Source organism: Amblyraja radiata, chromosome 5 (assembly GCF_010909765.2).
Source record: "Amblyraja radiata isolate CabotCenter1 chromosome 5, sAmbRad1.1.pri, whole genome shotgun sequence".
In the NCBI taxonomy this organism is placed as follows: domain Eukaryota; kingdom Metazoa; phylum Chordata; class Chondrichthyes; order Rajiformes; family Rajidae; genus Amblyraja; species Amblyraja radiata.
The window spans coordinates 40,003,821-40,075,909 of record NC_045960.1 but is presented as its reverse complement, the minus strand read 5'-3'; positions in this window follow the sequence as shown (position 1 = coordinate 40,075,909).

The following is a 72,089-nucleotide window of genomic DNA, read 5'->3' as shown; positions in this document are numbered from 1 at the left end:
TTTCATGGCCTTCATGGCATGATTGACAGGAGAGAGAATCTCAACATTTTTTAAACACTAATAATTATTTTATTTTTCATCGATGGAAAAAATCCTCGGCACCTGAAGAGCGGAGGGGGACTCTGTCAGATGGCCAAAAATCACAGCCATACGTGGTAGTGTTTATTCTAAAATCAATATAAAGCGCAAACAGGAAGTGGTCAAAATTTGACTTTTAATTATATAGAAGGCAAGGAACTTTAATTGGGCAAGACAACTTTAATTAGGCAAGGCAACTTTAATTAGGCAAGGCAACTTTAGTTAGGCAAGGCAACTTTAGTTAGGCAAGGCAACTTTAGTTAGGCAAGGCAACTTTAATTAGGCAAGGCAACTTTAATTAGGCAAGGCAACTTTAATTAGGCAAGGCAATTTTAATTAGGCAACACAGCTTTAGCATTTCGAAACCAAAGGCAACACAGCTTTAGCATTTCCAATCCAAAGGCAACACAGCTTTAGCATTTCCAAACCAAAGGCAACACAGCTTTAGCATTTCCAAACTATATTTTCAAACCACATTAAGGGCACTGACAGGTCAGTAAAACCACTCACAGTTTAGTAGACATGTGTTCAGTGTTATTCACAGATCAGACGGAGACGTGACCCTCTCGCTCAACCCATCTTGTAGAGACTGACTGAGGCACTCAACACTTCTGGGTTTTATAGACCCTCCGGAAGGGGTGTGCCTTTCAGTAGAGAGAATCTCAACATTTTTTAAACACTAATAAATCTTTTATTTTTCATTGATGGGAAAAATCCTCTTGTCCTGTGCAGCAGAGGGGGACTCTGAGTAAGATGGCCAAAGATCACAGTTGTAAGTGGCAGCGGTTTTCCAAAATCAATATACAGAACAACAGGAAGTTGTCAAGATCAGACTTTTAGTAATATAGATACGAGACCAAATGGGACCCATTGGGCCCCATCCCCCAACGCGGGGGAGGGGGGGGGGCACGGCATCACATGGGAGGGCTGGTCCCTGAACGCGGCACCGGCGCTCACCCGTGAGACAGGTGCCCCCAGGAGTCAATCACCCCATTACCCATTCCCCCAACGTAACCCGTTCGACCAACGCAAAATTCCACCACTCACCCATAGCCCCCAACTGCGCAGGCATGGCTCATATCCCCTCATCCCCAATACTCCCTCTCCTCCTCTTCACCCGCCCTCTTCTCTCCCCTCCCCTCCTCCACTTCCTCCTTTACCTCTCCCTCCTCTCCTTTCCTCTACCCTCAGTCACCCCCTCCCATCCCCCATAACCCCTCTCCCTTCCCTACCCCGCTGACCCTTTGGCCTCATTTCCCCAACGCAATATTCCACCACTCACCCATTTCCCTAATGCAACCCATTTCCACCACTCACCCGTTCCCCAATGCAATCCATTCTCCCAATGCAATCAATCCTTCCCACGTGGAGGGGGGCAGTCAGCACTTCCCGGAGTCAATTAATGGACTCGACATTTAGGTCGGCATCAGCGCTCCCTTGAGCCAATCAATCATTCCCGTTGGGGATGGGGGGAGGCAGGCAGTGTGCGCTTTCCAGAGCCAATGAATTGACTTGACTTTTGGGTCGGAGTCAACTCTCATAGCTTCTGTATTGGCAGCAGAGAATTCTTGGAAATATAGTAGCTTGGAGAGCAGAGAGTCCTATATGATGCAGCTGCTCCAGATGAATCTCCACAAAGACCACTGCATCCCTTCCCAGATCATCTTGGCAAATGTACAGTCCACAAATGTTTGTCTTATCTATCTGGTTGTACGGGTGTCAGAGGTAATGGGGAGAAGGCAGGAGAATGGGGTTCGGAGGGAGCCATGATTGAATGGCGGAGTAGACTTGATGGGCCGAATTCTGCTCCTATTCTTTATGACATAATCTGTACTGCAGCCATATCAAGTGCGCTGTGGAGTGCGATTTTGGCCTCAACTGTGCCCAAAGGATCTAATGGGGAAGGTACCTCTCACTAGCAGCCAGGTGAGGTCTTCTTGCTTGTTTGCGAATTGTGGCAATGATGCATTCTGTCAATTGCTTTAACAGTCTGCAGGGGAAACTAATCCACAAGATTCACCATCTCCTACACCAACAGGACCTCCAGGATATTCCTGCTGAGCTACTTTCCTGCTGAGCCACTTTTGGCCTTGTTTTGTAAACTAGTATTTGCAGTCCCTTGTGTCTGAATATTGAGACCTGTTGCTTCGCATTTCTGTCAAGAAAAAAACTGCTTGACGGGTACATTTTAGTTGTGAAATGCTGAAGAAATTATGAAGCAATGGAAAAATTGAAATGGTGTGCACAATTCTGCTTCAGTTTCTCCAAAGATGCAGGGTGCATCTGGACAAACACTGTGACATTTTACTCCCTGTAGTACTTCTGAAGAAGGGTCTTGATGCTCAATGCGTTTTACGCACGCTTTGACAGGGAGAATACTGATGTGCCTTCCCGATCCCCCATTAGCTGTGATGGCATTTCAGTCTCAGTCACAGAGGCCGATGTCAGGAAATCCTTCAGAGGGGTGAACCCCCGAAAAGCACCTGGTCCTGATGGTATACCCGGTCGTGTTCTAAAAACCTGTGCGGACCAACTGGCGGGAGTTTTTACGGACATTTTCAACCTCTCACTTCTGAGGTCTGAGGTTCCCACCTGCTTTAAAAGGGCATCAATTATACCGGTGCCCAATGAAGAGTAAGGTGACGTGCCTCAATGACTATCGACCAGTGGCACTAACGCCGGTGGTGATGAAGTGCTTTGAGAGGTTGATCATCGAGCAAATCAACTCCTACCTCAACAAAAACCTGGACCCACTGCAGTTCGCTTACCGCCACAACAGATCAATGGTGGATGCGATCTCGCTGGCCCTCCACTCCGCACTGGACCACTTGGACAACAAAAACTCATATGTCAGGCTGTTATTCATTGATTACAGCTCGGCATTTAACACAATCATCCCCTCCAAACTGGTTACCAAACTCGCAGAACTGGGTCTCTGCGCATCCCTCTGCAACTGGATCCTCGACTTCCTCATCCACAGACCACAGTCTGTTCGTATTGGTGGAAATGTGTCAGCCTCGATAACAATCAGCACGGGAGCACCTCAAGGCTGCGTGCTCAGCCCCCTGCTTTATTCACTCTATACCCATGACTGCGTAGCGAACCACAGTGCGAACTCCATCATCAAGTTCGCTGACGACACCACTATTGTGGGGCATATAACTGATGGGGATGAGTCAGAATACAGAAGAGAGATCGAGCAACTGTCCATATGGTGCCAGCGCAATAACCTGGCCCTCAACACCAGCAAAACCAAGGAACTGATTGTGGACTTTGGAAGGAGTAGGAGGGGGACCCACAGCCCCATTTATATCAACGGGTCGATGGTTGAAAGGGTCAAGAACTTTAAATTCCTGGGCGTGCACATCTCTGAAGATCTTTCCTGGTCCGAGAACACTAACGCAATTATCAAAAAAGCTCATCAGCGCCTCTACTTCCTGAGAAGATTACGGAGAGTCGGATTGTCAAGGAAGACTCTCTCTAACTTCTACAGGTGCACAGTCGAGAGCATACTGACCGGTTGCATCGTGACTTGGTTCGGCAATTTGAGCGTCCTGGAGAGGAAAAGACTACAAAAAGTAGTAAACACTGCCCAGTCCATCATCGGCTCTGACCTTCCTTCCATCGAGGGGATTTATCGCAATCGCTGCCTCAAAAAGGCTGGCAGTATCATCAAAGGCCCACACCATCCTGGCCACACACTCATCTCCCTGCTACCTTCAGGTAGAAGGTACAGGAGCCTGAAGACTGCAACAACCAGGTTCAGGAATAGCTACTTCCCCACAGCCATCAGGCTATTAAACCTGGCTCGGACAAAACTCTGATTATTAATAATCATTTTCTGTTATTTGCACTTTACCAGTTTATTTATTCATGTGTGTATATATTTATATTATGGTATATGGACACATTTATCTGTTTTGTAGTAAATGCCTACTATTTTCTGTGTGCTTAAGCAAAGCAAGAATTGCATTGCCCTATACAGGGACACATGACAATAAACTCACTTGAACTTGAACTTGACCTGAAACGTCACACATTCCTTCACTCTACAGATGCTGCCTGTCCCGCTGAGTTACTCCAGCTTTTTGTGTCTATCTTCGTACTTTATAAAAATATTGTTTTGAAGAAAGATAACCTAAGAAGGAGAAACGTCAAACAATGGAAATCTGTGGTAAAGGAATCTTTGAAGAACCACAGCAATTTGGTCAGCTGGATGTAAGGAACAATATGCTGCATCTGTGCATTTCATCCGAATGACTACTAAACGGATCAGTCTTTCAGCATTTAAAATCCCATATAGAACAACCACTATCTACCTCTTTGTTGACCCTCAGACTATCTTTGGTCAGACTTTACTGGCTTTATCTTGCACTAAACATTATTCACATTATTCCCTTTATCATATATTTGAACACTGTGACTGGCTCGATTGTAATCATGTATTGACTTTCAGCTGACTAGTTATGGCCCTGTCCCACAATGCGAGTTCATTCAAGACCTCTCCCAAGTTTAAAAAAAATCAAACTCGTGGTAAACATGGAGAATAAACGTAGCGGGTACGTCGGAGCTCGGGGACGTCTTTTAGCGGCTCATAATGCTAACTGCAGGTACTCGGGAAGACTCGCTAATGGCAGGTAAGCTTGGGAAGACTCGTGAAGATTTTTCAACGTTGAAAAATGTCCACAAGACCCCGAGTACCGACAAGCGGCCGTTATGGTAAATCTCCGAGTTCGAATCAGGGCAAACTCGGGAGAACTCTTTGAATGAACTCGTACAGTGAGACAAAGCTTTTAGCACGCACTGTACCTCGGTACATGAGACTATGAACTAAACTCAACTAATTTCTCACCGTCTCTGATATTAGCCATTAATGGTCTTCATGGTTTCAGATCTCTGGCAAACCAACACTCACTTATCCATAGCGAGCCAAAGGACCTTTCACCCCCATTCTGAATGTGAAACAAGCCAACAATGATGAACCAAAGTCCCCTCATGCCTAAAAGCATCTCCCCAAGGAGACTGACTGAGACCACCCTTTTTTTATTTTTGGATAATTTTCTGATGATCTTCACAAATTTACAACTTATCAGTTTGCTGATTGTTCTGATTGCTTTGTGAAATTTCTCTTGTGTATACATACTCCCTTTTTCTGCAACAATATCATCTGCGCCTCCTCTCCTTCAATCTAATAACTGGCACATCAAAGCCTGTTCTTCCTCTATGATTGAAGTGTTCTGCTGTTAATGCTGCTGGAGGAAATGCTAGCTATTTTTAGCTGAAAGTAACCTAATTTTTTATTGTGTGATGAGCTATAATATGTTCTAAATGAGTTGTAATCAGTGCCAAGAATTTCCGTTACATTTCATTACATAGATACAAAATTTTAGGTTAAATTCTTAAAAGGAAATACTCCATGTGCAATCCTCTGTGCAATGTGTGAGAATGTCAAATAACTCAGAACCCATACATGAGTATAAGTTGTTTATTAAGAAAGCATACAGGGCTCAAATACATAGGTGTTGTTAAGCTCAAGCTCTACGACGAATCCAACTAGAGGATGGACTTGCAGGCTAGATAATATATGAGACACTTAAACCAGATAGCTGATTGAGTGTGCAGTGGTATGCAGTAAAACATGACATGGATCAGGTCAACCAGTACTGACTGATCTATATCCTCCTTCTTAAATATAATAAATCATGCAACTAAATAAGCATACAACTAAAACTTCCAATGTATAGTAAGAAGATACGGTGCTTTATTAAACGCGACTAAACCATGAAGGATATGAATAAGGAGGAATACAATGTGGCCCAGGTAATGGAAACATGTAATCTGTATTTAATACAGTCTTTGTACTTTGGGTTAGGCCAACAAACCCGTCCTATACGCGTATGGTACAGGCCCTCTGCTGGAGGGATGGGTGACATCATATCAGGCGGTTGTTCAACAGTCTTTGTAGGTGATTTCGCCAATAGTGTTGGTGGCTCTTTGGCCATTGGAAGCCATTATAGTTTGAACCCACAGTCCCTCCATTAGTCTTTGGCTCAAGTCCGGGACGCTGACATAGCCATACGAGAACTGCTGAGATGGTCGTGGTTCGCTCACCGGAAGAATATGTTTTCTATTGCGCCTTTAAATTCCTCCTACGGAACGGACTAGATAGGAACGTGGTTCCATGCAGGTTTCTGCCACTATGCCTATGCGGTCATGTCCTTTCTGTGTTTGTAGGAGGACCATTTAACTGGGAAACATAGGCGAGAGGGGGCAACTGGTTTGATCGGATTACGTTTTTTGAACGCCGTTTGTGCTGTAGTTGGGCCTGGACTGCGTGTGGATCACGAACCTGAGGTTGTAGCAGTTGCTTAGCTACTGGAAGGGTAGTGCGGGTTTTTCTGGACATCAAGCGCTGTGCAAGTGAACCTAACACTGCGTCCCGTGAAACGTTGCGTGGGTTAAGAAGGTCCAGGAAGACATCAGGCTCTTTTAGATTTTTCTATCACCTGTTTCGCACTGTGAACGGCTCTTTCTGCTAACCCGTTCAACTGCTGATATTCCAGGCTGCTGGTGACATGTTGGAAATCCCAGCGTTGGGTAAAGTCTTTGAAGCTTTGGCTTGTAACTTGTCCTGCATTGTCTGACATGAGGGAGAGAGGGGCCCGTGGACTGAGAAGTGTCTTGCAAGTTTTTGAATAACTGCCGCTGAGGAGGCAGTGCAAAGCAAATCAATCTCAAACCAACTGGAGTAGGAGTCCACTAGAACCAGGTACTGGTTGCTATTCTAATCAAAAATGTCAGTTACCAGGGTTGTCCACGGTAGATCAGGAACTGGGTGATGCAGGAGCGGCTCCTTCTGCTGGTGCGGTGCTAGACTGTTACATACTGCACACAATCGCGTCCTCTGGCGCACATTGTCCGACATGGCAGGCCAGAAAAACATGCTCTTGGCCCGTTGCACTGTTGCCTCTGAACCAGGGTGCACTGAAAGTGGAAGCGAGTACTGTTAGTCCATCCGCGTTTAATGATAGATGCGGGTACCTGTAGGGTGTTATCTTCAGCCGTGTTGGCAATCAACGTATCCAAACCCGAGGGGTAAATGTGGTCAATCATCATAACATCAAATGTGTCCTTTTCGGCTGCATGCCTATCGTCGGTTTTCTTGGGTGCACAGGACAGGGTGTCTGCCAGGTACATGTCCTTCCCACGTTTGTAGATTAGGGTGATGTCATACTTCTGGAGCAGCATGTATCGATTTATTCAGGATGTTAACCAGCGGTTGATGGTCCATTTTGTTTGTTACAGTTTTGCCAAAGATATCGTCATTGAACTTCACGCATGCTAATACCAGTGCTGGTAACTTCTTCTCGATCAGCGCATACTGCATCTCTGTGTCCGTGAGGCATGAGCAATCAGCTGATCTTCTTGGAGGCAGAGTGGGTAACAAATAATTTACTGCAAGCACATTAAGGGTTAACAAACAGCATTCATTGCAAGCACATTGCTGGCTAACAAATCATTTATTGCAAGCACATTAAGGGTTAACAAATCATCATTAATTGCAAGCACATTGCCGGCTAACTAATCATTTATTGCAAGCACATGAAGGGTTAACCACATAAAGCACATAACCACATAATGCACATAACCACATAAACCACATAAAGCACATAAAGGGTAGACTCACCATTCCGTAGACTCACAGTTCAGTAGACTCACAGCAGAATCAGAATTGTGGCCACTCCCTCGCGATCTTCCAGAGTGACTGACTCACGTCCAGGCATCCGGGGTTTATAGTCCTGCCCCACCCCACCCCCACCCCCGGATGGGGGCGGTACCTTCATCATGGTGATTGACAGGCGAGAGGACCAATCAGCTGATCTCAAGATTTTTTAAACATTCATAACTTTTTGATTTTCGATCGATCGGAAAAATCCTCAGGGCTGCCTCAGCGGAGGAGGACTGTGAGTAAGATGGCCAAAAATCATATATGGTAGCATTTTTTCTAAAATCAATATACAGCGCAGACAGGAAATGGTCAAGATGAGACTTTTAGTTATATTAATATCCAACATCTACAGTTTTTTGTTTATTTTCATTGATTGTATGTTTGTAGCTGACACTCCAACATCCTTCCATTTCTTGCTTCACCTCAGATACTCATAAAGGGGCTGTCCCACTATATGAGTTTACCCAAGAGCTCTCCCGAGTTTTAAAAAATCAAACTCGTGGTAAGCATGTAGAATGTACTTAGCGGGTACGACGGAGCTCGGGACATCTCTTAGCGGCTCGTAACGCTAATGGCAGGTACTCGGGAAACGTGGTAAGCTCGGGAAGACTCGTGAAGATTTTTGATGAAAAATGTCCCCGAGAGCCCCGAGTACCTACGAGCGGCTATTATCGTTATTCTCCGAGTTCAAAACTCGGGAGATCTCTTGAATTAGCTCGTACAGTGGGACAGCATCATAACTATCTCAGGGGTCAATTACATAAGGCAACACTTCTGGTGAATAGTCTGGTCACCTTCTCCGGAATGCATTGACCTTGTGGCTGAATTGTGCAACTTTTAAAGCAAAACCCCACTTGCCCCTGTCATCTGTAATCACTCTTTCCCCTTTTATCTAATATAAATTTTACATTCCCTCCTGCCTGTCCTGACCAAACAGAATTTCAATTTGGATTACCCCACTCTTTCTGTCAAATGTGGTATTTGTGTCAACTCATAGAGTCATAGAGTTATATGTCAAAGTCAAAGTCAATTGTATTCGTCACATGCACATTACATGCGGTGAAATGAATATGGCGTGGAAACAGGCCCTTTGACCCAATCTGCCCACACCAATCAACACCAGTCCCAAGGCCCATATCCATCTAAACCTGTCTTATCCATGTGCCTGTCCAAATGTTTCTTAAACGTTGCTATAGTACCTCCTCAAGGACCTCCTCCCGCAGCTTGTTCCATACACCCACCAGCCTTTGTGTGAAAAAGTTACCCGTCAGGTTCCAACTAAATCTTTCTCCCCCTCACCTTAAACCTATGTCCTCTGGTTCTCGATTCCCCTACATTGGGCAAGAGAGTCTGTGCTCCTGTTATACTTATTCATGATTAAGTGACACCACGAACAATGATTGCTGTCCCTGTGGTCGCCAACACTGGTAATTCATTTTGCTTGACATGGCCCTTTCTTTCCTTGCTCACATCAACTCTGTTCTCTACAACCTTTTCACCGAATTGTAATGGATGTGCCTAATCAAATTCTAACTGTGAGTAGTGCAGGGAACAGAATGAATCACTTAAAGGCATGGAGAGCTGCTAATGTAAATGCTTTGTGTTCTGTCCACACCATAACTGCACTGGACGCAAGTGTATATATCATTGATAAATCATAAACTACCATGGGGAGATTGCTTTGATGAATTGCTGCCATCTACCTCTTTCATGGGGGCATTGTGCAAGCATTTATTTAATGTAGGACTGTGATGAAATCTCAAAGTAGTACACTATGGTTTGTGTGGCAGGGCAATGACTCTGAGCAGATGAGCCACATCAATACTGGGAAAGCGCCATCTTTTGAGGGGAATTGCTTTACGTCCTGTGTGTTATTTGGATGTGTCTACATGATCAATTTCACTGGGAAGGTGTTCATCATATATAGCATACTGACAATGGGCACAAAAAATCTGGAGTAACTCAGCAGGTCAGGCAGCATCTCTGGAGAAAAGGAACAGTTGTCGTTTCCGATCGAGATCTTCTTCAGACTGAGAACCAGTGGAAAGGAAAACGAAATGTATGGAAGGTACATAGAACAAATGAAAGAAAGATATGCAAAAAGCAACAATGATCAAGGAAAGGTGGAGTCCACAATGGTCTATTGCTGGCTGTGGGGTAGGTGATAATGAGTTATACGGATAGTGAAACTCAACAGGACGACAGTGAAACTAGTACGATGACTAGGGTGGGGGAGAGACGGAGAGAGAGGGGATGCAAAAGTTACTTTAAGTTAGAGAAATCTATATACACATGAAGGTAGACACAAAATGCTGGAGTAACTCAGTGGGACAGGCAGCATCCCTGGAGAGAAGGAATGGGTGCCGTTTCGGGTTGAGACATTTCCATCTACATTTCTCACATTGACGCCATCAGTCACCTCAGAGGATGGCATGGTGGCGTAGAGGTAGAGTTGCTGCCTTACAGCGCCAGAGACCCAGGTTTGATCCTGACTACTGGCGCTTGTGAATGAATGAATAAGTTTATTGGCCAAGTATTCACATACAAGGAAATTGCCTTGGTGCGCGGAGTTTGTACGCTTTCCCCGTGACTGCATGGGTTATCTCTGCAATCTTTGGTTTCCTCCCACACCACAAAGACGTACAGGTTTGTAAGTTAATTGGCTTGGTATAATTGTAAATTGTCCCTAATGTGCGTAGGATAATGTGTGCGAGGATCGCTGGATGGCGCAAATTGGGTGGGCCAAAGGTCCTATTTCTGCTCTGTATCTCCAAACTAAACTAAATTAAGCTCATGAAAATCATGTGGACATGTTATCCTCGATTCCAAGGGACTACGAAAGAAGAAAAATAATCTATTTAGCAATGGGTTTAATACTACAATTTAACTCTTTAAAATAACAGTCGTGTGAACACATTTTCAGATTTTTGCCTAAGGATAGTGACTTTTAACCTTTACAAATTCTTTAATTTTTCTCCTTTATAATGCAAATAGTGTATGTAAATAGCACAATCTAAATAAGTGTGCTATCTCTCTCCCTCTAGTGGTGGCACCATTGGGTAAAGAGCCTTCATGGTTCAGGTGTAGGTACACAAAAATGCTGGAGAAACTCAGCGGGTGCAGCAGCATCTATGGAGCGAAGGAAATAGGCAACGTTTCAGGCCGAAAGTAGACTGGGATCCTGTAATTTACACTATTACCTACAGGCATAACTTCAAATCACATGGCAATTGCAGAATTTCACTTTAAATAAGTAAACAAATGTGAACTTTTGAAAAGAAATATAGCTATAGCAATGTTTCGTGAGTCTACCTGCAAATCATTTTTAAAATTGTCCCACAACACGGGAACTCTGCCATTCTTGAGTATTCTTGCCTTTGTGTGGCTCCATATCCAGCAAAATAAAGTATGAATGAATTTTAACAAAACACTGTCAGGGTGACAGGTATATTTAGAATATGACAACTGTAACTTGCTATTTTTCCCATTTAAATGTGGAAGTGCTGTAGTACTGTGTGCAAAATGTGTGCCCCATATCTGAGGAAGGAAGTGCTGGCTCTGGAGAGGGTCAAGCGGAGATTTACAAGAATGATTCCAGGAATGAGTGGGTTAGCATATGATGAGCATTTGACAGCACTGGGCCTCTACTCGCTGGAGTTTAGAGGGTTGAGGGGGGACCTAATTGAAACTTACAGAATAATGAAAGGCATAGATAGAGTGGATGTGGAAAGGAACAAATTCTTTATTAGAACAGGTGTCAAGGGTTACGGGGAGAGGCAAGAAAATGGGTTTAGGAGGCAGAAATCAGCCGTGATTGAATGGCAGAGTAGATATAATGGGCCAACTGGCCTAATTCTACACCTATAACATGAACTTGTGAACTTGTGCCTGTTAATAAACTTGTCACATTAAAAAAAACATTTCCCTTCTTGTTAAATTGCATTCCACATTTTCATATAACCGGTTTAAATACTTCTCACACTGTAGTATACAAATTCTTGGAAAATAATGTATAAATATATGGACACACAATGTTAAAAACATTAAATGTGAAATATTAGAGGGAATGGATTTAAGGTGAGAGAGACATTTTTAGGAGATTTGTGAGGCATTTTTTTTACACAGAGAATGATAGGTGCCTGGAATGTGCTGCCAAGAAGATGTTGGAAGCAAGTACAATGTGAACATTTAAAAGCCATTTAGACAGGCACATAAACATTAGATGGAGGGTTCTAGACCAAGTACAGGTTGATGGGATTGGTTTAAATTGGCATCATGGTCGGCATAGATGTGGTGAGCCTAAGGGCCAGTTCCTGTGCTGTACCATTCTATGGTGTATGTTTGATCCTGATTATGGTTGATGTCTGTACATAATTTGTACATTCTCCCTGTGACCACGTGGGTTTTCTCCAGGTGCTCCAGTTCCGTCGCACATTCTAAAGACGTGCATGTTTGCAGGTTAATTGGTCTCTGTAAATTGTCATTAGTATTTCGGATAAAACTAGTGTATTGTTGATCGTTGGTTGGCGTGGACTGGGTGGGCTGAAGGACCTTTTTCAACTTTGTATCTTTAAGCTATGATGGGCATATATGAAGTGAATGATCATAGTTTTTTTCCCCCAGGGAAATGGAATCTAAAATAGAAGGAATAATGCTAAGGTGAGAAAGGAAAAAAACTAAAGTGATCGGAGGGCCAACATTTTCATAGAGAGAGGGATAGTGGATGTTTGGAACAAAATGGTACAGAGGATGCAGAGCCGAGTACAATTATAACATTTAAAATACATTTGAACAGGTATATGGGTTGGGAAGGTTTGGAGGGATATCAGCCAAAAGTAGGCAAATGGCAATAATTCAGATAAGCAACTTGGTTAGCATGGACAAGTTGGGCCGAAGGGCTTGCTTCCATGTTGTATAACTCTATGACTCTACTTCTCTAAAAGACCAACATTTAGAATAGAATGAAAGTGGCATCAGAGTCAGGAAAAACAAATCTGAAGTGAAACTAGAAACCTAAACATTAAACATTGGCAATGGTATGATTGGGAAACAAATCAATCTCCAGTTAATTAAATTAATTTTGTGTGATGTCAAAAAAACTGCTGGAGCAATGGACACTGCAAAGGCCAAGGGGTGGGTGGGTGGAAGAGGGCAACGATGTTATGGCTTTGAAAATTAAAAAAATTGTAAATGTAAATGCTGAAATTCCAAAATAAAAAATAAAATATTGATTGCAGCTGTGGAAAGAGAAACAGTTGAGATTTGGGACTGTCAGTTCTGAAGAAGAGCCATTGTCCTAAATTGGTAAATGCTCTCCTTTCCACAAATGCTTCCTGACCCTTTGAATGTTTCCAACATTGTCCTCTTTTTATTATGCAAGAGGTATGTAAAACTGCACTCCAGTCCTGAACAAGCCCCGAGCAAAATCCCCTTTACATTACAGTTATAACTCTAACATCTTTGGACAGTGTTGAACGTTTTCCAGATATATTCAGTTCACAAAAAGGAGGACAAATCCAATCCAGCTAAAGGTCCCATTTTCATGCTCTACCCCTAAAACTCTAAAAACATACTAATCATAACCTTCCCGCTATCTGAGCTTGGCCTCAAAACCACCCCAGCACTATCCCACCACCACCTCCACCTCCACAACCACCCTAAGCCTTGGGGTTCCGATCTCTCTCCTGACAGATCCCTTGGCTCTCCTCACCCATTGCTTCTCTCCTATTCATGACTACGGATCAACGACGTGTGTCTTCCATGAGCTTGGATGGGATAATGGTATTGAAAGCAGAGCTGTAATCTGTGAAGGGAAATGTCATAGGTGTCTCTCTTATCCAGGTGTTATTCAGCATGGAGTGAGTGGAGGACCAGTTTTTGTGCCTCTTAAGTGGGCAAGACTTTTATGGAATTACTGAAATTTGATAGACGAATATAAAACTATGGGAGGCATAGATAGGGTAGACATTCAGAACCTTTTCCTCAGGGTGGAAGTGGCCAATGGTTCAATGGTGCTTTTATTGTCACATGTGCAAAGTGCTACCACATAATGAAATTCTTTTTTACAAACAGTCCAGTAGAACATTGTCATACCTAAGCACAACCTCGATTAGCAAATTGTGCAAAACTAGACTGAGTCTGCATGCAAGAAGCGGCATGTTTGGCGCCATTTTCCAAGTCCAGTCCACCCTCCAGTACTTCTAAGTGGTGCCCGTCCCATGCAAGCCCCAGGCTGCTGCAGACCTCTAACAATACCCTTGCTTGGTTGACCAGCAACCGATGCCCCTCTCCTCACCTGTCCACCTTTGTTCCCTGGTGGCACTTCCCGCAGCCGACCTCGAGGATGCTGTATGCCCGTCCCTGGTTCCTACCGGCCACACTCTTCGCCTGTTGCATCCATCATCACCGGCTCCCTCTTCCCGTCTTCGGGGGACGAGCAGGGATCGACTCGGAGGCTTCCCCCTGCAGTCCGCAGGTGTTTAGCCGAGCAAGGGCCGTGGCTTCCTGGGAGCTTCAGCCAACACTAAAGGCCATAGCTATAAGTGAGAGGGGCAAAGTCTAAAGGATATGTGTGTGGCAACTTATTTTTACATGGAGAGAGTGAGCTTGGAACGCACTGCCAGGGTAATGGTGGAGCCAGATGCAATAGTGGCATTTAAGAGGCTTTTGGATAGGCACCTGGAAGTGCAGGGAATAGAGGGATATGGATCATGTACCGGCAGATGAGATCAGTTTAACTTGGCATCATGTTCAGCACAAACATTGTGGACCAAAAAGTCTAGTCCTTTGCTATACTATTCTGGTGTATGTTCTAGGTTCTCTGTTCTCTGCACAATTCTCTGCACAGCACATGAATTGGAGAATCATGCAGTGGGAATCCGTTGCTCAACATGTATTGCGCCATTACAGTTTATATGATATGCCAGCAAACTTAAAAATCATTTGCTGGAAACATTAAGTCAAAAGATGATACATTTTTCAGTTTCAAAATTACCAACCTGTTTACCTGACCACCTTGCGTCATATTTGTGACTGGGCCATTCCCTTTTAGGTATTGAGCTGACAAGGACATCTAGAAGAGCATGCCGCTCTGAAGTCCTTGGACTTCTGGACAGTAAACTCATCCGTTGTTTGATCGTGTTAAACTCTGCTCCACGCAGGAATGAATTTGGCCCATGGTATGAAAACACCAATGGTATCAAAGTGCATTGGACCTTTAGGCTGTGAGAAATGAATTAACAGGCCGTTGAATTTATTCTTTCTACTATTTTAACAGAGCTTATCATAAATTATAACCTATAAGAAATTAGTTGGCATTGCCATTACGATGGCAAAGACATTTTAAGCGTTCACCGTGTATTACAGTGCAATTTTAGGCTCATGGTATTATCACAATAATATTCACCAGAACATGTTGTTACTCTGGCAAGATCTAAACATATAATGATACCACTATAACAAATTTAATCGGCAATTTGAACTGTGTGCCAATGTCAGAAAAACATTTGCGTTTCTGTTCAAAGAAGCCAAAGAGAAATTTTATTTTTCTATATCAATGTCGAATGACACAATAAGAGATTCTTATAAAGAGTGTCATATTTTCAGGAGTCAGAATAAATTGATTGACGGTATCTTCAGAACCCGTTGATGCACAATTATCACCCAGCAATACACAATAGTAATTTAGGCTATTGTTTCCCTCCGGTAGCTCATTGCAGTTCAAACAGATTGTGGTGTTGAGTGCTAATGAATTGCTGACCATTAACTGATAGTGATGAGCATGGATTTCCCTCCTGGGTATATTGCAAGCTGCCCATGATCTAATGACTATTGGCAGGTAGACAGTGTTGGCATTTGGAATCTCAGAGCATCTGTTTGAACCCATTTACCAGGCACATTGTGTGATGCAGAGTCCCGGCGAAGCACATTATTCTGATACTCTGGAAAGATGGACATGGTGGTAAGGTTACCCTTAATATATGGAAAACTGCATGGACAGTGGTTGAGACATATTTCTTATTTATATGAACAAAGCCATATAAGCCAAGCAAATTAAGAGGTGAATAATATCTGATTTTAAATCATTCTAGAATTATGACTCATGGATCATGTCATTTCTTGGTGCACTGTGGAGCAGCTGTATAAAAATGTAAGATATAAAGTGCTGAGGTAACTCATCAGGACAGGCAGCATCGCTGGAGAACATGGATATGTGACATTTTGAGTCGAGACCCTTCTTCAGACTCTGAAGAAGCCTGTGAAGGGTCTCTGCAGTCTGAAGAAGGGTCTCGACCCGAAACATCACGTAGCCGTGTCATCCAGACATACTGCCTGACCTGCTGAGTTACTCCAGCACTTTGTGTCCTTTTGATTATTAACCAACATCTGCAGTTCCTTATTTCTGCAATAAAAATAAGTACATTGGACTATGCAGCGAGACTGTCAGAAATATGTAAAATCTAGCCTAATGGGTCACAAAAATCACAGATATTTTAGATATTCATTTGTTCATAAAACTGCACTGTCAGGTAATGGTGTACTTTGGTCACCATTGGCCACTGCTGACAGCCAACATAAAGGATATCACTGTAGGTTATGCATGACAAGATTATGAGGAAATTGTAAATAAGCATGTCTATTTTTGCCATTCAACTATTAAAAAACCCTAATAAAAGCATAGTATGAAAAAGGTGCTGTTTTCTTGATTTTATCTGTGTTTCCTCCAAATGGTTTACAGTTAGAAACATACAATTAGAATTATTCACCCTCAGCGAACACACAAAGATGTGCCACCAATATTCAATTTAACTCAAAACTAGGATATTATTTTGGCATGTAGTAATATTCATTTTACAATCTCTCCCTACTCCGTTCTGAGGTCCTGCTTAAAGAGAACCACTCTGATCCCGGTGCCGAAGAAATATAAGATCTCATTTCTTAACGACTACCATCCAGTGGCCTTAAGATTCACCATCATGAAATGCTTTGAGAAGCTACTGTAGTTATGGAATGCAATAAATGTGTCTACCAAACAGCCTTGATCCACTGCAGTTCACCTACCGCCACAACAGGTTCACATAATCAAGGATGAGTCTCACCCCAGACACTCCCTCTTCTCCCCACTCCCATTAAGGCAAGAGGTATTGATGTGTGAAGATGCATACCTCCAGATTCAGGGATAGTTCTTATCCAGTAACTGAACCATCCTAACACCAACTAGAGAGCGGTTCATCTATCTCATTGGAGACCCTCAGACTATCTTTAATCAGACTTTACTGGACTCTACCTTGCAATGAAGGTTATTCCCTTTATCCTGTATCTGTACACTGTGGATGGCTTCATGTAATCATGTATAGTCTATCCGTTGACTGTATAGTACACAACAAAAAATCTTTTCACTATACCTCGGTACATGTGATAATGAACTAAGCTAAGCTTGTAAATGAGATCAGATTTGTTTTGGTGGGCCCAAAAAATAGAGAAGTCTCTATGTTGCAAATCAGTTTAGCACGACAGTGTTTGCAGAAGGTACAAGAATAGCGGGAGACTTGATTCAGACTGAGGGACAATTTCTTATAATATTTCTTACTTTATAATAATCATGAAGTTTAGCTAGCATGCCATAACATAGTGTGCTTGTGCTTTCAGCTTCTGTACTACAATAAGATGTAATCAATGTGTAGGAAGGAACTGCAGATGCTGGTTTAAACCGAAGATAGACACAAAAAGCTGGAGTATCTCAGTGGGTCAGGCAGCATCTCTGGAGAGAAGGAAAGGGTGACGTTTTGGGTCGAGACCCTTCTTCAGACCCATCTGAAGAAGTGTCTTGACCTGAAACGTCACCCAAGATGACCAAAACGTTACCTAAGATGTAATCAATATTTGGTTATGATAAAATATTGCAGATGTTGGAAATCTGAACCAAAAGCAGAATATTTCAGGTAGAAACTGAACCATCTGAAGAAGGGACTCCCACCTGGAACTTTAACTCCTTTTTACCTTCCATAAATACTGTCCAAGTATTTTCTGTATTTTTTTCAGGTTTACAGCATTTGCACTTTTTTTTGTTTGTCTGCAGAAACTACCCGTTGAACTTTCTGAAAGCTTCAAACATACTTGAAGATTTGAAAGAGGTTTATAAATAATCAAAATAAAATCACCTGGAATGATCAGATGAAAATAGCTGTCAAAGTTCAGAAAACACAAAGTAAAGAAAACACATTTTGAATAAGTAAAATTCTACAGCACAGTTACTAAATATGTATGCCTTTGTTGGCCTAGTGTAAAATATTACAATTGCTTATACTGTGTAAAAGGTTCTATAATAAAATGGATTTGAACAGTTTAGTTATAGAATTGCATGCTTTACAGACAAATACCATGTGTCAGGTTTTGTGTTGGGTTAAGGACCAAAAATAGCATAGCGCTACATTTAACATTCAGATTTTTATACGGTATGGCCACAATAGTGGGCTACATTCACGGCTATTAAGAGAATAACATGAAAGGTCAGCAAAGATAAATAGTTCTTGGCACCTATACTATCTTTAAAAAAAATCCATTAAGATGTCATTTGTGAAAGGAAGATTATCACCAGATAGTCTATGTGTGCTGGTCCACTTCACAAAAAGATCATAACCTTGCTCTGTGCGCATCACTGGGACTTACAGACTTAAGTGGAAGCACTTGTTCCACACAATGAAGTTCAGTTTCTGGCCAGCTGTCCTCCATTAGTTCAGAATTCTGTACTTTTTCTGTACAATTACATTGGACACTATTTTGCTGACTTAAGTAAAGCTTTGCGAACATGTTTTCCCACTGCCTAATTTAAATTGGACAATTGACAAGAGCATTTACGCAAGGTTCGCCGTGTAATGTGTAAGTGTAAAGCTTTTCTGGAAATTCCAAACCCTCATTGTCCATATTCTTTATGTCAATGGACCATTAGGGAGAATCCTTTAGATGGAACTACCTAGAAATTGGAGGTCGCCTTCTTTTGAACCATTAAACAGATGCTGCAGTTGGTGTCAGTGCCAACCCAGATCTCCCTGCAAAAATAAATCACAAAGATAAGCAAAACATTTTAAATAATAGTTCATTGGTGTTTTATACGGAGAATTGCGCGCTAAAACAAAACGTGCATTTTCAGTTAGGAGCTATGTACAGGGCCTGCAGCTGCCAAGTCATTACCACAGTGATTGTTCGGAAGCAAGTCAGCACCTTGCAGGTGGTGCAGCCGTAGAGCTATTGCCTTACAGTGACAGAGATCATGGTTCGATCCTGTCTGTATGGAGTTTGTACGTTCTCCCCTTGACCTGCGTGAGTTTTCTCTAAGATTAATTTCCTCACTCACTCACTCCGAAGACGTACAGGTTTGTAGGTTAATTGGCTTGGTATATATGTAAAATTGTCCCTAGTGTGTGTAGGATGGTGTTAATGTATGGGGATTGGTGGTCGGAGTGGACTCGGAGGGCCGAAGGGCCTGTTTCTGCGGTGTATCTCTAAAACTAAAACCAAACTGTAGATGAGTTTTGGGGACAGAGCCTTCTCCAGGGCAGCTCCCAGGCTCTGGAACTCCCTCCCCCAACTGATCCGCAATTCCGTGTCTCTCACCATCTTCCAGTCCCGCCTCAAGACCCATCTCTTCACCTCTGCCTATCCTTAGCCCCACGTCCCCGTCCCTTTTCATCTGTGCATTAATTGCCTCACATTGTGTTTTGTATTGAATTCTGTCTTTACTTTGTGTACTAGTCATGTCTCTACTATTTATTTCATTCCCCTTACATGTTTTTCCTCTACATGCTCAATTTTTGTAAGGTGTCCTTGAGACTCTTGAAAGGCACCCATAAATAAAATTTATTATTATTATTATTATGCCATGAAAGTGAGAAAAGACACAGGAGGGAAAATGGCAAACTCCCAGAGGATCATTCCTTTTGGTCCCACTCTGCCTTTCCTTATTGACCAGATTGACTCTATTGTCACAATAGGCCTCCAGGTGACGCAGTTGCTGCTTTTTTCAAGGAGCTAGCAATCAGAACAGGCAGTTCAGTCTGGATTTTTATAACTAGTTGTATTCAGGAAAGTCAACAGCAGTGATTATTTCTCCATGATGCCAACTATAGGGTACACCAGAATACCAATGCTTTTGTAAGATATGGATATGCCAGTAGATGGAGCATTCAGGCATCTAGAGTATTGAGTTCAGGTTTGGTAACTCTGTTATAGGAAATATGTTGTTAAGCTAGAAAGCTGAAGATTTATGAGAAATTGCCAGGATAGGGGGCCTGAGCTACAGGAAGAGATTTGAGCAGGCTAGGACTTTATTCTTTGGAGCACTGGAGGATGAAAGGTGATATTACAGAGGTGAATAAGATCATATGGGGAATAGAGAGGGTAAATGCACAGTCTTTTACCCAGAGTAGTATGGGCTTTCTCTATTTCCTATTGCATTCCATACCCATGCTGGTCAAATACACCTTAGTGTAAAATACAGACAAGAAGAATCAAATGGAAGTTCATGGACATGTGTGAGAGAGATTGAGTTCTGGGGCAGAGATAAGTATGGAAAGGCAGAGTGGGACCAAAGGCAATGATCCACCGGGAGTTTACCAAACAGTCAAAACCTGACTTCCGAAATATCAAATGCTACTGGAATTTACCTCAACTATCAAAAAGTTGAAAATATGAAAAAATGTGAGAAACAAAATCACTTTAAAGAATTAACAGTAATTCAATGTTATTTTGAGGTTTTAGAAAATAACAGAGGCTAATGCCTCTGACACGTACTGCATTTTGGATTTGAATCTGCCACTCCAATTCTCGGTTTCCAAAATGACCTGTTCAATTTTGTCGTTGATAATGATGTGCATTGGTTACAATGATCTTTTCCGAAAATGTTGTGTTGTTCCCTGTAATTACAAGATCATTCTTAAGTATTCAAGAATAGAACAGGGATGTATATCTCTTGTACAAGCAAACTTAAACCACAGAATGAAAATAAACTCTTGACCTGCACTTTTATGCACTATAGAATTGATCACAATAAACTATTTCACACTTCTGCATAAAAAGAGTTCACCTGACTCTGACAAACTACTTGAGCACTGGATTTTGGCCAGTAAATCCTTCAGAAGGGTCAACCCTCAAAAAGCGCCTGGACCTGATGGTATACCCGGTCGTGTTCTAAAAACTTGTGCGGACCAAATGGCTGGAGTTTTTATGGACATTTTCAACCTCTCACTTCTTAGGTCTGAGGTTCCCACCTGCTTTAATAGGGCATCAATTATACCGATGGCCAAGAAGAGCAAGGTGACGTGCCTCAACGAATATCGACCAGTGGCACTAACGTCTGTGGTGATGAAGTGCTTTGAGAGGTTGATCATGGCGCAAATCAACTCCTACCTCGACAAAAACCTGGACCCTCTGCAGTTCGCTTACCGCCACAACAGATCAACAGTGGATGTGATCTCACTGGCTCTCCACTCCGCACTGGACCACTTGGACAACAAAAACTAATTTGTCAGGTTGTTATTCATCGATTACAGCTCGGCATTCAATACAATCATCCCCTCCAAGCTGGTTACCAAACTCGCAGAACTGGGTCTCTGCCCATCCCTCTGCAATTGGATCCTCGACTTCCTCATTCACAGACCACACTCAGTTCGTATTGGTGGAAATGTGTCAGCTTCGATAACAATCAGCACGGGAGCACCTCAAGGCTGCATGCTTAGCCCCCTGCAGTACTCACTCTATACTCATGACTGCGTAGCCGGTCATAGTGCGAACTCCATCATCAAGTTCGCTGACGATACCACTGTTGTGGGACCTATCACTGATGGGGACGAGTCAGAGTACAGAAGTGAGATCGACCGACTGACCAAATGGTGCCGGCACCATAACCTGGCCCTCAACACCAGCAAAACCAAGGAACTGATTGTGGACTTTGGAAGGGGGAGGATGGGGACCCACAGCCCCATTTATATCAACGGGTCGATGGTGGAAAGGGTCAAGAGCTTCAAATTCCTGGGCGTGTATATCTCTGAAGATCTTTGCTGGTCCGAGAATACCGATGTGATCATAAAGAAAGCACATCCTCGCCTCTACTTCCTGAGAAGATTACGGAGAGTCGGTAGGTCAAGGAGGACTCTCTCTAACTTCAACAGGTGCACAGTGGAGAGCATGCTGACTGGTTGCATCCAGGGCCGGCCTTAGGAGGTGCGGGGCCCAATTGGAAACAGTTTTGGTGAGCCCCAGGTTCCCAGCCAATGTCTGTAGAATCATAGAAATACAAATTAAGGCTATTACAGGTGCACAACCTTTTATCCAAAAGCCTTGGGACCAGACAATTTTCGTAATTCAGAATTTTTCGGCTTTCGGAGTGGAAGATTTTTAGCGTAGATTTTAACGGCTGGCTCAGTGGTAGAGTGCTCGGCTCATATCCGCAAGGTCGCGAGTTTGCGCCTCGATCCCGGCAGTTACTCGATCGCGAGTTTGAGTCTTCATTGTAGTTTTTTCTTGCAGAATAGGAGAGAATAGGGAGGGTTAGGCTGGGATCATTCTCTGCGAGATGATCTTAGTGCGGGAGACAAGTGTAGGAGAGGTGTACTGACTGTGTGGGCAGAACTTTGGAAGTGATTGCCCACCATTCTCAAAAGCCGCTGTGTCTCCCTGTCCCTGGGATAGCAGGGGGTGATCAAACAGCACAATAGCCCCCTCCCCCTCCAACTCCAGAGGAATCCGCTCCCCGATGGGCCGCTACGGCGACAAGTGGCAGTTCGCCCACAGCCCGAGCTGCGCCACCCCAAGAACAAGACGTACCTTGCACACCATCAGCTTCTGCCCCTACGGGGAGCGTGTTCCTCTGGAGTTGGAGCGGGGCTGGGCTGGTGTTGCTGATCTGGGATCTCCGTGCTTGCAGTGGGCCTGGGGGTCGGTGTCCCGATGAGGGGGCGCAGCTCGGGCTGTGGGCGAACTGCCACTTGTCGCCGTAGCGGCCCATCGGGGAGCGGCTTCTGGTTGTCCTGATGTCTCCGGCCACCCCCCTGTACAGGAGCTGAGACTGGGAACTGTACCGCCCTTGCAGGTGAGCAGGAGAGTGGGGTTGTTTGCAGTTGCAGAGGGAGGGGGCAAGGGCAGTACAGTGTGTGAGTGTGTGTGTGTGTGTGTGTGTGTGTGTGTGTGTGTGTGTGTGTGTGTGTGTGTGTGTGTGTGTGTGTGTGTGTGTGTGTGTGTGTGTGTGTGTGTGTGTGTGTTAGTTGTATGTGCGTTATGTGTGTGTGTGTGGGGGAAGGGGAAAGAAGGGAGGGAGGGAAGGAGAGAAGAGAAAGAGATAGAGGAAGGAGAAAGAAGGGAGGGAATGAGAGAAGGACAGGAGGGAAGAAGGGAAGGGAGGGAGGGAGGGAAGGAAGGGAGGGAAGGAGAGAAGGGAAAAGAGAGAGAGGAAGGAGAGAAAGAAGGGAGGGAGGGAAGGGAGAAGAGGGAAAATAGAGAGAGGAAGGAGGGAAGGAGAGAAGGGAGGGGAGGGAGGGAAGAAGGGAAATGAGGGAGAGAAGGGAAGGAGAGAAGGGAGGGAGAGGACCGGTGGCAGGACCGGATACTGGGGCAGACGGGTGTGAGCTGAGGCCGAGGTTTATAAACGTTGCTCCAACCCCCAGCCCGGCCGTCCCACTATTGTTTATAGGATCTTTGTTGTTCACTGCGTCTCCCCGGGGAGAGAGAGGGGGGGGGGTGGAGCCGGGGCTGTGTGCATGAAGCATGACGACTGGAAGGGCGGGAGCACTGCCCCGGGACCGTGAGGGAAGACCCACTTCCCCCTCTTCCCCTTCTCCATTCCCCCTTACAGCCCCCTCCCCATCTACCCCTTTCTTCCCCCTCCACCCCTCTACTCTCTCTCCACCCCTCTCTCCCCCCTCCATCCGGGGTAGATCTACCCGAACCGAGAGTAGATTACTCCAAAGATCCTGGAGCGGAGCTTTGGATTACTCTAGCGTGGTGCCCCCCTTAGGCGCAGGGCCCAATTGGGAGCAATTGGTCCAATCGGTTTAAGGCCGACCCTAGTTGCACCATGGCTTGGTTCGGAAACTTGAGCGCCCTGGAGCGGAAAAGACAACAAAAAGTAGTAAACACTGCCCAGTCTATCAATGGCTCTGACCTCCCGTCCATCGAGGGGATCTATCACAGTCACTGCCTCAAAAAGGCTGGCAGCATCAACAAGGACCCACACCATCCGGGCCATACACTCATCTCCCCACTACCTTCAAGTAGAAGGTACAGGAGCCTGAAGACTGCAATGACCAGGTTCAGGAACAGCTACTTCCCCACAGCCATCAGGCTATTAAACTCGGCTCGGACAAAACTCTGAACATTAATAGCCAATAATCTGTTTATTTACACTTTATCAGTTTAATTATTCATGTGTGTATATATTTATGCAATGGTATATGGACACACTGATCTGTTCAGTATTCGTGCCTACTATGTTCTGGTGTGCTAAAGCAAAGCAAGAATTTCATTGTCTTATCAGGGACACATGACAATAAAACGCTCTTGAACTCTTGAACTAACAATCAATTGGCCTTCACCAAAATGGCCATTGGCAGCACATTTTGAACGGTTGACTTTTGGATATTTTTTAAAGGTAAAATTCTACTTAATTCCACAGAAGGCTGTGGAGGCCGTCAATGGATATTTTTAAAGCAGAGATAGATAGATTAAGAAGAGTCTCGACCCGAAGCGTCACCCATTCCTTCTCTCCAGCAATGCTGCCTGTCCCCCTGAGTTACTCCAGTTTTTTGTGTCTTTCTTTGGTTTAAACCAGCATCTGCAGTTCCTTCTTATACATAAATAGATTCTTGATTAGTACGAGTGTCAGGGGTTATTGGGAAATGGCAGGCGAATGGGTTAAGGAGGGAGAGATAGATCAGCCATGATTGAATGGCAGAGTAGACTTGATAGGCTGAACGGCCTAATTCATAAGTAATTATGAACATGAACTTAATTTCTTCTCTGTAGGGAATGAATTTTCCATGAGTAATTTACACCCCACTGCCATATCGCCAGCAAATATTTGGCAGAAACACTTTTATACATAAACGAATTTCCAAGGAAATGCCAGAGAATGTACAGTTGTGCTACAGGAGAAGTGCTGAAGAAATCCACCCTCACGGTCCACATTCCAATTATCCAGGCCAATGTAATGCTGAATGTTCTTGCTGCCGCTAATGTTGTGACTGATCAAACTATTCATTCGAGAAATGACTATAATGTTGATGCAAAATTATATCATCATAGATCTTTTAGTTTAAGCTGTAGTATGGTTATGTTTCACAGTGTTGCATAATTGGTTAAACAAGCTGTTGATGTTTGATTGACTAATTGTTCCTCATTTCATTATCAGACCAAAAAATTGCTTCAAAGCCTCAGCCAAGTCATCATTAATCTAACATACATCACTCGCGCTTGTGCTTTGAATTAATCTATGTGCCTGTTACACTGAAAGATGCATTTTACTGAGTGAGTCTGTTCATGATCTCCATTTATTATGAGCTGAATAAAAAGCTGCTTGAAGGCAAAAGACATTCCTTAACTACATGCATCATGAAAAGTTGCATTGTACTGCAATCTTATTAGTTTAGCACTCTATACTCCTCTTAACCTTTCTGGTGCCACTGACTTTGTGAATTATAATACTTCAGGGTAGAAAGGGTTGATTTTTTTTTTTTTTTTTCTTTTGGGGAAATGAAAATTTAGTCCACTAATAGGGATGCTCATCGAGTGAATAGGTCTATTTTGGTTGACGTTCCTCAAAGAACAGTAACTTATAACCATAGTTCTTTGAAAAATGGCCAGAGAGTTACCATATATTACCCATTTATATTGTTCTTACATTTCAGGACATTTTCAACAATAGTTGACAGTGGCTGTGCTTCTAACAATCTCAGCCCAAAGAGGAGCTAGGAATTTGAAAGAGCTGATTTCACTTATTTCCCCAACAAAGTCTTCCACCTTGGAAATCAGCCTATCAATTCCAATCAAATTGGTTTTATAATAGTGGTGTTTAAGATGTTTTTAGATAGTCACGTGAATATGTAGGGAATGGAGGGATATGGATCATATGCAGGTAGATGAGATTAGTTCATCTTGGTATCATGTTTGGCATAGACATTGTGGGGCGAATGGCCTGTTCCTTTGCTATGCTGCTTTATGTTCTATGTCCTATCAAAGAAGTGCAACTGAGCTCACCTCCACTTGGAGAACCTGAAGGCATCAGCTAGAGAGAGGCAGAGGCATGGAAGGATCTTCAGAAAGTTTCAACTGAGCCATGAAAATAATCTTCAATAATATTTTGCTTGTTTATAACTATATAACCATATAACCATATAACAATTACAGCACGGAAACAGGCCATCTCGGCCCTACAAGTCCGTGCCGAACACTTTTTTTCCTCTAGTCCCATCTACCTGCACTCAGACCATAACCCTCCATTCCTTTCCCATCCATATACCTATCCAATTTATTTTTAAATGATAAAATCGAACCTGCCTCCACCACTTCCACTGGAAGCTCATTCCACACAACTACCACTCTCTGAGTAAAGAAGTTCCCCCTCATGTTACCCCTAAACTTCTGTCCCTTAATTCTGAAGTCACGTCCTCTTGTTTGAAACTTCCCTACTCTCAATGGGAAAAGCTTATCCACGTCAACTCTGTCTATCCCTCATCATTTTAAAGACCTCTATCAAGTCCCCACTTAACCTTCTGCACTCCAAAGAATAAAGACCTAACTTATTCAACCTTTCTCTGTAACTTAGTTGCTGAAACCCAGGCAACATTCTAGTAAATCTCCTCTGTACTCTCTCTATTTTGTTGACATCCTTCCTATAATTGGGCGACCAAAATTGTACACCATACTCCAGAATTGGTCTCACCAATGCCTTGTACAATTTTAACATTACATCCCAACTTCTATACTCAATGCTCTGATTTATAAAGGCTAGCACACCAAAAGCTTTCTTTACCACCCTATCTACATGAGATTCCACCTTCAGGGAACTATGCACAGTTATTCCTAGATCCCTCTGTTCAACTGCATTCCTCAATTCGCTACCATTTACCATATGTTCATATCGTCCATAAAATTAATGGAATGCTTCATCTTTGTGCACAGTCAATTATAACATACACATTTTAATTTTCACTCACCCATCCATCAATTTTCACTTTCATTCTTCGGCCACTTATCTACATTAAGACTGAATTTACAGGACAACTAATTAACCTGCCAGCATGTCTTTGGGATGTGGGACAAAAATTAATAAACACAAGGGCGCCACGGTGGTGCAGCAGTAGAGATGCTGCCTTACAGCGCTTGCAGAACTGGAGACCCGGGTTTTATCCCAACTACGGGTGCTGTCTGGACGGAGTTTGTACGTTCTCCTCGTGACTGTGTGGGTTTTCACCAAGATCTTCGGTTTCCTCCCACACTCCAAAGACGTACAGGTATGTAGGTCAATTGGCTTGGTATAAAAATGTAAATTGTTCCTAGTGTTAATTCTCTCAATTGGGTATTGTTGATGTCCTTACTATTTTTTTTTTTTTTTTTTTTAATATTTATTTTATTTATTTTTTTGTTTTGTTTCATTTCGCTTACATGTTTTGTAATCTGCTTACTAAATTTTGTAAGGTGTCCTTGAGAGTCCTTGAAAGGCACCCATAAGTATAATGTATTATTGTTATTATTAGTGTGTGTAGGACAGTGTTAATGTGCGGGGATCGCTGGTCGGCGTGGACTTGGTGGGCCGAAAGGCCTATTTCCGCGCTGTATCAACAAACTAAACTAAAAGGAAACTTGCATGTTCATGGGCAGAGCGTGCAAACTCCACCCAGACAGCATCTAACATCAGCATCAAACCTGGGTTCCTGGCGTTAAAAGATGTCAAAATTAACTACTCTGTCACCATCATTGCAGTGAAGGTGTTCATTTTGCGTGAGATTACATATAACACAATCAGTAATAATGACCTGAAGGCCCAGGCTTTGCCTCATATTCACTCCCCTTTTCCAGGTTTCTTCCCCCAACTCTCAGTCTGAAGAAAGGTTCTGATCCAAAACAAGTCTGTCCCCCCCCCCCCGCCACTACCCCAAACCCCCCTCCCGTCCCCCTCCCCCCTTCACCACTACAACTCCTTGGATTTGTTAACAGTGGAGATCAGCAACAAAAACAAGGGAGGATCACGGAGAAGAGAAAAAGAGGAATGGAGATTGGAGGAGACTGGAGATTGCAATATTCTTGGAATCTGCTCTATAATGGATATTTGAAAGCGGAAATACCCAGTGACACAAATCCCAGTAAAAATCCTGGACATGTTATTTGACAACGTAAGTTAGGATTCTCCTGCAAACCATGATATTCACATGCCCGACACAAGGCTCCCAAAATACACATTCTATTTTGAGCTCTGTCATGGGAAGCGCTTACTTGACTGACAATGAAAATGATTCAAGGAGATACATGAAACTGCAGGTGTTGGAAATGTCAGAGAATGATGGTTGGATGTGAGGACCAGGGAATATCTTTATTCTCGGAGGGAGAGGGTGAGACCAGAACTGCAATACACAAAAGAGACACAAAAACACAAGGGGTAACCATGATTACTTCTTCTTCTTGCGTATGGCGTGCACAGCCTAAAGTTGTAGGACAACTTGTTCTATTTGATCTTATTTGATTGTGTAATAAACCGGGTTGATTGCATATGTCGAAACAGGGCGGACCACATGAAGGTTGCAATCTCCCACCCCCACCATGATTACTGAAGAAATAGGACACTTCAGAAGTCCTAGATTTTAAAGCCCATCTTGGGAGCAGATGTGGCAGAGATGGAAGAATGGAGTCAGGGATGGTGTGCTTCCAAGAGGCAGGTTGGGAGGATATGTAGTCAGGGGAACTGTGAGAGTTTCCGCTGAGTTTCTCCAGCAATTTTGTGTAACTGTGAGAGTTATTGGGTTTGTGCTAGACATCAGTACATAGTCCTGATTTTGCGATGTAAAGCGCCTTGAGTATTAAAAAGGCGCTATATAAATCCCATCCACTATTATTATTATTATAGTCTTCCCCTGTGATGGAGACAAAGAAAGGGGAGAGAATTGTTAGAGATAGTGCAAGTGATTTGAGGGCAAACTGGGTTAGTAGGAAAGTCAACAAATTCTGCACAAGTGCTGGAGGCTGTCCTGATGTGGTCATCAATGTAGAGGAGAAAGATTTGTAGAATGGTGCCAGGGTACGTTTAAAACAAAGAATGTTGAATATAACCAACAAAAAGACAGGCATTGCAGGGGCCAGTGCGAGTCCATGGCTACACCTTTGACTGGAAGAAATTGAGAGGAGTCAAAAGAGAAGCTGGTAAAGGTGAGGTAATTATTTGTGTTTTGCTCAAGATTTCAGAAGTTCCTTGTGTTTCCAAGATTATTTCAAATCTTGGAATTCTAGAACAGAAAAAGTTAACCTTGAAATGGAGTTTGTCCTCTTTTGTTCTACTCGACACGTGTTGTATATAACACACCCGTATGATGTAGTCCTAAAATGTTCTGGAAGTGAACAGCAAAGGTTCTACGTTAATCTCAGAAGCTCAAATTTCAAAGGAATTCAATAGAACCAGTAGCATTGGATCTGCTTAAGTAGTATCAGGTTACGCCCATAGTGTAGGAAGGAACTACAGATGCTGGTTTAAACTGTAGATTGATACAAAATTCTGGAGTAGCTCAGCGGGACAGGCAGCATCTCTGGAGAGAAGGAATGGGTGATGTTTCAGGTCGAGTCCCCTTAGGGTCTCGACCCGAAATGTCACCCATTCAGAAGAAGGATCTCGACCCGAAACATAACCCATTCCTTCTCTCCAGAGATGCTGCCTGTCCCCCTAGGTTACATCTATTAACATAGCTCACAAGGACGAAAGAGTTGCTTTAAATTCAGGATGTTCTGGAGCACATATGGCAAATAAAAGCATATTGGCACGAAGGATGAAGAAAAAAAACATTAAGGAGACTGCTTATACATTTAGGAAACAATCATAACTTCCATATCTCTTCATAGCAATTCTACTGGTAATATAAATGATAACAGCAACAACAATGCAATAGTAGCTAATGTGATGATGCTTTCATTTTATGATGATCCCCCAACATTACAAACATCATGCCTAATGTGTTTTATATCCCTCAAATGCAAAATAGACCTCAGTTTAATGTATCTTTCTAAAGACACCTCTCTCTCTTTCTCTTCTCCCCCCCCCCCCCCCCCCCCCCCCCTCCCCTACACCCCATCCACTCCCCACCAGGATGAGAGGATGAGAACTGGTCCTGTACTGGGTGGATCAAATGTGGTTTTGCAAGTCATTTATCAAGGTTATCGCCTACATTGCCTCCAAATCTTAATTCCTAGTTTTAAAGGTACAATTGTGCTTTTAACCCAATTAATTAAAAAGCTAAAGACTACTTTCTCATCTCTCGAAGAACTGGTTCAATATCGCTAACCATTTTTTTTCCTACTTGATGAATTTCCAATTTAAACTGCAGTTTCTAGCTTGTCAAAGGACCATATAGGGAAATTATAAAAACTGTTTGTGGTTGACATAATTTTGAATGTTACGGCAATTTACTATTAACACCTCATGTTGAATAATGCTTTCAGCTATATGGATAGGAAAGGGTTAGATGGATATGAGCAAAATGGGCCCAGCTTAGATGGGCATTGTGGTCAATATGTGGTCTCTCTTTTCTAATTCTGATGGAGCTTTTGACCTGAAACATTAAATGTGTTTCTATTTCCACATATGCTGCCTGACCTGCTGATAGTTTCCAGTTTTAAATTCAGATTTCCAGCTTCTGCAGTTCTTTTTTTATTTGCAAACTCCCTGATTTCATCTGGTGCTGATCCTCCTTCACTTTCTTCTCTCTGTCTTTAGCTTTACCCAATTAGAGTTAAATTTTTAAATATATCCATACATCCAAGCTGTTTTTGAATCTTTGCTAGATTGCAAGGATCTTACGACAAGTGCTGCATTCCCTGTTTGAAGCTTTTTGTACAATTTTTCAAACCATTTTCAACCCAGGATAAGCATGGGTGATGACAACAAAGTACCTTTAGAAAGATGAGGATAAATTTATTTCTTCAGAGGGAGGTGAATTTGTGGAATTGATTGCCACAGATGATCCTGACCTCGAGTGCTGTCTATGTGGAGTTTTCACATTCTCCATGTGCCCTCCGGGTGCTCCGGTTTCCTCCCACATTCCAAACACATGAGCGGTTTATAGGCTAATCGACTTCTGTAAATTGCTCCTAGTTTGTGTGGGATAGAACTAGTGAACAGTTGATCGTTGGTCAGTGTGGGCTAAGGGCCTCTTTCCACACTGTGTCTCTAAACTAATAAACTAAAAGACGGTGTCGAGGCCAAGTCATTGGTAGTTTTAAAGCAGAGTTTAAAAGTTTTTTTGATTAATAAGGGTGTCACAGGTTATATGGAGAAGGCGGGAGAATAGGGTTTGAGGGAAAGACAGTTTAGCCATGATTGAATGGTGGAGTAGGCTTGATGGGCCGAATGGCCTAATTCTGCTCCTATGACTTAAGAACATGAATAAATCTCCAGTACTTTGAGCATCTCCACTCTTCTTTTTCTTAGACTAATAATAACTTTGTCTGCTACCTTTACAAATGTTTTTTTTTCACATCATTCATTGTGGGTGCACTTAAAGACAAGCTTGAATGCATTTGCATATTTTTCATTAATTGTTGCTTAACAAGCAAAAAATAAGCTTACTGTGTGTTCAGCTGCTGAAGAGCCTGGAGCGATTCTCAGTATGTGGACTAGACTTGGCAATGAGCTCTTTCATGCTTAAGTGTAAAGTGACTACATCTTAATCCTCCTTTAATGTGTTCAAGCTCCAACACAATGGAATATCATTCCTTTCTCTGGGAAAATCTTAAAGTAGATGTAAAGGGAAAAAAAACAATATTAATAGAAACATAGATAGAAACATAGAAAGTAGGTGCGAGAGTAGACCACCAGGTCCGTCGAGCCCGCACCGCCATTCGCTCATGGCTGAACACTAAACAGACACACTTACCCACAAACAGTAGACACAAGACACAGAACACAAGACACTACCCTCCCCTTTATACCGCTATCACCCCTCTCCACCCCAAAAACCTCGTGATCTCCTGGGGGAGGCAAAAAACCGGATAAAAACCCAGGTCCAATTCGGGAAAAAAATCCGGGAAATTCCTCTCCGACCCCAATCTAGGCGATCGACACTTGTCCAGGAGATCACTCAGGTCTTACTATACTAACCATACCTAGGTCCATATCCCTGCCCTCTCCCCGTAGCCCCTTATCCCCTTGGCAGCTAAAAATGAGTTAAACCGTTAGAAAAAAATAGCTACACAAGCTTTTAGAGGATATCATATTATATAAAGAAAAATGAGAATAGCAAAGTGACTTCTCTGACTCCAAAAATCTCTATGGAATCCTGATAAGACTGTGTTGTGTACAACCGCACACATCATTCCATTGCAAATCAAGAGAGAGGTTCACTTAAATGGTTACATTTAAGAAGGAACTGCAGATGCTGGAATGCGTAGCTATGGGCACGCTCATGGGCCACAGCTATGCCTGCCTCTTTGTAGAGTACGTTGAACTATCCCTGTTTGAGGCGTACCGTGGCCCTATCCCCGAACTCTACCTCCGCTACATTGACAACTGCATTTGGGCTACCTCCTGCACCCATGCAGAACTCACTGACATCATCCATTTCACCACCAATTTCCATCCAGCACTCAAATTCACCTGGACCATTTCTGTCACCTCCCTACCTTCCTTGATCTCACCATCTCTATCTGCTGTTGTAGGTGTCACCTACTTTACATTGGTGAGACCAAGCGTAGGCTCAGCGGCTGCTTCACCCAACACCTCCGCTCAGTCCGTACTAACCAACCTGATCTCCCGGTTGCCCAGCCCTTCAACTCCCCCTCCCATTCTAAACCTGACCTTTCTGTCCTGGGCCTCCTACATTGCCAGAGTGAGGCCCAGTGCAAATTGGAGGAACAACACCTCATATTTCGCTTGGGCAGTTTACACCACAGCGGTATGAACATTGACTTCTCCAATTTCAGGTAGTCCTTGCTTTCTCCCTCCTTCCCCTCTCCCTTCCCAGCTCTCCCACATAGCCTACTACTATACTGGGGATAAGTTTTTGCCTTCCATCACAGCGAGAAGGAGATGCGCTGTGATGGATGTTTGTGTAAATTGTGTTGTGTCTTGGTTCTTTCTTGTGTGTATGACTGCAGAAACAACATTTCATTTGAACCTCAATGAGGTTCAAATGACAAATAAAATTGTATTGTATTGTATTGTATTGTATTGTATTGTACTGTATTGTATTGTATTGTATTGTATTGTATTGTACTGTATTGTACTGTCACCGCTTCTTCCTTTCTTTTTCCCGCCCCCCCCGACATCGCCTACTCCTTTTCTCCATAGATGCTTCCTCATCTGCTGAGTTTCTCCATCATTTTTTTTTACTTTCACTTAAATGGTCTCACTGAGTGTCATTCATAATAACAAATAATTTGTCTAATTTTTAATGCTATAATGAAACTCATTCTAATTACTTTTAATGAACACTTTTACAAAATGGGGTTATGAAAAAATTCCTGTATGAATCAGAACTACATTACTGAAATATCTGTGTAAAATAAATTCAAAATTCAGCATTTGATAAGGTCCCACATAGGAGATTTGTGGGCAAAATTAGGGCACATTAGGGGGTAGAGAGCTGACATGGATGGAAAATTGGTTGGCAGACAGGAAACAAAGAGTAGGGATTAACGGGTCCCTTTCAGAATGGCAGGCGGTGACTAGTGGGATACCGCAAGGGTCGGTGCTGGGACCGCAGCTATTTACAATATATATTAATGATTTAGATTATGGGATTACAAGTAACATTAGCAAATTTGCAGATGACACCAAGCTTGGTGGCAGTGTGAACTGTGAGGAGGATGCTATGAGAATGCAGGGTGACTTGGACAGGTTGGGTGAGTGGGCAGATGCATGGCAAATGCAGTTTAATGTGGATAAATGTGAGGTTATCCACTTTGGTAGCAAAAACAGGAAGGCAGATTATTATCTAAATGGTGTCAAATAGGGAAAAGGGGAAATTCAACGGGATCTGGAGTTCCTTGTTCATCAGTCAATGAAAGTAAGCATGCAGTTACAGCAGGCAGTGAAGAAAGCAAATGGCATGTTGGCCTTCATAACAAGAGGAGTTGAGTATAGGAGCAAAGAGGTCATTCTGCAGTTGTACAGAGCCCTAGTGAGACCACACCTGGAGTATTGTGTGCAGTTTTGGTCTCCAAATTTGAGGAAGGACATTCTTGCTAGTCAGTGAGTGCAACATAGTTTCACAAGGTTAATTCCCGGGATGGCGGGACTGTTATAAGTTGATAGAATGGAACGTCTGGGCTTGTATACTCTGGAATTTAGAAGGATGAGAGGGTATCTTATTGAAACATATAAGATTATAAAGGGTTTGTCTATGCTAGAGGCAGAAAACATGTTCCCGATGTTGGAGTCCAGAACCTGGGGCCATAGTTTAAGAATAAGGAGTAAGCATTTAGAACAGAGATGAGGAAACACGTTTTCACACAGAGACTTGTGAGTGTGGAATTCTCTGCCTCAGTGGAGGCCGGTTCTCTGGATACTTTCAAAACAGAGCTAGATAGGGCTCTTAAAGATAGTGGAGTCAGGGGATATGGGGAGAAGGCAGGAACGTGGTACTGATTGGGGATGATCAGCCATGATCACATTGAATGGCAGTGCTGGCTCGAAGGGCCAAATGGCCTACTCCTGCACCTATTGTCTATTGTCTAAAATCTTCAGGATTAAACAGGGTGACAGTTTACAATCAATCTCACAAGTATTTCAATGTACAATTATTGCTAAATTTTTAAACCGTTCAGTTACTTTGACAAATAAGAAGTATAAGCCAGACTTTTGTTGCAGTACAGGACCACAACAGGATTTAATGACTGCGGTAATCCACTTGGAGTTAGCAACTGGTGCAGTTACTTTGATTCAGTGATTCAGATCCAATTAAACTAACAATTAGGAGTCAGAACAGTGAGAAAGACAGATGGCTATGATTTTCTCTCCTAACCTTTCGATTATAAACTGGCAGCAAACTTAAGATGGAATTGGTACCAATGACTATTCTTGGGAATGTATCCCAAAGATGTCATTCATAAGCAGCTAGACAGAGAAGAGAGTCATGTCAATTTACTCTAAACCTGTCAAGTTGCTACCATTTGCAATAACGCGCTCTGAATATTGGGATCAAGTGTCAGCATCAAAAGTGTGAAAAATTTCACTTTGCTCTGTTCCTATTACTGCTAACAAAATTTAATAGAGTTGTAAAATAATCGCTTCAGTTGGAACAGTTCTGACCTCGCCAGGGATGTAATGGTCCCAGGAAGTACTTGACAAGAAATGACAGTCAAAGCCTTCGGCATTTTGTTCCCAAAGGAGACTTTAACAAAGAAACAGCTTTATAATTACAATGAGTGTGGACAGAACGTCACCACCTCCACTGAGCTTTAGACTGACCTTAACATTAGACCTGCCAGCATCTCTGATGCTATCTGAACACAATCTATGCTCAATAAAGTGCTGATTATGTCAAAATAAAACTCTAATATTTCTGAAGTTTAGATTTTTTTAAACTATTATATAAGCAATTAATCAAGTCACGACAGTCTTAAGCTATTTCTGAAATATTTGCAGGAACTGGGAGACTTTTTACAGGCAAAGTCACAAAATAACTAAACAATATCAATAATTGAACCATACATTGTAATATGTTGCTAAACAATACAGAAACTAGAGAACTTGGAGGTTTGCGATCTTACAACAGTAAGAATAAAAGGAAAATCTTAACAAAGGGATAACATTTCATGTGTAAGACATGTCGCCTGGCATTTGATAACCGATATTTCTTCAGATATATTTAGATATTGCAGTCTTTCAGGCTGTTCATTTGTGAAGGTCATGTTTGATATGGGGCTTGACAATACAGTAGAGAAACAGGTCATTTAGTCCATCGTGTCTGTGCCAAATTATTATCCATCTATATTATTCCTATTTTCTGGGTCTTGGCCCACAGATATCTTTGCTGTAGCATTTCAAGTGCTTGTCTAGAATATCCTTAAATTGGGTAAAAACATCTGCCTCCACCAGACCCTCGCCGACAAGCGACCCCCGCACACTAACACTTTCCTACACACACTAGGGCCAATTTACAATTATACCAAGCCAATTAACCTAAAAACCTGTACGTCTTTGGAGCGTGGGAGGGTACCAGAGATCCGGGAGAAAACCCATGCAGGTCACGGGGAGAACGTACAAACTCCGTCCAGACAGCACCCGGAGTCAGGATTGAACCTGGGTCTCTAGCACTATGATGCAGCAACTCTACCGCTACGCCACCATTCGGCACCGTGGTGGCAGTGGTCCCTTGCAATCAACAATGACATCCATTAGACTTGGTGGATGGCCAGCGCATGGTGCAGCCCAATTCTGGACACATAATCCTCAACACTGGCCATATTCTTCTGTTGCTTGGAAAAGCAGGATTTGTAGCTTTAGATTGGTCCGCTTCCTTTGCCATTTCCTTTCCACCTCTGAATGGAGTTGCTGAGCATCGAAATGCATGCCCTTTCATGGATCAGATCGTGATTCGAGTCTTTGGTGTGGATGCCTCTGTGCTAGAGGTGGACCTTGAGATTGCCTTTGTACAGTTTCCTTTGGCTGCCTTTGAACATTGGGTAATGAGAAACAGGAGGAGAGCATCCAGCACAAAATAAAGTTCTTGTTCATCTACATCCACAGCTTCGACTAGCTACGACTAGCTTCGGGAAAATTGGACACCGAATAGTGGAGAGTGAAGATGACCTCCTTCGATCTCCTTTGACCTCCCTTCGACTAAGTTGAAGACTTTCAACGACAACCTTCGACTACCTTTGACTACCTTCGATTAACTACGAATAATATGCCGACCTACTACGACCTACTTCGACTAAACCTACGAGTAAAAAAAAATATTGATTTTTTTCCATGGCGACCTTTTTTTACTCGCGGGCATTTTTCAGCATGTTGAAAAATGCGTCGCGACCCAGCTGAGGCCTCGAGTTCGTGTGGACTACTCTCGAGCATGAAGGAGAGTTACAAAGACCTCCTAGGACCTCGTGTCGACCACGCTGCGAGTATGAGTCAAGGGCAAACTCTTCTAAACTCACCAATTAGGTCGCTACAGGCCCTTTACTGGAGAGTATTCTGAGTGATAGGAAATGCCGGCATTTGGATGGTCAAGGGCTGATTAGGGATAGTCAGCATTTTTTTTATTGTACGTGGGAGGTTGTTTCTCACAAATCTGATTGATTTTTTTGAATACATGTCCAAAATGGTTGATGAGGGCAGAGCTGTAGATGTTGTGTACATGGACGTACAAAATCAAAAAGGCGCTCGACAAGGTTCCACATGGGAGGTTGTTCTGGAAGGTTAGATCACATGGGATCCAAGGAGAAATAGCTGAATGAATAGCAAATTGGCTCCATGGAAGGGAGGAAAGTTGCTTCTCAGACTGGAGGCCTGTGACTAGTGGTGTACCTCACGGTTCAGTGCTGGGCCCGTTACTGTTTGTCATCTACATAAATTATTTGGATGAGAACATACAGGGCAAGATTAGCAAGTTTGCTGATGATTTCTCTTTCGTAAAATAAAATGTTGCAAAAAGCAAGCATAATGCGAAGAATTTGTGTATTATAAGATAGGATCAACAGACTAATGTTTAAATCTATGACATTGTTTGTCATTACAAACAATGCCTGATTAATTAATTGGTTACAAGATGCTCAATACAACAGATCACTCATTTATCCAAGTAAATGTGTTGATATCAAATTTTGTCTAACCTGCAATTTAATTTATAAAAATGCTAAAAATATAATACTGAGGATTAATACTAATAGATTAATTTTCTTCACAATTTGAAATCAAGGACACTCAAAACATTAGACAATTTGAATTACATAATTATTTTAATGGGTTACGTGCAATCCAATGATAGATGTAAATAAATTCACTATAATTTAGTGACAGATGGCACAATGGGCTAAGTGTTCGGCTGGCAACCGGAAGGTAGCTGGTTCGAATCCCGCTTGGAGTGCATACTGTCGTTGTGTCCTTGGGCAAGACACTTCACCCACCTTTGGCCTGTGTGTGTCCTTGGGCAAGACACTTCACCCACCTTTGCCTGTGTGTGTGAATGTAATTATGTGAAGCACTTTGGGGTCAATGCAAGTTGACTAAAAATGTGCTATATAAATACAGAAATATAATATATAATACATCAGAAAATACAATGAACATGAGAACATGAACAATCAGTAACTATTATACTATTATATAAGAGCACACTATTATACTACCATCAATTAAACATATCGGGTTGCAGGATTCATTTATGAAAACTTATAAGTTTGCTCCAAAATAGTTTTTTCTTTCTTTCTTTTAAAATATTTGTATTAGTTTTTTTCAAAAAACAAAAACAAAACAAAAAAACATAATGATAACCATAACAATGATATTGATACATAGGGATCAGGATTACATTAATACAAGTATAACCTATATATGAGTCCAGTGTCAAAATGCACATTGAGTATAGACTTCCAGGTCTCTATGTAAATATAGTTAAGTGTTTAAAAGATAACGTATATATAAAACAAAAAGAGAAAAAGAAAAAAAAAGAGAAAAACAAAACCCCCTAAACTAGAAAAAAAAACAGAATCTGGACTGCAAAGAATTTCACCAATTTAAGTCCCTGTTTGTCGTCAAGTCCGTTCCACCGTATAAAGGTAAAATAATTATTATAACGGTTGGAGAGGGGACAATTTATATCGTGTGGAAATGTTGAATGAAGCTTCCCCAAGTCCTATCAAATTTAACCAAGGATTCAACAATGTAATTCCTAATTTTTTCTAAATTTAAACATGATATTGTTTCAGAGTACCAATGGAGTATGGTCGGAGGATTAGAGTCTTTCCATTTAAATAAAATAGATCCTCTGGCAATTAATGTAGTAAAAGCAATCAGCCGATGGGTGGAATGGGACAGATGAGTAGAATCTAACATTGGTAGTCCAAAAATTGCAGTAATAGGATGAGGTTGTAAATCAATACCTAAAACTACAGAAATAGTATCAAAAATGTATTTCCAATATTTTTCCAAAAGAGGGCAAGACCAAAACATATGAGTCAATGAGGCCACTTCAGAATTACATCTGTCACAGGTAGAATTTATATGACCATAAAAATGAGCTAACTTATCTTTTGACATATGAGCTCTGTGAACCACCTTGAATTGTATCAGAGCGTGTCTTGCACACATTGATGAAGTATTAACTAATTGAAGAATCCTCTCCAATTTCTCTATAGGTAAAGAAATTTGAAGTTCTCTTTCCCAGTCATTCTTAATTTTATCAAATGTATCTATTTGTAATTTCAAAATCAACTCATAAATAGTCATTATTAAACCTTTCTGATAAGGGTTCAAATGTAAATTTTTCGGTTTGATGTGGTAACTGAAAAGAGGGTAGAGTAGCCTTCAAAAAATGTCTAATTTGTAAATATCTAAAGAAATGTGAGTTAGGTAGATTATATTTATTGGAAAGTTGTTCAAAAGACATAAAACAACCATCCAAAAACAAATCACGAAAAACTGCTAATCCCTTCCTCTTCAATAACATAAAGGCTTGATCAGTACTAGAAGGTTGGAAGAAAAAATTATATATGATAGGACTCGATAAGCTAAAATCATTCAATCCAAAAAACGTACGAAATTGAAACCATATTCGGAATGGATGTCTTATTATTGGGTTAGTCGTGTATTTATTAAATCTCGTAATTGAAAAAGGTAACGAGGCGCCTAGAATAGACGTCAATGATAGCCCTTGCATAGAATCACGTTCAAGATTTATCCATCCTGGGCATTGGGTATCTTCTAAATTTTTTGTCCAAAACGTTAGATAGCGAGCATTAACTGCCCAATAGTAAAATCAAAGGTTCGGCAGTGCCAAACCACCGTCTTTTTTTGATTTCTGTAAGTATTTTTTACTTAGTTTGGGATTTTTATTCTGCCATATATATGAAGAAATTTTTGAGTCAATAATATCAAAGAAAGATTTAACAATAAAAATTGGTATTGTCTGAAATAAATACAAACATTTAGGTAGGATAAACATTTGAATAGCATTGATTCGGCCGATTAGAGATAAGGACATTGGTGACCATTTAGTAAACTGTTGTCTGATATGGTCAATTAGCGGCCACAGTGCTCCAGAGCTTACCGCACGGCGACCTGGTAAGGCATTGCCCGCTCCCCGCTGGTATCCCAGCGCTGTGGCCGCCGACTCCCAACATCGCGGAGCTGGGGCTGCGGGCGTCCGGCCGCGGGCCGCGCTGGATTTGGAGCGCCGCGCAGCCAGGGGTAGAGTTCACCGGGGTCGGAGCTCCAAACGGCACCGCCCGTGGCCAGACGCCCACAGCCCCAGCTCCGCGATGTTGGGAGTCGGTGGCCACAGCGCTCCGGAGCTTACTGCACGGCGACCCGGTAAGGCATTGCCCGCTCCCCGCCTCTCCGACCAGGTAGGGGACTAAGAATTAAAGTTTCCCCCTTCCCCCCCCCACCACATAAAATCCCTCCAAACTAACTGACTAACATTTAAGCAATGATTTACAATGATTCCCCGGTCTCCGGGGAGGAGGCAGCCGCTCCAGACTTTTCAAGCCGCCCGCGCTACCTACCTAATCTACGCTAAAAATCCTCCATTCGGAAATCCGAAAAATTCCGAAATCCGAGAAGTGTCTGGTCCCAAGGCTTTCGGATAAAAGGTTGTGTACCTGTATATTCATTAAAAAGGCTTCTTTAAAAACCTTGCATAACCAGGTGGACAGTAAATAAACTTGAAAAATACTTTAAAAATTCCACTGTAAACCCATCTAAACTGGAAGCTTTACCAGAATTCATCAAGAGGATTGCTTTCTGTATTTCTTCCTCAGTGATGGGTTCATCTAACAACAGAGACTCATTATGTGGTAAATTTGGCAAGTTCAGTTGCTTTAAAAACTCATGCAGTATATTGGAATCAGTAGGAAATTCTGATTGGTATAGGAAGGTATACAATTCCTGAAAGGATTTATTAATTTCATCATGGTCTACTGTCAATGTACCATCCCTTTACTCACTTTAATAATCTGACGTTTGGTTGACACAGCTTTCAACTGATTGGCGAGTAATTTGCCAGATTTATCGCCATGTATATAAAATTGACTTTTGGTTTTAAGTAGCTGATTCGCAATCGGTGATACTAATAACAAATCGTGTCTGAGTTGAAGTTCAACTATTCTTATAGAGCTCTTAAATATTTTTTATCAATTTCTTTAATCTCATCAGCCAATGTACGTATTTCATTTTTAGTTTGTTTTTTTAATCCCGTGGAGTATTAAATAATTTGTCCACGAATATATGCCTTAAAAGCATCCCAGACTACACCATTGGATATGTCTTTGGTAGAGTTTGTTAAGAAGAAGAAAGCAATCTGATCTTTAATAAAATTAACAAAATTTATATCTTGAAGCAGAGTAGTATTAAATCGCCATTGTTTAGCACTAAACTTGGAATCAGGTAGCTTAATTGATAGTTTCAATGGTGCATGATCAGAAATAGCAATTGCATCATACTCACACGCAGTGACCGATGAAATTAGCCAATAATCTATTATAAAGTAGTCAATCCTAGAGTAACTATGATATACATGAGAGAAAAAAGAAAATTCTTTGTCATTTGGGTGGAGGAATCTCCAGACTTCTAACATTCCAGAGTCAAGTAAAAAAGAATTGATAAAAGCTAGCTGATTTATTTGGAAGCACATGATCAGATGCAGATCTGTCCATCGAGGGGTTCAAACAGCAGTTAAAATCTCAACCCATTATCAAAAGATGTTCATTTAAATTAGGAAAAGATGCGATTAACTGTTTAAAAAACTCAGGGTGATCAATATTAGGTGCATAAACATTCATCATAACAACTTTCTGGTTATGAAGAATACCAGTGGTCATCAAAAATCTACCATATGGATCAGAAATTGGTTCATAATGAACAAACGAAATTGAGAAGTCATTAAAAATAGAGACTCCTTTCACCTTTGCCTGTGAATTTGAATGAAACTGCTGTCCTCTCCAAAACTTAAAGAATTGTTGATTGCCATCTTTCCTTACATGAGTTTCCTGAACAAAGATAATCTGAGCATTTAGTCTACGAAGAACTTTAAACATTTTTTTTCTCTTAATGGGATGGTTCAGACAATTCACATTCCATGAAAGGAAGTTAATAACTTTATCCATATTGTTTGTAAAAATCATGTGGAATGTAACGGGTTAATTCCGTAGGCCATAGCAGTTCATGATACTGGAAGGAGAAGAATCTAAGGCGGAGCCAGAAGTTACGACATTTCAGACATTTTTGTAGTTCAAATTCTGCCCAGATAGAAAAAACTAAACTGAAAGCAAAAGTCCACCCATGCAAAGCCCGAAGCGTACCAGTAGACAGTCTGTATGCTACCTAATCCCTCCCCTACCCCCCATCTCTCCTAATGACAGCTCCCAACGTAAAAAGAAGGCATATTTACCACTCAATAGCCAAAACAAATTAATGTTATGGTTAAAAAGTGCATGCTAACTGTAAAAAAAAAGAGCTACTTCATATTGTTTATCCAAGGTCAAAATACGTGCAAACTATGAAAAACAAGAACTGCTTCAATTTGTTTGTCTAAAGACAGGGGAAAAAATCCTTCGATGGATATTTTAAAAGCAGAAGAGTTAACAAAGAAGATCTTAACAGTTAATATATAATACCATTACATTAAATTAACAGTATCTTAGAGAACGTAAAAGTTATGGTTTGATACCATCATACTAAAATTCTAAAAAGAAATTAGAGAATAACTCATCCAATTAAATTCTTAATCATTTACAGAACGATATATTGTCAAAATAGGAACAATAAATCTCCAATTGTAACTTAGTTGACTATCAATAACTCCCCTTCGCGGCTTCAGCTCCATAAGCCTCCAGGAAACTGGAAGCTTCTTGCGGATTGTTAAAAAATCGGTTGTTACCAATAAGAAGTCGTATACGCAGTCTAGCTGGATAGAGCAAGGCAGGGCGCAGCTGTTTCTTAAGCAACTCAGACATTACATTATGCAAAGGCATTGTCAATCCCATAAGCTCACGGCTGTAATCAGGGACAAACCGAAACTTGCATCCTTCATATTCAACCATGCCCAACTTTTTTTGCTGCTCGGAGGATATTCTCCTTCATCTGCAGAAAGTGAAATCGAATGATCAAATGTCTCGGTTTATCTTAGAGACCAGGTTTCTTCCCAATCCTGTGGGCATTATCCAAAATTGGACGATTTTCATAGTGCTCGATTTTGAAAGTCTCCTTTATCATTTTAGAGGCATATTTTATAACATTATCCCCCTCTTGACCTTCAGGCAAACCAACAATTCGCAAATTCAGTTGACGCCTTCTGTTTTCCAGATCCATGTTTTTAGTCTTGTATTGCTCGAGTGCCCGAGTATTTTCGTTCATTTTCCGTTCCAGTATTTCAATCTTCAAATCTCTTTCCTGACCCAAGGTTTGCAAGTTATCAATTTGTTCCTTCTGTTCACGAGATTCATCTTGTAACATAATCAGCTTGACGAACTTCCTTCAATTTGCTCAAAATTCCTATCATCATTTCTTCCAAACTGCAGAATCTTGTGTTCATTTCTCCGTTCTTTTTCGATATTGCTTCTAAGATACCAGAGTCAGAAGCTGCGTCTTCCCCACGCACCTTCCTTGGAGAAGCTTTTTTTGCTCTTGGCTTCATCCTTTGCACGATTGAAGCATATAAAAGTGTTATCAACACTTTAAATAAGGTTAGACCATGGCTTGATATCAAGTAATAACAAGTAACATTGAAAAAGTGGTAAGCAAGAAGTTAAAAGTTACGGGAGCAAACTAAGTTACAGCCTTACAACATGCTGCCACTAGGAGAGTTCGCTAATTTTTTTTATGTTTATATTTTAGGGCAGCTATTGCCAGAATTCAGGCTTATTAGCGTTATTACATTTGGCAAGAAAGAGGGAAGCATTGATGGTGGGTGTATGGGATATGAAGGAGTACTATAGAATTTGCATTATTACCAATAGAAATTAGAAAGTATTTACACAAATTAAATAAATGGCATGTCCGGTTATTATAGGATGAGCTCTTTGAAAGGTGACAGTACGATGAAGTGTCTGGCTATTCATATTTTATGTCCTTCATAATCAAACAATCAATATTCCTTGCCAAAGCTTCTATGCCTTCATAAACTTTTATTGTGGAAATTTGTTTAATCAGTTATTCTTTTGCAGAGTGAACTGCATTCTGATTGTGAAATTTAAGGAGGTGAAGACAAAAACTGATCGTATCATATTATGTCACTGATAAACATTGTTCCAAATTTATTTTATGTTTAAATTATGTCTACCACTGCTGCACAACATATTCCTCAGAACACAATTCATGATAAAAAAATGTTTAATAAAACAGTAGCATCAAAATTAAAAGAGAGCAGCACGGTGGCGCAGCGGTAGAGTTGCTGCGTTACAGCGCTTGCAGCACTGGAGACCAGGGTTCGATCCCCACTACGGGTGCTGTCTGTACGGAGTTTGTACATTTTCCCTATGACCGCCTGGGTTTTCTCTGAGAGCTTCGGTTTCCTCCTAAAGGTTTGTAGGTTATTTGATTTGATATGTGTAAATTGTCCCTAGTGTGGCATTAATGTGCGAGGATCGCTGGTCGGTGATAACGTGGTGGGCCAAAGGGCCTGTTTCTGCCCTGTATCTCTACACTAAACTAAACTAAAATCAAACCTACTTTACCACTTATGTAGCCTTCTCTCCAAAAAGGCTTCTCAAAGAAGTTACCTTTTTGTCTTAGGCCAGAATTTACCAATATATAGCTCGGGATGGTGAATCTGGAAGTTTTGAAATTCATCGACACTGAGTGGTGGAGTAAATCAGCGGGTCAGACAACATCTCCGCAGAACACAAATAGGTCAACCATCTATGTTCTACAGAGATGCTGCCTGACCTGCAGTGCTTTGTGTATTAACCAGCATCTGTAGTTCTTTATTTCTACATCTTACATTGCACTCATTGTTTAACCCCCTAAATGGATGTTAAATATTATCTCAATGTTCGAACCACAGCCATTTTTTTGTTAAATTGTGGAATTGGGACAGGCTTGAAGACTTTAAAGCAGGACTGTGGCCATGCCATGAAACTGGGGAAGGGCCAAATACACAAAATAAAATGGGAGCTGTGATCAGTCAGGGGCAATGATAGCCTGCTATCAAGCCTGGGGAGAGAAGAGGTCTTCAATGGAAGGGAAGAGCAGAGGGCAGCAATCAGGCTGACAATTAGTCAGGAATTGCAGTCACACATGGCAGTGGGGGGGGGGTGGGGGGTGGGGGGGGGGGGGGGGGGGTGAGGCAGGGCCAACCATCCATTTCATGTCAAGTCAATCCCTTTCAAGTCAAGTCAAGCACAGGGCAGGCGGGGCCAGCCAACAATACAATCCATTTATTTTCATTTTAGGTGAGGTCAAGCAAAGCAAAGGCAAAGCAAAAGCAAAAGCACAAGGCAGGCCAAACAACTCATTTCATTTCATTACGGGCTAACACATCATTTATTGCAAGCACAATAAGGGTTAACAAATCATCATTCATTGCAAGCACATTGCTGGCTAACAAATCATTTATTGCAAGCACATTGAGGGTTAACAAATCATCATTCATCGCAAGCACATTGCTGGCTAACAAATCATTTATTGCAAGCACATTAAGGGTTAACAAAGCCTTTTTTTCTACTTCTTTTTTTGGTGTATATGAATGGTGTGGTTTTAGGCCGAGCTTATAATAATAAAGCACTACATTGGTTAGTAAGTAAAGTAACCAGTCTACAGACCGCTCCCTCCATAACTCCTCGGTCAATTCATCCCTTCCCACCCAAACCATCCACTCCCCAGGTACTTTCGCTTGCAACCGCAGGATATGCTACACTTGTCCCTTTACCTCCCCCCTCGACTCCATCTAAGGACCCAAGCAGTCTTTCCAGGTGAGGTAGAGGTTCACCTGCACCTCCTCCAATCTCATCTATTGCATTCGCTGTTCTAGGTGTCAACTGCTCTACATCGGTGAGACCAAGGGCAGGCTTGGCGATCACTTCGCCCAACACCTCCGCTCAGTTTGCATTAACCAACCTGATCTCCCAGTGGCTCAGCACTTCAACTCCCCCTCCCATTCCGAATCCGACCTTTCTGTCCTGGGCCTCATCCATGTCCTGAGTGAGTCCCAACGCAAATTGGAGGAGCAGCACCTCATATTTCGCTTGGGTAGTTTACACCCCGGGGGTATGAACATTGACCTCTAATTTCAAGTAGTCCTTGCTTTCTCCCTCCTTCCCCTCCCCTTCCACAGCCTACTGTCTCCACCTCTTCCTTTCTTCTTCCCGCCCCCCACCCCACCCCCACATTAGTCTGAGGAAGGGTCTCAAACCGAAACTTCACCCATTCCTTCGCTCCATAGTTGCTGCCTCACCCGCTGAGTTTCTCCAGCCTTTGGTCTACCTTCCGTATTCCTGAGGTAATTTGAATATTATGTCTACATTTTTGTTAAAAAATCTCCCTGCACAGCTGGCCTTGCCTTCTGTTCTGTTTCTCGGGCTCTGAACAAATCCATAGCCTTCTTGACAAGATACATGTCATGAGAGAATGTGGCAATGAAATTGCTCCGAGCTCTATTTACCGCATACTATATTTCAACTGCCCTGCGTACAGAAAAACCCTCCTCTGCGTTCATTTCTTCTAAGTAAAAAATCAGATTCTACATCTCCAAATTATATTTCATTTTTATACCACTTTCACAGTGCTTGGGAAGATTGTAATAACCCAGCAAAGAAGAAGGGTATCTATCAAATATTACCGCCAGCAGTTTGGCTCAATCACACCCTTTACAAATTTAAGATACCGCACAATCTCCCCAAGCCAGTCCATACATCATGGTTGTACAGTGCACCATTTTCCTCTTTAGCAGCTAAACAAATGTGAAACAGGAGCATATAAATCATTTCCAACATGATGCACACCACTCACCCATGACAACCAGGCACTTCCAATTAGAAGCCATTCTTTCAACAGCTTTCCAATTTACCATAACACTTCCCTTCGGCAAATTTCTCACTGATATCAATAAAGAAGGATGAGGCCTTGACTCTGTCACTGCTTTCCATTGTTAAACAAATTATAGGTGATTGGGAATACTGGGGCTTTTTTTCTGCAACTATAATTTGTTATGTTTTTGTCTAACAAACAATGTTTTTCGAAAGTAGCTGCATTTCACAATCAAGTAATAACTCTGATTGTTTAATATATCCTGACATAACAAATAACATAGAATATAGAACAATACTGCTTGGGAAACTGGCCCTTCGGCCCACAAAGTCTGTGCCGAAGTTAATGTTTTACTGTATGTGATCCACATGCCTCCCCTGTCTGCATGTGATCCATATCCTCTATTCCCTGCATTTCTATGTGTCTTTCTAAAAGATTAAACTCCATTATTGTGTCTGCTTCCATCATCACCCTTGGCAGATTGTTTCAGGCAACCATCGCGCTGTTTAAAGATATTTACCCTACATATCTCCTTAAAATTTGCCCCTCGCAATTTAAAGCTATGCCCTCTAATCTTTTAAATTCTCATCCTGGGAAAAAGATTCTGATGTTTCTTTATCCATGCCTCTCATAATTTTATATGCTCCTATTGAGGCAGAAGTGTCCCTTGGGGCCACGCGGGCCTGATCCACCTGCTGAACATCTGCGCTGCTGACCAGAACTCGCCTTGGTAGGCCCGACTCGCCCCATAGACCTCTCAGAAGACTGCGGTGAAGCCGGGCGGAGAGGTCTGCCTGGGCCGAAGAAGCCTCAGCGGCGGTGGCAATGGGAGCCTTAGCGGCAGCGATGGGAACCTTGGCAGCAGCGATGGGAACCTTTGCGGCAGCGATGGGAACCTTTGCGGCAGCGATGGGAGCCTCGGCAGCAGCGTGAGCATCGGCTATGGTGGGGCCTCAGCGGCAATGGGAGCCTCGACAGCAGCAGGAGACTCAGTGGCGGCAGGAGTTTTGGTCCGCGGGGGGGCCTCAGCGGCAATGGGTGCCTCAGCAGCGGCGGGAGCCTCGGTGGCAACAGGAGCCTCGGCGGCGGCGGGAGCCTCGGCGATGGTGGGACCTCGCCGGCGATGGGGCCTCGCGATCAACCCGCAATCAGCGATCAATTAGCGTGAGGGGGGAGGGAAAGACAATGGGGACCCGGCATGGAACACACTCTAGTTTAGAATCCTCTGCCCAGGGGATAAGTCTGTGTTAATTTGTTTGTTTGTTCATTTGTTCCAGTGAAGTCGCTGTGCACATGGCAGTCAGCCAACAATTGCTTGTCTTTTTCTTTTCATGTTTTTCGTGTACCTTGTTGTGTGTTGTGTCTGTTGGCAGACCAATTTCCCTCTGGGGATGAATGAAGTTTTATCGTATCGTATATTGTATCGTATTGTTTATCTAAAAACTCAGTTGCTCCAATCTGTTTGTCCATTATCTCATTATAACCAATAATAAGATTATTTACCCTCTAATGTGGGAAATAAAATCAATTAACATAGACAGGACAAAACTTTGGTCTACTTAACAAGGTCGCAGTTGGAACAATATCCTCCCAAAATGACATTTTAGAGACTATTACTAAAAGCATATAAAAATAAACACAAAGCCTCAAATGGGAGCTCCAGACAGAGCAAAACCAAGGCAGATGCCTTAAAGTGAGGACACCATTTTACATTATGTTTTATATCTTTGTGTAATTTTCTGCTTTGAAGTTTACTTCGGGAAGGAGTGTAACCTAGATAAAAGTGAATTATCAATTGGTAAACTTGTTTCTTCTAATCTGTATGTAAGCTTTAGCAAAACAGAAAGTATTTTACCTCCAAGAACTGCAGCATAAAAACAAATATAGGGGGAACTTTAACTGAAATACTTGTTTTTTAAATAATATTATAATACAAAGTTTCAATGAGGTTTAGGAAATAAGCTCTTTCTAAGCTTCCCCCCGTCAAGGTCAGTCAAGCCCTTTAGCCTCGTGCAAGCAGAAACACTCCAAAAGGTCACGCAGTCCCAAGCGCTCTTACAGAAGATCAACAACGGACCTCGTGGGGGCTGCCTTTTATAGGTCCCCGAACCTTAAGGAGCCAAACTACAGTGGTGTGGTATATTTACAATCCAATCAAGTATAACAAATTACAATAATACATTACTGACAGGTACACAGGCCAATTACAGAAACTTCTTACATTGTTTCAGGTGAAGCTTCCAGAAGAGGCTAACAGAACCTTGAATAATGCAACATTTACCCTGGGATTCAAACAAACCAGACAGGGCTTAACATTTCAACCAATCAACATTTAACAGGGTAACTGTCTCGCAACATTATTTACAATATAACAAGGCTGTTGCAAAGACACAATTAACCGCATGCATTTTACATTTCTTATGATGTCCTTTGCAGATATCTCATCCATCTGTCAACTGACAATGCAACACTGATTTGGGCCCCAGACTTGCTGGCACCATTCGGAAGCTTGTCCCATTTCTACAGAGCACACCAGACTTGACCAAAATGGCCTAACAATACATAAGTCCTTATTAAAGTGTGGTACTATGGCTGCTCGATTTCAGCCAGGATTAACAGTTTCACCTCTCATCTGAAATGCAATGGAAGATTTTTTCTTGACAATTACAAGTACTCAATTACAAGTACTCCGATGTTTCGCTCTGAATATTGTGCTATTCAAAAACTGAGATCCAAATCTGATAATTCCTTTCATCCTATGTTTCTATTGTCACTGAGAAATTAACCTAATGGAGCTAGAATAGTTTGTAGGCAATGATTGGAGAACATTTTTGTAATATTGGGAGTAAAATATCAACCAAGATCTTTTCAAGCGATGCTACAATACTCATCTGTAAATATGTGACATCTCCGCATGACACATTTATAATAATTATATACAGTAAATAATATTAGAATATTCTTCAATTCCTTCATATAACTTGGCATTTATATGTACATCTGTTGTCTGGTCAATTTTTCAACATAGAATCATGGAGTAATGGAGTCAGTTATACAGCACGGTTAATAGTTATATCAGGCCAACTTGCCCATGCCTCTATTTTTGCCAAATCCCTTGAACCTTTGTTGTCAGAACCTGCCTCAATTACTTCCTCTGGCAACTCGTTCCATGTACCCAGTGTGAAGAAATTGCCCCTCAAGTTTCCATTATATCTTTCCTCTCTCACCTTTCAAAATAAGATTTTTCTTTTGTTTTTTGTTAATTTATAGCGAGTGAATAAAAGCGAGTGAAAAACTCACAGCATCCTGGAGATGGAAGCATTGGATTTTGTGATTTATTTTCTTAGTGTATTTCCACAGTTAATATCAATATTGTTCTTCTTTTACTCAGTATCTTACTTCTCGCTTGCCTATATCTTCCTATGCAGTTATATAGAGCAATTTCCTAATTCATGACAAAAATTGCACTGTGCCCTTCTTCCACCTTCCCCTCCACCCTCCACCCCAGTCCAATGTTCAATTCAAACTTGTTGATGAAATGAATATCTCTGGTCTCTAATGACCATTGAGGGTTTTTAGAATTTAAGCAACCCGTAACCTCCTTCCCAATTTACATGGATGCACGTCATAAGGCTGCTCTCAAATTATTCATTATTGACCTTCAGCAGGCCCCTAAAACAGAAAAGACAGAGTGTAAAATAAAAATGGCAACTGTTGCAGTAGCAAGTACTTTTCTGAGACTGAGGTTTAGTTATGTTGTCAAAGTTTAGCAGAGACTGTCACAAAGTGAAACGTGGAAAATGTTCCACTTCTCAAAACTGTCATGCCTCACCTAAGCAGCTGACTCAGCACAATTAATAGATAACTGAAATAGTCTTCCAAGTGGAAAGCTCTTTAAAATACTTTTCATCTCAGTTACAGTCTGATTGAGGAGGTGAAATTGAGAGAAGGAAATACTGCAATTCTGTTGCAGGGCAACCATTTACTTCTTGACATAGTTCAGGCAGATTGTTCATTTGCTACTTTGCAATGAGAATTTGTATACCAGATGCTTTAAAACATTAGTAATAAAGTTGAACATGTGCTGAAAAAAACAATTAAAAATTTGGATTAGTAATCCAAAGGTGGGCATTAAGAGCAACCCGGCAAATTACAAAGGTTTTGTTCATTGCTGTGTTCTTCATCACCATGAGGATTTTGAATCAATACATATGGTCAATTCTTGCATGAATCGCATCTATAAAGGCCAAATTTACCAATTGCATTAGGCTGGCATGAAGCAGGTAGCCTTATTGATTTAAATAATTCCAACATTTGTGCTTATGATTATGTTGATTAAATGGATGACAAATTGAATTATATCAAAGTATGTCGCTCTTTAGGCATATATATTTTAGGCAGACATATTTAATTCCAGTGAACACAAGAAAAAAATAATGGCAGACATTTAATAAATGCACCTCTGGTGATCAAATTCAAAATTCATCTCTGCAATTAAATGCAAACAATGCATATGGCTTTCCTACCTTAAAACAATGTTTGCCAAACATACAAATCCCAAGACGTGCAAACTTTACAATTGTGCCTCGAGAGCTAGCAGCAGATGCCACAGGCATATGCCTCCAAATTTACCTCTCATGGATGATGGATTTTCTTGGGGAGTGTGCCCTGATGTACCAATTTTCACATCCAACAAGAAAACCTCAGAACCAACTATGCTCTGTAAATCCAATCCTTGCCACAAATAACTGTAGAAGTGGTGCGTTGATTGTTCTGAGGACATTCCCATTGTATGTATCCATGTTCTCCAGAGATGCTGCCTGACCTGCAGGGTAACTCCAGCACTTTGAGTCTAATCTTCTACATCAGGGGGTCCCAGCCTTTTTCGTCCTGTTTACCCCAGGCAAATTTAATAGCACATAACAATGTTATTTCACTTATTTATGAACAACTAATGATGAACAGGTACCAGAACCAAACACAGTCAGTCAATGAGAAAAAATATGTACAAATCCAGAATCAACAAATTTACCCCTTGAGTAGGCAAAATTTACCCCCTGGGTAAATTTTCTACATTGCCCACTATGACATTAATTTTAGTGTTGTCCTCAAACTTACTAACCATGCCACCTATGTTCACCTCCAATTGAACATCAGCTGATCCAGCACTGATCATCATTTGTCACTACTACTACATTCTGTTTCCGACCATCAAGCCAATGTAATGTAAGGGGCCCAACTCTCTTCCGAGGTACTCCTTTGCCCTTAATATATGTAGGATCTCTTTGGATTCTCCTTTATATTATCTGCCAAAACTTTCATGTCCCCTATTTTTCCTCCCGATTTCCCTCTTAAGTGTACGTTAAATCCTGTTATATTTCTCGAAGGAATCATTTAATCCAGTTGCCTAAACCTGTCATATGCCTACTTTTTCTTGACAGGGGCCACAATATCTCTTGTTATCCAGAAACGACATTATTATTATTATTATTATTATTATTATTATTATTATTATTATTATTATTATTATTATTATTATTATTATTATTATTATTATTATTATTATTATTGTTGTTTTGTTGTTGTTATTAAATGTATTATTATTAGTCTACTTTATTAGCCATGCCCAGCATGATCGGAAATCAGTTGAGAAAGGAACAGAAGAACACTGGAGAAGAGAACAAGGAGATGTTATTTACGACAATGTTTGGAGTTGACCAGTTAGTGATCAGAAGGTAGAGATTAACGTTGAAATTTGCATCAACCTCGGTTGACTTTATTTTAAAAGCCAATACTGAAAGATTGGAATGATAGGGCAGTCAAAATGAAATACAGGGAGATTGTGATCGTCATAAAATCATTAATAGATAATAGACAATAGGCAATAGGTGCAGGAGTAGGCCATTCGGCCCTTCGAGCCAGCACCGCCATTCAATGTGATCATGGCTGATCATCCCTAATAAGTACACCGTTCCAGCCTTTTCCCCATATCCCCTGACCGCTCTCTTTAAGAGCCCTATCTAGCTCTCTCATGAAAGTATCCAGAGAACCAACCTCCACTGCCCTCTGAGGCAGAGAATTCCACAGACTCACAACTCTCTGTGTGAAGAAGTGTTTCCTCGTCTCCGTTCTAAATGGCTTAACCCTTATTCCTAAACTGTGGCCCCTGGTTCCGGACTCCCCCAACATTGGGAAATTTGGGAAAATACTTTTTTTATTTCATATTTACAGAATCAGTTTCTTTTAATTTTCACGAAATTAAAGATCATGATAATGTCTGCACATAATGTAAAGTCTTGGCAAACCAGGTGCTGAAACTAGTTATGATCCCAACAAGATTGAAATGCAGAACAGATTAGAGGGGCAAACGTAATTTTATACATTTATAAGCAGTTCTCGTTCACTTTGGCATAAAATTTAAAATAATCAAATTTAGCAAGTGCTAATATTTTATTGAGACAGTTCAACCTATTGCCTCCATAAACATCCTTGAAGCATGATAATCTGAAATTCCTTATGATCGTATCTTAAAAGCAATTAAAAATGTTTGCCTGCTATCTTGTTTATTGGATATTTGCCATATGACCCTATTTTAGAAACTATGGGTCAATTCAAGGCCTTTGGGAGTGTTTGTGAAGAGGTCAACATTTAGATATTGATGAGAAATCACCTCCTTATAATCTGATGTGGCAACTGAGGCAGAAAGCCTTTGCCATGGGGAAAAATAAGAAATAAACTATCGCACCATGTTGTGGCACCTGGAAGTTAGACTTTAACAATATTTGAGCAGTGAAGATTTTGGATCATCTGAAGTAAAGTAAACTTTACAAAAAGGGTTGATTAAAGTATTGAATGCAAAGGGAGAAAATCACCTCTGATCTTCTTGTAACTTGCAGTTGCAGTAGAGGCTATGACATTTTCCCAAAGAGGTGTCACATTGCAAACACTATGTGTTTCCAATTATGCAAGAACTGTTGTACAGTCTGGACAGCTTGTCATGTAGACCACCCTCTGTGCACTGTCAAACTGAAACTCTTCTCAAATTGCTCCCAGAAACAACAGTTTAAACCATGTAGCATGGAATGCCAGAGGGTGAATCAAACAAACAGAGCATTTGATAACATTAGGTTGTTGTACAAATGACAACAATCTTATGGTAATTTTTGAGATTTTGTGATTAGAGTAACATGATAAATATGAAACAAACAGGAGCAGCAGCAACGACCTGATGGATAGACATAAAGATATTAAACACAACAACAAGGACCAAGAGACTTTACTTAAAGGTAAAGAGGAATATGAATACCAACAGTGGCGCAGTGGTAGAGTTGCTGCCTTACAGCGCCAGAGACCTGGGTTCGATTCTGACTACGGGTGTAGTCCATACGGAATTTGTACGTATTCCCTGTGACCGCGTTGGTTTTCTCCGGGAACTCCGGTTTCCTCCCACATTCCAAAGACATGCAAAACTGTTGGTTAATTGGCTTCTATAAATTGACCCTAACATATAGGATAGACTAGTGAATGGGAGATCACTGGTCAGCGCGGACTTGGTTTGCCGAAGTTTAATACTTCTTTTAAGCATTGGAGCGTATATAAATCACATCTACATTTAAGAAATGAGTTTTCCATGTGGTGTAAGCTTTGATATATTGTTGTACCAGCCACCTCTGTTGGTTGAGAGTTGACGTTATTCAAAAAAGGATAATCTTTTGGTGGCTCTCTTTCTCTCTTATTTACCTTTGTATGAAACAGCAACAAAGGGCCTATGATACTACAATCAGAATTAATCAAAATTAATTATTTTGCACTGTGACTATTTAAATTCTTCCGTGGAACATTCCCTAAAAAACACATCATTTTTTTGCCTTCAGGACTTGAACTTTTCTTCAACATTTCATGCACCTAAATTTTTTCTTCCAATATCAATTTGGATTTGACTTACTACCTGTAGAAACATATAGAAACATAGAAACATAAAAACATAGAAAATAGGTGCAGGATGAGGTCATTTGGCCCTTCGAGCCAGCACCGCCATTCACCGCTGATATCACCGCTGATATCCACAATCAGTAACCTGTTCCTGCCTTAGATAGATAGATAGATAGATAGCCTTTTTATTGTCATCCAGACCGAAGTCTGAACGAAATTGAAGCAGTCATACATACAATACAATACAATAAAAAACAACAATAAACACATATTAACATCCACCACAGTGAGTCCACCCAACATCTCCTCACTGTGATGGAGGCAAAAGTCTTAGGTCTCCAGTCTCTTCCCTCCTCTTCTCCTTCTGCGCTGAGGCGATACCCTCTCTCTCTCTTATTCCCATATCCATTGATTTCGCTATCCCCTAGAGCGCTATCTAACTCTCTTTTAAATTCATCCATTGAATTGGCCTCTATTGCCTTCTGTGTCAGAGAATTCCACAAATTCACAACTCTCTGGGTGAAAGTTTTTTCTCATCTCAGTTTTAAATGGCCTCCCTTTTATTCTTAGACTGTGGCCCCTGGTTCTGGACTCCCCCAACATTGGGAATTTTTTTTCCTGCATCTAGCTTGTCCAGTCCTTTTATAATGTTACACATTTCTATCAGACCCCCTCTCACCCTTCTAAATTCCAGTGAATACAAGCCCAGTCTTTCCAATATTTCCTCATATGACCGTCCTGCCATCCAGGGGATTAACTTCATGACCTACGCTGCACTGCCTCAATAGCGAGGATGTCTTTCCTAAATTAGGAGACCAAAACTGCACACAATACTCCAGATGTGTTCTCACCAGGGCCCTGTACAACTGGCAGATGGACCAATTTACTCCTATATTCAAATCCTCTCATTATGAAAGCCAACATGCCATTAGCTTTCTTCACTGCATGTGGATGTGACTTGTTTTCTGATGTAAAGGATATCCCTGAGTTAAAAGTATTTTGAGGAATGAAAAAGACACAAAGTCCCGACCCGAAACTATGCCTATCCATATTCTCCAGAGATGCTGCCTGACCCCCTGACTTACTCCAGCAATTTGTGTCATTGTGTCTTTTTTAGTAATCCAGCATCTGCAGTTCCTTGTGTCTATCATTTTTAAACTGCTCATTTCTTACAGCTTTTTTTAGCAGATACATATGGTTGTTTTTTTTCTTAAATCTTGATATCTCCTCCTCATCCTATTTTTCCCTAAGTGTCTCCAACATCACCCATCCCTTCTCTCCAGAGATGTTGCCTGTCCCGCTGACTTACTTCAGCTTTTTGTGTCTATCTTCTTAATGTTGTTCATCTAAATATGCCGGAGAAGCTCGGCTAGTGTGAATGATGGACAGTGCTAGGGAATCTCAAGCTATTTCTTATCTCTCATCTGTATTATTTTGATTTAAATGCTGACATGCTCACAAAACTGAAAAGAATGGTTTTTTATAGCTGCTTTGTACTCATACTTGAAACAGACTGATTAGTCTTCAGCTTCCTGAGAGTTTAGTAAAGTTGTTTTTTTATCTATTGTGTATTTTCAAAAACCTAAATTTAATGTGGGCATTTTATTTTTAAACAAGTTATCTCAGCTAATTTTAGGAGGGGGTTTTCTGGAAAACACAAGGTGGAAAATCAATCAGATTATATATATGGTGAGGATGTGTTTGGAAAGCTGACGGTTTTACAATCCAGCCATAGCTAAGCATGAACATAATGAACAAATTATAGGAAACAATTTATCAGGGCATTAAGCCCAACCCATATGCTCAATGCCACCAAAATATCTCTGCACAAGTGTGTGATGATCAATACCATGGAATTATGTACAGGGCGCATTAGGCTCAGCAGAAATAAAGTGACCCAATGAGTACAGGTGTAGGATAAGCAATAAACTTTGGGCCGGCGCCACGGAGCCATCAAGAGTGGACCCAGCGGCGGTTGAGGAGGGAGTCAAGGTCATCGGCTGTCAAGGACAGGTCAGCGTTGGGCACCGGAGGTCGGACGTGCCATGTGGGTGCCGGAAATCGGACGCGCCGCCGAGAACAAAGGAGGAGCCGCTGTGGGGAGACTGCCGTGAGGGAGAAGAAAGGAGGACGTGGCATGGGGGAACCACCGAGAGGGAGAAGAAAGAATACTTTGTAACTTTGTCGGTGTCCTTTATGTGGCAACTCTTTGCATACCTTGGGTGTAAAAAACAAAGTATATCACTGTGACTTGTGACATTTGAAAATAAGGTATCATTCATTCATTCATTCATTCAAAAGAGTGAGGGGAAATTAGACTTTTTTTTTTAATCCAATGTGTGGAGTTGTCCGAATCAAAACTTGATCAGGACCATGCTGGAAGACACAGAAACCCTCAAGGCTTTTTAAAGAAATACATAATCATCCACTATCCACCACTCGCACAATTGCTTGGGCATACAGAGCTATGGACCATGTGTTGTGCAATGGACTTAATTTGGAAGGGTCCCCAAAGGCCATTATGGATAAATTGCACAGAATGGCCAATCCCCACTGTAGCATTCTATGATTCTTTGAACCTACAAAGTCACAGACAAAGAGCTGGTAAATGTGATTGGGCTCTTCTTCGGCTGGAGATGGCATGGCATGAGTGACCTCCTTCTGTGCCACACATGTAAGAGAATCAATCCTTTTGTAACACTTCGGTTTCATTTAGAAGCCTTCACAAAATAACGACTAAAGTGTTCAATCTGATACGAAGTCTTTAATCACTTGTGGTTTAACTAACCTGCACTAATTCCTGCAAAAATAAGTGCTGGAGTAACTCAGCAGGTCAGGTAGCATCTCTGGAGAACATGAATAGGTGATGTCTCATGTTGAGAAAAGTCACCGTTCCATGTTCTCCAGACCTGCTGAGTTACTCCTGGACTTTGTGTCCCTTTTATGTATTAATCAGTATCTGCAGTTCCTTGTTCCTTGCAGTGTTTGCAGTTCCTTGCAGTATCTGCAGTTCCAGTATCTGCTCATTCCTTTCAAACAGGAGTGGAATGTTAAATTTCATTTCCTATTCCCGCATTGCTGGCTTGCAGTTCCTCAGCATCAGTTAGACTAGTGCTGCCTTAAAATTATTCAAAGCCTTTTCTTCCACCGACCTTTGAGAAAGAGAGTGCCAGAAGCACTGAGAAGAAGAAATGTTGCCTTAATCCTGCTGTTTATCTTTATGGATGACATGCATTATATCAGGTTATGTTTTTAAATCAAAAATGATTAGAATTTAAAATGAGCTCTACTTTGGTCGGCAGATCTAGGAATGGGATTGCAACAGTCCAGCAGCAGGTATTAGCTGACAACAATGAGTATGCACCACAGTATCAGCCACTTTATCCTTCCATGTACTTGTTAAAATTAATGGATTGAGAAACCCTTAGCGTTATTAATCCTTTTCCCTAACACATCTTTGGTTCTATGTTGCAGACATTTTACTGGCATGGCAATCTAAATTACGATAGATTGTTTTGCAGCATTCACTGTATACTTTCATCCTAAGTAGTAATTATCAGAATCTGAAGAAGGATTCAAAACTAAAACATCATCTGTCCATTCCCTTCACAAATGTTGCCTGACCTCCTGAGTTCCTCCTGCACTTTATCCTTTGCTCTAGATTCCAGCATCCGCAGTTTCTTGTCTTTTCCAATTGTCAGAATCTAATTATTTTGCGGCAAAAATTGTTTCATCTTACAACCCGCCCATTTTATGTATAGATTATTCTATTTCTACAATTGCACTGAAGTAATATCTACATAAGCTGCCCACTGAAGCAGTTTGTTGATTTGCAACAGACTGTCAGAATAGAAACAGATTCCATTTGATGCTATAATCAACATCTGTATCCCTGGTAAACTACTTTAGAAATTCATTAACAACTATCATTTTCCCAGAATAATCCATTGCTTGGCTGTATTAATGTACTTAAATCAACATTATTTCACATATAAAATGCAACACTGCTACGAAAGCAGGCTTTAAACAGCCGGTGCCACCAAACAAATCATCTAGGTGAGCACAAATTGTTTGTGAAACAGATGTTCTGTAAATTGGGATTATTTTAAATCAATGTATTATTCGCTTTTTATTTCACAAATGATCCAGGGTGACATGGTAGGACGTCAGGTCTGGCGGCAATGATGCTGAAGTCACCGACCATTTTACTCTGTGAGCAGCTACAGGGAGAAGTATGAAAGTAGCATGGGATGAATGATACATCGCTTTCCCCACATTCCCTCGGAGGAAAATCATGTCATTGTTCACTGCCTGCCAGCGTAAAGCAAAATTACAAAATTTCCCTGTGAGACTTCTGCAAACGATTGTCAATTAAAAGCACTAAGTAGCTATTTGAACACATATTTGGAAACTGTTTAAAGTTAATAAAAGCACAAATTTCTAATCGATTCCTCATTAACACAAAAATTATGCTGGGTCCTGATGAGTAGCATTCTTCTCATTTATCCAAATCATGTCTCTTAAGAGCTCCAAACAACAGTGAAATGAGGAAATCATTAATATTGCAAATTACTATTTGTGGAATGACTGCACTATCAAGTATTTAATGGTAATATTGTTTAAATGAGTTCAGAGTTCTGAATAAAGTGGAATGAGAAATGTAATGGAATCTGGTACCAATGATTTTTCTATTCTTCAAAACTAAAAGATTCTGGAAATCTCAAACTGTAACAGAAAATACTGTAAATACTCAACAGGTCCAGCACCATCTGCAAAGTTAAACATGGTTAATTTTTTAACATTAATAACATTAATAACCATTCAATAGGACTAAAAAAAAATCAAAGAAAGGAGGAAGGATGACTAAAGCAAGGAATAATCTTTTTTATAGTAGTAGATAGGATAGATAGATCAAAAGATAAAATGAATCATTGGTACAATGCTAAAGAGTGAAGTAAGAAGCATAAAACTAATTAATGAAAACAAAAAATATTGATAACACTCAGCAAGTCAAGCAACATCTCTGGGAAGAAGATAAAATTAACATTTCAGATCATAGATCCTCTGAACAAATACTGGAAGTAATACTGAAAACAATTACTGCACAAAATATTCAAAGGACAGTTGTGATCTGAAATTGCTTACAGTGTCCAGTCAAACGATGCAATGGTCTTCTTCAAGGTTGCACTGCTATTTGTTGGAAGAGTGTGCGAGCATGGAAAGATAAGAGTTTGAGCAGGGCAGGTATTTTAGGTTATATCAGTCTCTCACTTAACAGAAGGTGGTCCATAAAGCAATCACTTAGTTCACAATGGTTTCTCCAGTTTTGAGCAGATCACATCATGAGCAAGAATAAACTTTCAAAAATACATAAAAGCCTCGCTCTGAAAAGAAATCTCATCGGTGAGGGCTCAAAGTGCAGGTGTTCATTCAATCATAGACATCTTTGACATTAGATTAATCAAATCTGACAACACTTGGTCTATAGCCCTGCAGATTATGGCGACACGAGAGACTACGTATGTTGTAATCTAGAGCTCTCAGCTCACTGCTACCATCGGGAATAAGGTACAGGAGCCTGAGAACCATTACCTCCAGGTTCAAGAAAACCTCAGTTAACAATGTACCATTCTGGGACTTCCGGCGGCGTCATGGAGAATTAAGGCGCGGCACTGAGCTTCTCCCCCGAAAAAAAATTGTAAAAGTCGTTTAAGTCAGCACCGATTTTTTTTAAAAACTCACCGAAGTCGCCTGGTGTTGTGTAAGGGTGTTATCATCAGAAGGTGACGTGAAAATCGGGGAGATTAATGGTGAAATCGGGTGTTTAAATGAGTTTAAATGAGCAGAGATAATCGTTCAAGGGCGCCAGAGAAAAATACTATCAGCCTTCAGCTCGAGGAAGTTTTGGATACTCTGCAAACGACAGAAGAAGAAGATTCTTACAGCCAAGGGTCTCTGCTTGAAATGGCAACAAAAGGAGACAAGAAGGAGAAAGAGGTAAAGCAAATGCTTTTAGATATGACTGCTACAATTAACATGACACTGGAGAAGATGCAAAGTATGGACTCTCACATGGAAAGTAACAAACAGAGTATGGAAATTAATATGGAGAGTATTTCTCAAAAAATTGATAATACTTGCAGTGAGTTAAAAGAACTCAAAAAGCAGTATAAGGAATTTGATAAGAGATTAAATTCAGAGTGTGTCAGAATTGAAAATGATTACAACAAGAAATTTAAAGGTATAAGTGATGATATCGGAAAGCTGGATGAGATAATGGAAGAGATGGAGAATGAGATAAAAGAGATTGTCTCGGAAATAAAGAATTTGAAACAATCACAGAAAACTGAAGAGGAAAAACTTGGAAGAATGACTGATAAATGTCTGGACCTGGATTCAGGAAATCGGAGATATAACCTGAGGATTCTCGGAGTAAAGGAAGGACGAGAGGGACATGAATCTCAAACATGTACTTTCGTTACTGACTTACTCAAAGATGTGTTGGAATTGTCGGAAGAACCAAGAACAGACGTCGCTAAACGAGCTGGAAGAAGAACAAATGATTCAAGACAGATAATTGTGAAATTCCGTGACATCTCTTCAGTGGAATTTATATTGAAAAAGATCACTCATGGGAAGAAACTGACATACCGTGGGGATGATGTGCGAATATTTCGCGATTACTCTCCTGAGGTAGTCCAGAAAATGAGATTGTTTACACCGGCAAGACACACTTTGAGGGAAGTCCCGGGAGTAAGATATGGAATTTTGTTTCCCGGAAAAATGAAGATAACTTATAATGGCGTTGAACGCTCATTTGCAGCTCCCGGAAAAGCTTTAAAGTATGCAGAGGATATCGTTAAGAAAACATCGGGTCAAACTGCCGACAATGAAGAAATCTGAACTTTTTACATTAAAATGGCCGAGCTACCCAGACAATTATAAAGCTTATCTCGTTGGAATGTGTTATTCAGAGAGCTTGGTTATATTCAACCTTGGATGCAAAGCTCAAAGTTTAACCCCTTGGCACCTGCTTGTACGGTAGTTAACCCTTTGGTACCAGCTTGTATGATGTATGGTAGTTATAGAATGGGATATTATGTAAGAATACAGGGTGGATATATATGGGAAAGTTTAGATTAGATTAAGATTGGATAAATTAGAGGGACATATATACTTATATAATCGTGTATATGTTTGTTCTATATTTGTTTTGTTTTTTTATTCCTTATGTCTCTTTTTTCTCTCGGCTGTCACTAGCACTGATTTGATGAACTCATATAAGAAAAAACACAATATGAAACGATATGTAACTTTTTATGAGGATTCGCCTAGGGGGAGGAGCTCAATGTATAACAACATCACGGAGGTCTATACATTTTTTGCCATCGTTGATGGCTATTCGTTCTTAAGGTATCTTCCCTTAGATACCTTAATAGCACCTTTTTTTTTAAAACACAAGCAAGATTTTTATCTGTTTAATTTTTTTGAAAGTAATTGTGTATCACACTCTTTTTTTCTTTTTCTAAGGCACTTTACAAGAAGGAGATGCAATATAAATTTAATAAACCGGGATGACCACCCAAGTCCTAAAGTTCTGAGGTATTTGTTTGCACCATATGATTCAGGAATATTACCCTGATTTACAATGCAAGACGATAGACAAATAAAGAATGGAGGAATTACATTTTGTAGTTGGAATATACGGGGTGCCAACGAACCAATTAAGAGGGGTAAAATTTTTGCCCAACTAAAATCGTTGAAAAGCGACATAATGTTTTTGCAGGAGACACACATGAAACAACAAACACAAATAAGATTAAAGGCGAATTGGATAGGCCAAACATACTACTCCTCATTTACTTCTAAGTCTAGGGGTACAGCTATTCTTATTAGGAAAGGTATTCCTTTTAAATTAAAGAATACCATATCAGATAAAGAGGGAAGATATATTATAGTTTCGGGTGAAATTTATGCAACCCCACTAACTTTGATAAATATTTATGCTCCGAATTTTGATAACCCCCACTTTTTTGATAAAATTATTGACATAATATCAGAGTTTAATTACCAAAATGTGATAATAGGGGGGGACTTTAACTGTGTTTTAGATTCATATCTAGATAAATCAGCAAAACAAAAGAAGAGTAATTTAAAATCTAAAACTAGCGAACTTCTAAATACATATATAAAAAATACGAATATAATAGATGTATGGAGATCTGCTAATCCAGTTGGAAGGGAATACTCGTTTTACTCTTCGGTGCATAAAACTTATTCAAGAATTGATTATTTTTTAGTGGATATGAAATTAATGCCATATACAAACAACCCAACATACCACATTAGTAGTATCTCAGATCACTCCCCGTTGACATTTTCAGTAAAATTTGAGGGAATGCCGGGAAAAAATTTTTTTTGGAGGTTTAATACACATATTTTAAATGACGTGCAAGGCTATCAATATTTAAAACAACAAATGGAACTTTTTTTCGATACAAATGATATACCAGGTACTTTGCCTTCTTTATTATGGGAAACTTTTAAGGCATTTATGAGAGGAATTATAATTTCATATCAAAGTTTTCAAAATAAAAAGAATAAGACAGAACAATTGTTGTTAGAACAAGAAATCAGACAGTTAGAGATGGATAATGCCAAAGATTCCACGACAGATAAACACAATAAGATAATATTACTGAAATTTAAACTTAATCGAATTTTATCGGCAAGGGTAATAAGACTATTCCAAATGACAAAACAGGAACATTTTGAGTTTGGTGACAAACCACATAAGCTTTTAGCTCGCCAATTGAAAAAACAAGAAAAGGAAAATACTATAACCAAAATTAAATCAGAGGAAGGAGAATTACTAATACTACCTAAAGATATTAATAATAGATTTGCCCAATTTTATCAAAACTTATATACATCTAAAATTAAAAGAGAAGATAGTAAAATAAAAAAATTTCTAGATAATTGTAATCTTCCAATACTGGACCTTTTGGAACAAGAGGAATTAGGAGCTCAAATTACAATCAAAGAAATAGGTGAAACAATAAAATCGCTGAAAAATGGTAAGACACCGGGACCAGATGGTTTTAATAATGAATTTTATAAAAAATTTCAGGAGATAACAACCCCTTATTTATTTAATTTATACTCCCATGCTTTTAAAGAAAACAAACTACCTGAAACACTAACAGAATCAACTATTACACTTATTCCAAAAAAGATAAAGATTTAGAAGATCCGGGCTCGTACAGAGCTATATCACTTTTAAATACAGATCAGAAAATTTTAGCAAAGATTTTATCAAGAAGATTAAGCAAATATATTAGTAAATTGATAAACCCTGATCAAACGGGGTTTATACCTAAAAGATACTCATTTAATAATCTGAGACGTCTGTTTAATATAATGTACTCGCATAAAGTAGAGGAAGAAGATATATCAATTATTTCTTTGGATGCAGAGAAAGCATTTGATCAGGTAGAGTGGCAATACTTATATAAAGTACTACAAAAATTTAATATGGGAGAGAATTTTATAAGATGGGTAAAATTATTATATGATAAACCGATGGCAAGAATTTTAACTAATAACATGTTATCTCAAAAATTTCAACTATCAAGGGGTAATAGGCAGGGATGTGCACTATCACCCCTGCTATTTGCCCTTATGATAGAACCCCTGGCTGAAAGTATAAGAATTCATCCGAATATTCAGGGCTATAATACCAGAGACTCAAAGAATAAAATCTCATTATATGCAGACGATATACTTTTATATATTACAAAGTCACAAACGAGCATACCAAATTTATTAAACTTAATAGAGGAATTTGGGTCTTTTTCTGGATATAGAATAAACTGGAATAAAAGTGAAATCATGACATTAAAACCTCAAGAACCTACACACTTACTGAAGTTCCCCTTTAAAATTGCAACAGAAAAATTTAAATATTTGGGTATTCAGATTACTAGAAAATATAAAGCATTATTCAATGCTAATTTCATGCCTTTATTAAATAAACTTAATACGTCGATTAAATTTTGGAAAACACTTCCCTTATCATTATTAGGTAGAATAAATGCAATAAAAATGATCTTCCTACCACAATTACTATACCTATTTCAATCTATACCGGTATATATACCAAAATACTTTTTTAAAAAATTAGACTCTAATATTACTAATTATATTTGGGACTATAGATCACATAGAATCACAAAAAAACACTTATGTAAACCAAAAGAGGTCGGGGGACTTTCACTTCCGAATTTTATGTATTATTACTGGGCAGTGCATATTAAGAATATGATTTATTGGTTGGATAGTGCTACCCAACAGACAGAATGGATAAAAATGGAGAAGGAGGATTGCCATCCTAGTAATATAGGAACGATCCTCTTCTCCCCAAAAAAACTGAATAACACAATATATAAGAAGAACCCAATTATATATGGTACAATAAGAATTTGGAAACAAATAAAATTATCTTTAAAATTAAGAAATCTATCACTGTTAATGCCAATAGCGAATAACCCTTTATTTAAACCATCTCTTATTGATAAGACATATAACCAATGGGAAAGTCTCGGAATTAGAAGGATCGGGGATATGTATGAAATGGGAAACTTACTATCATTCCAACAATTACAATTAAAATTTAAATTGAAAAACAACCAATATTTTAAATATCTTCAGATTTGCGATTTCGTGAAAAAATATATACAAGGATATCAAAAAGTAACTCCTGACTTATTGGAAGAGGCAATGAATATTGAAGCTGACTCACAAAAATTAATATCATATTTATATAATAGTATTCTAAATATAGACCTACCATCGACAGAGGTACTTAGAGAAGAGTGGGAACGGGAACTAATGATAAAAATTACGAAGGTTAAATGGGAAAAATACCTGATATATATTCACAAATGTTCAATTAATGTAAGACATAATTTAATTCAATTTAAAATTGTACATAGATTATATTACTCAAAAACAAGATTGAACAAATTTTATCCAAATATATCCGCCACCTGTGATAAATGTCTAGCCCAAAAGGCAACTATAACACACTCCTTAGTCTCCTGCATAAAACTTTATAGATTTTGGAATGATATTTTTGAAATATTTACAAAATTATTCAAGACAAGAATGGAACCTAATACTGAAATGATTATATTTGGCGTAATGGAAGATGGGAATAAATTGAACACATCTCAAAATCTATTCCTTAACTATGGTTTAATAATAGCAAAAAAATTAATTCTTAAATTTTGGAAAGGTACATCAATACCAACGCTTAAAATGTGGATTGCAAGCATGTTGGACACCGCTCATCTTGAGGAAATGCGATTCCTCCTAATGGATAAATCAGACCAATTCATAACGAGTTGGTCTCCATTCGTCGTTTTTTTGGAATCATATGGTGCAACACAACTGTAAAAAATAACTGTTTCAGGACTGGACGAGGGTTGGTCAAGACTATAAATAATGATCTCCTCTTTTTTTTTTTTTTTTTTTTTTTTTTTTTTTTTTTTCTTTTCTTCTCTCTATTCTCTCTCTCAACTTTTTTCATTTACTCGTTTTCTTTTTTCACACACTATATATTTCACATCTTTCTATCCTTTACTATCTAACTTCTTTTTCTTATTCTAATCTTTTTTCAGTGTAACAAAAAAAAAAAAAGAAGTTGTACATAAAATGTATTATGAAAATATATATTAGGCACTTTGGTGCCATATGACTGTACTTACTTCTAAAAAAAAAAAAAAAAAAAAAAAAAAAAAAAAAAAAATAAAAAAAAAAAAAAAACAATGTACCATTCTGCATTTGCTTGATCATCGTCCCTTTTGATCCATATTTTCACACCTTAGCCTTCCATATCTCTGTGTCCCTCTCCACTGACTCTCAGTCTGAATAAGGGTCTCGACCCAAAATGTCACCCATTCCTTCTCTCCAGAGATGCTGCCTGATCCGCTGAGTTACTGCAGCATTTTGTGTCAATGTTGAATCGACGATCAGATTCTTAAACCTCTCCCCACAATACTAACCTTTAAGCGCCTTGAGTATTAGAAAGGCGCTATATAAATCCCATCCATTATTATTATTATTAACCGCAACTCTATTGTCGCACAAACTGCTACGATCTTTGCATTACTATCGTTGCACTAGGTACTTTGGCTTGCACTATCATGGTCTGGTTAATAACTGATAATTTATTGTATATTGTTTAGTTCTTGCACTGTTGCATTTAATGTCCCTGTGAAACTGAAGCAAATAAAAATGCTATCGTTCTTGTCCCGGTATGTATGACAGTTAAATACTATATAGACAAAGGGCCGTATTGTATCCTCCAGGTTTGCATGGTAAGACTGTAGGGAATGCAAAATTCTTAAAAGTGTTCGAGGACTTGGTCAGGGTATTGGAGAAGGAATTACCTCCTCAGAATGCTAAAGGAGGAAGGGAAGCGTGGATGTGTTTGCTGGTGGCAAAATAGCAATAGTTCATAAAGTTCATAAGGCATAGGAGCGGAATTAGGCCATTCTGCCTATCGAGTCTGCTCCACCATTCGATCATGGCTGATCTATTTTTCTCTCTCAACCCCATTCTCCTGTTTTCTTCCTGTAACTTTTGATGCCCTTACTAATTAAGAGCCTATCAATTTCTGCTTTAAAAACACCCAATAACTTGGCCTCCACACCATCTGTGGCAATGAATTCCACATATTCACCACCCTCTGGCTGAAGAAATCCCCCCTATTCTATTCTATGCCCTTTTGTACTGAGGCAGTGCCCTCTTGTCCTTAACTCCCCCACTACTGGAAATATCGTCTCCACAGCCATTTTATCTGGGCTGTATCTAGGTAGATATTATCTTGGTAAATCTTGCAGGTAAATTTGAGGTGTGGTGTCCAGCTATGTTCAGGCATAAACTTCATTAACATTTTCAAATTGATCTCCTATTAACTCTTATAGTGGTATTTTGTGGATGGTACACATAGCAGTGCAAAGGAGGCAAGAGTTACAGAATCAGTATGCAATACACACTATGTTTAAGAAGGAACTGCAGATGCTGGAAAATCGAAGGTAGACAAAAATGCTGGAGAAACTCAGCGGGTGAGGCAGCATCTATGGAGCGAAGGAAATAGGCAACGTTTTGGGTCGAAACCAGTCTGAAGAAGTGTTTCGACCCGAAACATTGCCTCTTTCTTTCGCTCCATAGATGCTGCCTCACCTGCTGAGTTTCTCCAGCATTTTTGTCTACCTGCAGTATACACTATACTGGATACAAAACTGTCTTAATGGAAGGTGTCAGAGGGCGGTAGTTAGAGTTGTTATTTAGATTGGAGCCCTGTAACCTCCGGTATCCTGCAGGGATCGGTGCTGGGTCCCTGCCTGTTGTCACACATATTAATGATTTAATGATTTCAAGTAACAAATTTGCAGATTACACCAGAATTGGTGGCATGGTAGATGGGGAATAAAGTTGTCTAAGGTTACAAATAATCCAGATCAACTGGGAATGGTAGGCAGAGAAATGGCAGATGGAAGTGCCATATCCACACAAATATCAGACCATTGATAAACAAGTTAAGTCCTGTCTGGTGGACAGATTTTAGTCTTCTGTGTAATCAAGTAAAAAAATCAAAATAACGCGATTAACTTTGTTTATTGTCTTAAATTTAAAAAGGTCACAAATTTTCGCTAACATTTTGGCTATCACCAATGTTATACAATGAAGGTGGCATTTGATGAAATAGAACTTCTTATTTCTCTGTAGAAAAGTCTAAGGTCAGTACAGCTACCATCAACTAAACACCAGTTTTTGACATATTTTACCACTGTAAAAATAGTAGAGTGGGTTGCTTCTATAATCTTGGTGGTATTAGATATGTTCCGTGGCTTTTTCTTAGTCAAGCTTCAGTCACTTATTGAAATAAATAACGTGATTCAGACTGACTATTGTCACTAATATCAATTGAAACACCACATGGCATAGGAATTTAAAGACAACCATTATTCCTGTCTGCCCCATCTGCCTTAGGGCATTGCTGTAGGTAACTGAGCGCTGGAGTCACTTTCCAGTTGAATTAAAGCATGTGCTGGCATGGCTTCTCTCTTGAGTCCATCCAATAACCTCAGGTTCAACAAATGCGACATCCTCAATAAGGCTGAGTAGGCATCCTATGACATATACTTTGCATTAAAAATGGTTCCCATTCACCCCGATCCTTTTTCTCCCATGTGTACAAGCAGATTCTAAAACAAGACAATAGCGGAGAGGGGAATGGTGGGTTCCTGTTCAAGATATACTCATTGAGTAAGAGCAACATCAGTCAAATCAAAAATGACAGTGCAGCCTTCCCAAACTGCCTTCTGCAGACAGTAAAACACAGCATCCATTATAGTCACGTTTATATGAGGAGTGAATTATCCCATACTTGGCGCTAGTGGAGATACAGTGAAGAAAGTCGCAGAGTTGTCTGGCTTTACTGGCTGAACATATAGCTATGATATCCAGCTCACGAAAGTAAATGCTATGCTAATTCCAGATGACATGTAAGAGTAGTTGATTTATAGAATGGAATAGGTTCTGAGTTGCTTTTTCGGAATATATTTATGTTTCAGGATGTTAGTCATAAGAACATAAGATCATGTGATAGGATGGGAATTATGCCATTCGGCCCATCGCCTACTCCGCCATTCAATCATGGCTGATCAATCTCTCCCTCCTAACCCCATTCCCCTGCCTTCTCCCCATAACTTCTGGGTAGCACAACAGGGCCAGTATCTATTCCTAATTGCTCCTCAACAGAGTGGCCTGTTTGACCATTTTAGAGGACATTAAGAATCAACCATATTACAGTAAGCATAGACTTGCATGGGGCCCAGTGCAGGTAAGAACAGCAGATATCTTCCTCAAAGGACATTGGTGAACAAATTTGATTCTATTAACATTAATCCAGTAGTTTTGTTACCAAAGGTAAATTTTTTTTTCAAATATTATTAAATGAATTTAAATGTCTCCGTCTTCATGGTGGAATTTGGACTCAAGTCCCTGGATTGTTTCATAGAATCACAGAGGCACAGACAAACTAGCCTTTTGTCCCACTGAGTCAGTGGCAACCAGCAACCATTCATTTAAACTCATCCTATTTTGATCCTAATTTGGAAAAAAAATCTCATGATCACAGAGAGAAGATGCAAATTGCATGCGGACAACACCTGTAGGTCAGGATTGAACCGCAGTCTCTGAAGCTGTGAGGCAGCAGCTCCGCACAGTGCAACACTGTGCCGCACAAATCTTTGCATTACTCACCCAGCAACTTAGCCTGCACACCACCATTACAACTTGATAGATGATCATAGCTTAAAATGTTCATCAATGATTAAATAATTACTGGAAAGAAAAGAAAAGAAAATTGCAAGAACTGCAGATGCTGGAATCTTTCACAAAATGCAAAGTGCTAGAAGAACTCAACGGGTCAGACAGCATGCGTGGAAGGAACGGACAGGTGACATCATGGAGTTTCCTGTATTAAAAAAAAGTTAACATCCTACCAAAAGATAGGTGACATTCTAACACACTGGTAATTATTTTTTATAAATACATGACAGATAGGGGTGATGTCAACAGGACAGTTTTATATAACATGGCAAATACAATTGATTGCTTCAATCAGGATGAATATAGAATTGTCTTCAAAGTGGCAGATAGCGTTCATGTTTACCTATAGTACAGGAAGTAAATTGATAGTTGCAGATGTTTCAAAACTAATGAAATGATAGAATTTAGGGAATCTTCCCACCTGCAAACATATCCTCATAGGGAGGAAATATCAGAGGATTGCTCAGCATAAAGAGTGGGACTAATCCAATCGCTAATACTTTATGTTGTGAATGGAGTTGTTTCTGTTTAAGAAGAGAAGGATGAGTAATAATCTTGTGTTTGAAAGTTATAGGAATAGATTCATTGATGCACTTCCAATGTCTTCAATTTAGATCTCCCAGATTAGAAAATTCCTCTTATACTAGATGGATACATAGCACTGTAATTCTCAAGGCATGGTTCAACCTATTTCTCTGCTTGGAATGTAAATCTAATGAGGTATTAAGCCTCCCAGTCCTTCCCTCTTAGTAAAGAAAGGCACAGAACCCTCTCCTAACTAGCGAAGACTGGTTGGAAATTTAAATGTGATGACTGATCTCACATCATTACAAACATAAGCAAAGATTAATGTTAATGATAACAAATCTGATGCTACTCACATTTTTCTCACATCCTCTCTTTGGTTCCTTTTTCGTAGCTTTGTGAACTATGGCCCTTGGCTTTTCATTTATATATTTGTAGTATAAACACACAGGAAGGTAGAAACAAAAAACACAAGCAAAAAATGAACAAAAGAGAAATAACCAGGCGATTTGTGTAGATTTTAAACCACATGTCATTGGAACAATGGAAAGAATCAGCAGTTATAACATTTAGCACAATGCTGAATATCCAGACATCAGCAGAAAAGATAAAGAAATATTTACAAATTTCATGTCAAGTAGTGTGCTGGTCTTGAATTTATAATTTGAAATTGAAGTCAATATGCTTGATTTACATTGGGGTCACAAAGCAATCTGTAGAAATTTTTCTCAAGATATTAAATGGACCAAATCCATGACCAAACGGTGTACTGAACAAAAATGATTGATAAAACAAAGGGCATATTTTTCTTAGGTTCTTTTTCTGAAGCCCAAACAAAACTTATGTTGTTTAGAACACTATTTGAAATATTGACCGACACTTTGCAATAAATCATTGATCAGAATGGCATAATTACCTCATTTGGCATTATGCTCATCCTATTTTAATAACAAATCAGGAGGAGTTAAATCAGATAAACTTGAGACACAATATATATGATGTCCGATGCCTCATTGCATTCTGTAGTTTCCAACTTGATAACAAGATATTTTAGAACAA